This window comes from Protopterus annectens, chromosome 6.part1, assembly GCF_019279795.1.
Source record: "Protopterus annectens isolate FY-2018-M chromosome 6.part1, PAN1.0, whole genome shotgun sequence".
NCBI classification, from domain to species: Eukaryota; Metazoa; Chordata; order Ceratodontiformes; family Protopteridae; genus Protopterus; species Protopterus annectens.
Genome location: NC_056738.1, coordinates 401,197,831 through 401,269,919, shown reverse-complemented (window position 1 = coordinate 401,269,919; position 72,089 = coordinate 401,197,831).

Here is a 72,089-nt window from a genome sequence, read left to right as displayed (position 1 = left end):
AACCCATAACATGTATTTAAACTTATTCGAAACACTCACAATCCAACCCAATACCATATTCATGGGTGACTTTAATTATCACATTAACTGGGAAACATATACAACACCAAATGTATAGACACATAGATTCTTGGATTTTGTAAACAGAAAATCCTTGGATCAGATTGTCAGTACACCTACCAGGGGTGCAAACATACTGGATCTGGCCCTCATTAATATGGGAAAGTGCTACCCCCCCCCCCCCCAGTGTATCGTCTTCTCTAGTAAGGTCAGACTACAAAATGATCTCATTTGAAGTAAAAATAAAACCTGGATCCCCAGCTAACCCTGGGATATTCAGGAACTACTCTAAGGCTAACTTCCTACTACTAAGTGATAACCTGGCAAAATTTCAAGCCCCCATAAACCCTGAGAACACTGCTGCCTATGTGGAAATGTTCACAGAATCCCTATACAAGCATGTTAATAGCTGCATAGAGGCAGCTGTACCCAACATGAAGAGGTACAGAACTAACTCAAAAAACAAGCCACCTTGGTGGAATCACATCAATAGGCTGTATATCAGAAGGAAGAAAATCATGGCAAAAATTAGGTGGTGTAGCACTCAGCAGGATAAAAGCACTCTCATCAAACTTTGCAAACAACTCAGAGGACAAAGAAAGTCTACCAAAGCCAAATATGAGGTAAATTTGTCATCCCAAACCAAGGACAACCACAAAACATTCTTTAGCTATGTCCACAACGTCAAAGTCAATACAGAATTGTGTGTAGAGCTCATTGTTAATGGAGCCACCTGTACTGAGCCAGAAGATATAGAAAACCTACTGGCCAACAAATTCAGCTCCAGCTTTACCCTTCCCTCCTGCTTAACTTTCTCTCAGGAAATACCACCAAATATAACTCCCTCAAATATCACTAGGGAACAGGTCCTTAATGCTTTCTCTAAAGCCAAGCATGCTTCAACGATGAGACCAGACAATATCCTGGTGTGCCTTCTAAATAGCATCAAACATGACCTATCAGGGCCACTGGAATTGCCATTTAACTGTAGCCTCCAAAGAAGCTTTGTGCCTCACAAATGGATAACAGCAACAGTAATACCTCTGCACAAAGGTGGGCCATGTATAGACCCTGGAAACTACAGACACATAAGTCTCACTAGTCCCATATGCAAAGCCATGGAAAGAATTGTCATAAAAATTATCAATAATGACATAGGAAACATCCAGGCACTGAACTCAACCCAATTTGGTTTCGTCCGGTCATGCCTCCTCAACCTGGTGGACTTCTTTGAGAAGGTCACCAAAGAAATGGATGACAGCAAAACTGTTCACATTGCCTACCTTGACCTGGCCAAGGCATTTGACACAATATCTCACACAGTCACTGTTGACAAACTCAGAGGGTAGGTATAAACCCTTATGTCACCCGGTGGCTTACAGACAGGACCCAAAAAGTTAGAATTGGGGAGTCCACCTCTACAAAGAGGTCAGTCACAAGTGAAGTTCCTTAGGGATTAATCCTGGGACCACTCCTTTTTTTGCATTTACTTCTCTGAAATCGAGGCCAATGTCAATGGCTTCTGGCTGACTGAATTTGTAGATGATTGCAAATTAGGAGCAGACATAGAATTCCCCACCAAAACAAATGTTGGGCTGACAAAGATACATAACTAGTGTCAGAGTCATGAACTAAAACTAAATGCCAAGAAATGCATAATAGTATCCTTCAGAAAGTCAACCATCTCTGGTAACTGTCATATTGACAACATACCCCTAAGAGCTGACCCAGTTGTCATGGACTTGGGGACACACATAGACAGTAATCTAGCCTTTGTCTATCACATGTCTACAGTAGTGAGAAAATCATTCTATGTTGTACAACTTATAAACAAAGGTATGGCATCTAGGTCCAAGGACATAATTGTTCCACTGTATTCTGCATTAATCAGACTTATCATTGAGTAGAATGCCCCATTTTGTATGTACCTAATCAGGCACATTCAACAAGTGGAACATCCACAGAGGTTCCTTACTAAAAGAATACCAGGCATAAGTAACATGTCCTATGCAGAACGCCTCAAGGCCCTATCCCTGTGTTCTGTCTCCTACAGGCTTTTTTATGCTTGGCATGCAAGGCATTGTTAGACCCTGCACTGATGGATCTCCTGCATATCCACAAAACAAACAGTACCAGAATTACCTATTCTAAAGACTTAAACCTTGCCTGTGATATAAATAGGACCTGCTGTAGAGATAGGTATGTATCCCAGATACTACCCCGTCTATGGAATAGGCTCCCCATCCATGTGAAGCAGAGTTCCTCCCAAACCCAATTCAAGTGTAACTTGAACAGCTGGATGAGGAACAAGAGATTCATCCCTGGTTTGACAATTTAATGGACACAGGCAGCCTGTAAATGTATCATCTCCTAAACCCCTGCTTACCATTTCAAGGGTATGAGAACTTGTCAGAGATTTGGGTTGCATGGCTAGGCTTAAAATGGCCCTTGTGGTTGTTAACCTAGTAAACACCTATGAACCTATGAACCAATGAGTATGAACATTATAGACAGTGATGCTGACAGATTAGAGCACACTTATATGTGCTGCCATCAGGGATGGATTTCATTAGCACTTAATCAGAGCAAAACACCACAAGAGGCTGGCCATCTGATGTTCATCCTTATGTTTTTTTTCCTTTGAAGTCAGCAGACTCCCTAGTGTGTATGATATTTCCATGCTCTAGTTGCCAAGTACAAAGAGGCTGTGGTACCACTCACTACCTACACAATCCATAGCTTTTGAGAAGTTTTTTATCAGACCATCATAATAGATAGGACATACTTTTTGGAATAGTCTGACCAATTAGTGTTCCATATCCATTTCCTAGGAGCTGTATCTTGGCCAAAGGCTGAAATTTTATTTTGCATATTAATAGACAAATGCAGAAAAATTGCAGAAATGCAAGTTTTTACACATAGCTACCTGTCAAGCAAGATTTTTTTTTCAAAACAAATTGAATGGATGGAGGCTTCATTTGGGAAAGATGAAAGAGGGGTAACCTTAGTAACAGAAAACTTGCATGCTAAGAAGAAATGTAGAAGACTGAGACAAAATCCCTAATTTGCTATACAATTTTACACATGCTGAAATGTTTCTTAACTACTGATCACATTCAGTTGCTTGGAAGCTGCATGCTTAATCCATTCAAATGTACTCTTCATTTACTGCCACACCAGTACATATGGAATAATAATTAATGACAAGTGGCCATTCTGAAATGTTTTTGAGAAATGTTGTGCTAAAAGAGAAAGCTATGTGTGACATCAAATAGTGGCCATGCTTCCATCTTTCCCTTTGATAGACATTGTAACCAGACTATAGTGACATGTTCTTCAGTGCAGTCACACATACTTAACAAAGCAGCCATAAAAAGATGCAACCATAACTAACAAGCATGGTAGTAAACTAAACCACATTGCTACATCCCCAGTTTCATTGAAATAGCAGTCTGTATTACAATGTTGTTAGATCATGAGCTCAAAGTCCCTTTAGGAGACTATCTAGGCATATATAGCTGTGATGAAGTCTACTCCAACATACACCTACCTATTAAGGCAAAGATTTTATTTTTAAAGAGGACTTGATAGAATCTCAGGTCAAACAATTATCATAGTTTATATATATATATATATATATATATATATATATATATATATATATATATATATATATATACATACATACATATATGGGATCTGTACTGTTCATCGAATGGCCATTTCACCGAATGTGAAATGGCCGAGCACACATTCGCGAAAGAGCTTTTCACTGAAAAAGCACTTCTGTAAAAGTGTGCTAAAAAAAAGAAAAAAGTGGGGGAATGGCCATTGTTGAGATTGTAGTACAGTGGGGAAAAGGGAATATTCCCTTTTCCCCACTGTAGTGTGATCTCAGAGTGAGAATATAAAAGCAGGGGGGTTTGCCCCCCTGCGTAAACGTGAGTAATATGTTTCTTTTTATTTTAATTTTGTTATTTTTTTTGCACAGTTTAGCGAAAGTGTTTTTTCATTGAAAAGCACTTTCGCTAAAGTGTGTTAGGTTGTTTTGGTTTCGGTTAGGTAGGATTTCGTGCAATAGTACGAGATCCATATTTAGCAAGGAGCCCTTCACCATTAACTATGCTATAATAATTTATTATGTCACTCCCAAACGTCTGTAGTTGTTGTTGTGTCTTTCGGCTTTTCCCGGTTAGGGGTCGCCACAGCGGAACTCCGGACCGCTAATGATTAGCAGTAGATTTTTACATGCCGAGTTGCCAGCTCTGATGCACAACCTTCAATGAAGGTACGCCCATTCATGTATGTCTCTACACAGAAGATGCTCTAGCTGTGAATCGAACGGGACAACGTCTTACTGTGAGGCGACAGCGCTACCGCAGCACCAATAAAATGCCTTTCAGAATAGTCCCTAACCCCCAATCCAGATAACCTCAACTCCATGCCATTTCCTAAAGAAACAAAAATAAACCTGGAAGGTTGCAAAATATTTTAATTTTTAATTTTTTATTTATTTAAATGGAATAAATGGACCAATTGGAAAAAAGTAGTGACGACATCAGGCAGGTCAGGTGGACTAGATAAATAAAAAGACTTTCTGTTAGGTATTACTGAGGATAAAGCTCTCATTGTAAGGTGTTTAAGAGCTAGTCCAAATAAGCTAAATGTAATCACATAGGACAGCATTTGAAACTCACAGGAAATAAAACTCCATACCATTTCACAGCAAACTACTGAACCCCCTTCATGTTAACTGCGGCCCACAATACATATCTAAACAAATTGGCATCCCTCCCTATTGAACTCAACATTATTCTTGTGTGTGATTTTAACTATTCATCCACTAACTAGTAAACTTACACTACCATTAATATGTATGCACAAAGATTTCTGGACTTCAATAATGTCAGTTCCTTGGACCAACTAGGCTTAATCTCAACTAGGGTTACTAAATTATTCAATCTTGTTCTCACCAAAATATCCCCCCCACCATGCTCAACACCTTCAGTTACCACAATACTGGTCACATCTGATCACCATTCAGTAACATTCCATGTTAAGATAAAATCAGACCTGCCACAAAACTCTTCTGTCTTTAGACGCTACTCTAAAGCAAACCAACTCCAGTTAAAGGATGACTTGTTGAAATTTCATCTCCCTCCTCACCTCAATGACCGCATATGCATGCTACCACAGCTGAAGATAACTCATATGTCCACCTCAGAGCATGCATTGAAGTATAAGCCCCCATAAGGCACACATATAATGCCAAGTTCAGGAATAAACCCAAATGGTGTAACTGTAGTATAAACAAACTATACAATAAGAGGTAGAAACTCTTAGCCCATATGTGCAAACTTAATGCACAATCATCTAGAGGATAAGGAACTCAGAAGCAATCAAATCCTTCAAAAATAAGTATGAAGTGAACATTACCACCCATGCTAAGGACTACCAGAAATGTTTCTTTAGCTATATCAGAAATGTTAGACCTAATTCCTAGCATTGCACAAAGCTAATACATAACACCACATATTATTTACTGGAGGACATAGTCAACATACTGGTAGACACATTTAACTCGATCTTTACTCCTACAACCACCACACACTTTCTACAGCATATTAACATATTAGCCTGAACATGCTCCCCCCTCTGATCACTTCTGACCAACTTCTGAATGTTCTCTCCAAGGCCAAAAGCACTCCATGGGTCCTGATAATATGCCAGGTTGCTTCCTTAAAAGTAACAGTCGCTGTCTTGCAGACTCATTACTAAATCTATTTAATCTTAGCATCTCCACTGGATTTGTGCCAGAGGTATGAAGAACCACTGTAGTTATCCTACTCCACAAGGGGATCCTATTATGGACTGTGAATATTATAGACCTATAAGCTTCACCAGCATCATTGGTAAAGCAATGGAACACATCATTATGGAACGTATTAACAAGGCTATAGGCAGTCTACAAGCACTGGACTCAAGCCAGTTTAGGTTTGTTAAAGGCAGTTCTTCCTTTCTGAACTTGCTGGACTTCTTTGAACAGCTCACTGATGCACTGGATGCAAACAAATTAGTTCACATTCCCTACCTGGACCCAGCAAAGGGCTTTGATATATTCCATATTCTGGCATTATCAATAAACTCGCCAAACTAAATATAAACCTTTTTGTTACCTATTGGATAACAAACTGACTTACTGACAGAACCCAATCTATTAGTGTTAATGGCACAATCTCATTGAAAAGTGTAGTCAGTAGTAGTGTCCCCTAAGGATAAGTCTCAGGAACATTTTTCTTTAGGATTTATTTCTCTGATGGCAAGGCTGACATCAAGGCCCTGTGGCTGACTAAGTTTGCAGATGATTGCAGACTTGAAGTGGTCATAGATAACTTGCTATTAAAATACTGGCACTCGTAAGACCGAGTGCCAACATGCCAAATACAAAGGACTAAAAATGCAGGAGAAGATCAAATATTGAACATAGCTCTTCTCCTTTAAACTTTTTTTTGCAGGGAGACTTGCCATCTGCCCCCCACACACACACACACACATATCACAAACATCTATAAACTAATTCCCCATGATTGCTACTCCTTGGAGAAAAGGGAATAGTCTGAGAAATGGCCATCTTGGACTTAGTATATATAAGTTCATTTTTTGGCCATTAGACCCCAGCATTTTGGGACTTGCTAAAGCAAATCTTGACAATAAACTCTTCATCTGACTTCAAGACTCTCCAGGAGGGCTTAAAGCACTCAAAAAATGGTATCTGGACCATTGTGTTGAACTAAATACTGAGAAATGCAGCAGTGTGTCCTTCAGCAAACAAGAGCATCCATTAACCTACCACATAAGGGGACACCCCCTTGAAATTTGACTTGGTCTTTAGGGACCTGGGTACTTTCAATAATAATGAAGTATCCTTTGATCAGTGTATCTCCTCTGCCATTCAGGCATCCTTTTATCTGGTCAGACCGATCAATAGGGGTATACCTTCATGGTCCAGCGATGTTATCCTTCATCGGTTCTGCTACCTGATTAGGTCCATAATAGAGTATACTGCTCCCTTTGACATCTATTTCTTTAAGCATATAATACAACTTGAGAGACTGCAGCATTTTCCTCATCAGGACAATCAAGGGCATGTATTTCTTTCTCTATCTGTGTCTCTTTATTCTGTTTCCTACAGACTCTTGAGAGGGGACCTCTGTCTAGCCCACACAGCCTCAAAGAATCCAGTCTAATGTGAACTTCTGCACATCCACAAAACAAATAACACCTTAAACACTGTAAACACCCACTCAAGAGATATAAATTTTCACTGAAATATAAATAAGACCTGTTGATGAGATAGACATTTCTCCCAGGGAATCCCTCTTTTGTGGAACAGACTTCCTCTTTAAGCATAACCAGGATGAATGGGTGGGCAATCATAACTACAGATGGCTGATTTGTAGGCAGAAGTGACATTGGTTGACACAGTAATGTTGCAGTGACAATGTTTGTTTTGGCTTTTACATGCTGCACAGGTGTCAAGAAATGCCCCTTCTTCAACATCTTTCAATGTCCTAGTGGCCAGGAAGTAATATTTATTATAGAGGATTATGATCAGGTCTCTGATCATAACTAACTTATTATGTGTTCAAGACATGGATACCAAGAAATTAGCTCAAGAAGTGAACCTTGGCATTCATATCAAGAACACATAAGGATGATGATCAGAGAAATCCCATCATAATTCTTTGCAGTGCATAGATTTTTATCTGCTCCATGTACCTCCAGTTAAAAAATGTTTGGGCCTATGATGTGTTTTACTGGCTTTTAAAGCCCTTGAAATCTGTCAAAACACTTAGTTATTCAAGACAGACAGCAGGCAGAAATTAAGTACCTTTTCATGCAAGAACAGCTTTAAAAGCTGTTAGATATACTTCTGTCATTTTTTTATGTTTATAAATGTGACAGAATGAAGTTATAACTGCTTTTAAAGCTGGTTTGCTTTTTGCTACTGTTCTTTGCTGGTCAACACTGTCTCCTGTTCATCCCTAAACCCAATCTTAACAGTTCTTACAGGAGCTTGACTAAAGATTGTTAAGCACCTTTTGGATGTCAAAAGGTGCTTAAGTTTATCTTTTCACATTTTTGGAGCATAATCATGATGCTCAGTGTACTGCATTAAAGTCAGTGATTATATTTGTAAAGAAGTTACAACCTTCTTCAGATGAGACATTATAAAAAAATTGGGCACCAGTCCATATTGCACAATGCAGATATTAATGGATATGTGTTGGATGTCCAGTCTAGTTCTAAGGATAATTGTTCATGGTGGTAATTTTTCTAATTTACAAAAGCAGTAAAGTGTTTGTGGTACATACTCATTTACAGGAGGAGGCAGAATCTTGTTGCTATGGATTCTAGAAGGCATAGTTGCCCATAATATATCATTACTTGTTGAAAAACTATTTGATCTTGGTTTAGAAACAATTTTTTTGTAAATCTGTGATCAGATAAAGTATTTATGGGTTTATGAGGTACTGATCTGTGATACCAGTATGTTAAGTTAAGAATAATAAACAACAAAAAGACACCAAAGGAACACAGGCAGCAAACAAACGATAGCAAGTCTCTCCAAATTAGCAAACTGCTGAACAAAAAACGCCACCACACAGTATCCTTAACGCTTTAATCCAAGTCCGTTTTCGTCAACCACTTCATCAGAAATAAATAACACAAAGTACCCAGACTTCACCTCTTATATACTAGCTCTAATTAAAAATCAATTAAACAGTTAAATCAATTAAAATAATTTAAACAATTCAGCATGTCAAATATAAATAAACAACATTCAAAAAAAGTGAAAAGCATGTTGTATGCAATCATAATAATCATGTTGTACCATACAGTATCACAAAAAATATATGTAAAACATGATTTAAAATATCAACACTAAAAATGTATATTAATATAAAACATATGTGGCTAAAAATGTACATGCTGAATTGTTTAAATTATTTTAATTGATTTAACTGTTTATTTAATTTTTTATATAGAGCTAGAATATAAGAGGGGTACTTTGTGTTATTTATTTCTGATGAAGTGGTTGGACTAAAACAGACTTGGATTTTAAGCTGCTATGATATGTGTGGGCTGCTTTTGTTGTTCAGCAGTTTGCTAATTTGGAGAGACTTGCTATTGTTTGTTTGCTGCCTGTGTTCCTTTGGTGTCTTGTTGTTGTTTATTAGTTTTGGTCGACACCTTCCTGTACTAGTTTCTTGGTTTTTTGGATGGATCTCACGGGCAGCTCTAATTCTGGAAGCCTTCAACGAAGCTCCGAAGTAGGAGAACTACGTAAGCTAGTAGGGCAGCTGACACAGCTTGTGGGTCTGCTGACTCCTTTGAGCCAATCGATGTCCACGTTGCTATCGTCGCTACCTCCCTGAGACAACCAGGAAGCAGAAAAAATGCTTCAGAGTAATGGTAGAGGAGAATCGGTGCATCAAACTCGCAAACGGACTTCAGAAACCAATAATGATGTCCAGAACAGTTCTTGCGATATACCCAGACTTTTCGATAGTGTTAATCACGAAGGTGGATCTTTTATTAATACTGGCAGTCCTTGTGCTCCTGCCCCCAATCAGACAATGACTAACTACAATAGATCTACAGGTACCAAAAAACTTTTTGCAGACATTTTCAATGCTAAATTTGATTTTCAAAAGAAAACGACTGTAACTGCAAATAATGGGACATACAAAACTATGCTGGAAGACCTTGATTATTTTTTATATAAATTAAAAATGTTGCAAATGGACAATTCCTATTTAAAACACTGTTTGTCACTGAATATTGTGCCAAAGGGCCTTAGGATTTGTAAGTATCCCAATAATGTAATTGAAGGCAGTGAGTTTCATAGTGATTTGTTAATAGCCTTTGAAAAATGTGGGGTGGACGTTATGAGGGCTATTATTAAAAACAATGAACTTGAAATTGATAGATTATATGTGAAAATAGAACAACTTAATCACAGTATTACTACTGACCTTGTTTACACTGTTGAGGAAGAGAAAGCAAAATACTTTAAATTACTGAAAAATGTTGAAGTTAAATGTTTTGAGGTTCAAAACAGGAAATTTAATAAAATAGAAAGAGACCTCCACGAGTATAGGACTAAAACTCACTACCCCAAACCAAAAATCAGGGGTAAGAATTTCACAAGTTATCAACCAGAAATTCAAGACAAGGATGAAGTATATTTTGGTGAGGAGAATTTTGATAGTGAATTTCCTCTCCTTAGAAGATCTGAGAGACTCAGGTCTAAAAATAACACTGATCCTCATTCAAAAAACTATCAGGAAAATCAAAGGAGACCTCAAATGAGGAATCCAGTCAAGTGGAATTAATTAATCAAATCAAGAATACAGGTTTTAAATGGACTCGTGGTGATTTTTCTATTTACAATTATTCTTCTTTTTCAGTTAATGATGTTACATTCAACCTGTTTTCTAAAGGCTTTGGGTTTATACCTACGAATAGGACAAATATGTTTAATTTATTGATAGATTTGAAATTATTTATTAGGAACAGGAATTTGGAACTGATATTTCAGGACAACAATGTTTGTAACCAAACTAATAGTTTAAGGCGGAGAAGTACATTCAACCCCCCGATACACCCTCAGCTTAAAAACCTGGGAAATGTCCTAGAACACACCTTCAGAAAAATACTTGCACATAATTATGTGAATTACAATCTAACACTAGAAGAGAAAAACACTTTGGATGTCATTAGTAAGGATAGGACTCTCTGGGTGATGAAACCTGACAAAGGAGGGGGGGTTGTATTTATGGATCAAATGTTATATGAGGATAAAATGTTGGAAATCCTTAATAACTCAGACAAATATGTTAGAGTTTCTATAAACGAAATAAATATAGCTTACAAGAAGATTTATTTGCTCTTAAATTACTTACTTAGGGAAGGCCTTATAGACCAAGCTACTTATAGATATTTACACGTTGATAAGCCAAGGGTGCCTGTGATTTTTGGTATACCAAAAATACATAAAGATGTTAACGATCCACCACTAAGAGCAATGGTGGCCGCAGAAAGTTCGGTCACAGCACCCTTGGCTAAATACGTAGATATGAAAATTAAAAAAATAGTTTCCTTAAATCAGAACATCCTAAAAGATTCTTGGGATTTACTTGGAAAATTAGAACATTCCTTATGTTCCACTGAACTTTCTTTTGGAACAATGGATGTGGTGGATCTTTTTACAAGTATACCCCATGAAACTGGTTTGGAATGGTTTGAAGAAATGCTTGTTGATTTCAACGGGCTTACTAACAATGAATTCAGAACAGTGTTGGTTCTTATGGACATTATACTAAAATACAACTTTATTTATTTTTCTGGAGAATACTATAAACAAGTGAGGGGTTTAGCTATGGGGGCCCCTTGTGCCCCCACCTATGCTAATATCATCATGGCATATTGGGAGAACAACTTCTTGTTGAATTTGATTTATAAGGAGAAATGGTTACTCTATGGTAGATTCCTAGATGACCTTTGTTTTTTATGGAGAGGGGATGAAGCCTCTTTTGGTGATATGGTTAACTATCTTAGTAGTACCACAACCTTTTTGAAGTTTACCTACAAATTTGATAGTGACACTTTGAATTATTTAGACATTACTATCACTAAAATGGATAAACATTTTGTTTCAAAAGTATTCAGGAAGGAAACATTCTCGAATTCATATCTCCATTTTACTAGCTCACACCCTTTTTCTCAAAAAAGAGCAGTACTTAAGGGGCAATTTGTCAGAATCAGTAGAATGTCTTCTGAAGATGCAGATTTTTTTAAGGAGTGTAAGTGGTTAAGGGTTCAGTTTCAGAATAGAGGTTATCCAGATGAACTTATAGATGAAGTTTACAAAGAAGTTTCTTTGGCCAGAAATTCTAGATTTGCTCCGATATTGGGCAGTGGCTGTGTGCTAGTGAGTTCATCGAAAAAGTCCCAAGTCGGAGACAGTTATACCAATAGTATGGTAACCACTTTTGATGGACAATCAGCCTCTATCAGAAGAATTATGGAAAGGGAATGGGAGAATTTTTCAAAAATTTCTGATTTAAACAGTATTTTTTCTGATAAACTGAAATTTGTTTATAGAAAAGGGAAAACAATCAAAAACTATTTGGAAAATGGTTATATGGATTCAAAACTTTGCACATCTTCTAATAAGAAAGGTTTGGTTAAATGTGGTGCATGTAAATATTGCCCATATTTGTTAGTTGGAGATAGTTATTTTTTGAGGGAAAGGGACAAGAGACTGTTTTTAAATTCTTTTGCCAGTTGTAATACCAACAGTATTATTTATTTGGCAGTATGCATGGTTTGTGGCTCATTCTACATAGGAAAGAGTGAAAGAAAGCTCAAACAACGTATTTATGAGCACTTGTATGAGATTAGAACGAAGAAAGAAAGCAATGCACTTTACAAACACTCCTGCCTTTGCACTAAATCCAAATTCCAATTTTTTGTGTTGGAAGTGGTACAGTGTGATCCTAGGGGTGGTATGTGGGAGACCAGGGTTGAATACAGGGAGCTTTTTTGGCAAATTGTATTAGAATCAACTAAGCCCCCAGGCCTTAATGATATGGTTTCCCTTGCACCAATACTCAAACTGAGAGCAGCTAAATTATGAATTTTGTAACACTCTTGCTATGTATACATTTTTAGCCACATATGTTTTATATTAATATACATTTTTAGTGTTGATATTTTAAATCATGTTTTACATAAATTTTTTGTGATACTGTATGGTACAACATGATTATTGTGATTGCATACAACATGCTTTGCACTTTTTTTGAATGTTGTTTATTTATATTTGACATGCTGAATTGTTTAAATTATTTTAATTGATTTAACTGTTTAATTGATTTTTAATTAGCGGACTTAGATTAAAGCGTTAAGGATACTGTGTGGTGGCGTTTTTTGTTCAGCGGTTTGCTAATTTGGAGAGACTTGCTATTGTTTTTTTGCTGCCTGTGTTCCTTTGGTGTCTTTTTGTTGTTTATTAGTTTTGGTCGACACCTTCCTGTACTAGTTTCTAAGTTAAGAATAATCCTAAGCATGGGCAATAATGCATCTAACCTATGTGCAGTACCAGGTGCAGGGAGGTATACAAAAGATATAATTAGTTTGGCAAGCCAATCAGTAACCAGTTATTAGATAGACTCCTATTCTTGCATTAGGGAGAAGAAGGCCAAGAGAAGGATAAATGATTATTTAACAACAGCAGACCACTATCTCCATCTCTAAGTTCAGAACAATCAGACCTGAAAATCTGATATGCTATTAAGTACTCTTGGATAGTTGCAAAGAGTAGGTTCCAGCTTATCTTTGTAAAAAGTAAAATATTGGAGAGTGATTTGAAATATATACACCGCACTTCTTCTGGCTTCTTGCAAAAGTTACCTGCATTCATAAAGCTAAATATAATGGCACATTGTGAAGCAGACCATGGGTGTGAAATTTCATGGTGAAGATGTGTACTAAATATACAGTTTTTGGGCTAGCAGTACATTTAACATTGCCAGCTAACAGTAGTAACTGATTTAGATTTGTGGTTAGATATGACCTCCTTGACAGTTGTACTGAAAAGTTATTAAGTTCTAGTAATCCTAAGTGGCTAATAGGTGCACAGATGCAAAACTGCATGCAACAAAACTAAAAGAAATAGCAGCACTAAAGAGCAGAAAGTCATTTATTAAAGTAATCAGGGTTCATGTTATGGCATTAAAGCATATGAGAATGCCTCCCTTAGCAATGAAAAAAAAATCAAAACATCACAGGCTAAACAATGTAGTATAAATTAAAACAATAAAGAAATATGAAAAGCAATACTTTTGCAGAGAGGCAAATATTCCTGTAACTCTATACCCCCTTACTTAAATGTACTAACTCCACAGTTGCATAAACAGGAAAAAAGGGCAAAGACCATTTACATGCATACTCTTTCCTGCTTCTAATCCAGCGGATTATAAATTTGATTAAGACAAGAGAAAATATTATTACTCTCATGAATTACCCCTTGGAATAATTTTTATTTGTGATTCCAAATAAAATGTGCTATAACTGCAGTTTCTGTTTGAGTAAACCAAAAACATGAAACTACCTGAAAAGTAAATGCCACAAAGCAAAACATAAATTTTATTAATCTACCCTACTCATAAAATGTTTCACGGCCATATGATAACACTGTCAATCATTAAAATCAAATTTATGTGACTACAATCTGTTTCATTCATAAAATTGTGCTTTTAACCTCATTCTGCTTAAACATTAACTTGATCTAATAAAAAATTGTCATTAAATTCACTGCCAAGTCATGAAATCAATTAAATTTTAAGCATAACTTTTCTCTGTGCTATGATGACTAATTGTTAATTGTATCTTTTAACATCCCTTACATGTTCTAAAAATAAATGCAATATAATCAATTCAGAAAACAGTTTTGTTCATAAAAAATCAGGATGCAGGCCTGCTTGTTTTTCTAATTGAAATTATATCATTCAGTATACTTTCAGGATACGCATTCTTCTTGCATTGCTATATCATTTCCAGATGCAACAAAATAAACAGAAACATTATTACATGGGAGAGTTTTGTTAACAGCAGCTAAAATGGAAAAAGAAAAAAAAATCTAAGCATGGCTTTCCTCTGTGTTATGATGACTAATGAGATTGTTTAATGCATCTTTTTAGCATCCCTTATGTGTTCTAAAATTCTCAACATCGAGTCGTCATTATTATTGATTTACTGGGAAAGAGCCCATTTTCAACAGAAGCCCAGGGAGAAACACTCCAGATGCATGTCTTTGGAATGTGGGAGAAAACCCATGTGAATGCAGGGAGGACATGCAGACTCTGCACATAAGTCACCCCGGCCAAGAATTGAACTGGAGAACCGTTTGCTGTGAGGTGACAATGCTAACTGCTGCACCACTGCGCCACCCTGTTCAACTTATATATAAAACTTTACAGGTACAGCCAGCTACGTAAATAACATCATTTGCATTACAGTCACTGCACAGATTATAAGATATTTACATTGCATTTCTGATTGAACAAAACAACAGTTTATTTTTAAAAGACAAGCAGCACATCTAAAACATTTAGAGACTGCCTTGTTTGAAAAACAGTGACAATTAACCTGATATTGTTCAGCTAACTTTTTGTCATGTCAGTGAGCATCTTATTAATTTTGTAACAAGAACTTGGTTATTCCTCAACAATATTCAGCTTGTTACTTGGCAGCAAGAACCAGATTTATCTGATTGTTATTCTAACATGGAAATGTTTCTGTTGAGGAAACTGCAAAATCTCAACTAATGTTAACCATGTGCTCTACATTTTAACCTACAATATATCCTCAGTTTCTAAACAGGGCAACATGTCACCACTACATAGTCTTTTTATGGTTTGATTCACTTCCTTTTTCAAGAATTTAGTATGGTGGCTTCTCTTAATGAGGCTATTCCTTTCTTTACTCATTTCGTCAACCATTTTGTCAAATTCACCGAGATTTCCTACTTATTTCATGATTATCTTCCTTGGAATATTCCTCTGAATTTGATCCAGGGTCAGTATTTAATTGTTAAATATATTGATTTCTTGAGACTCCTTGAAAGTAAATCGTTTTTATTCAAAATGTCCACCTCCAGGACAGCCATAGTGTGCTACTCGTTTATTTACGCAACTTTTAGTGGACTTAACCTCAAAATTTACTAATGCAGAAGTGCTTTTGATATCTATGTACTTCAGGATCTCATTTTCTCCTCCATTAATCACTATAAAGTATAGTATTGTTTTGCTGGCAAGTAATATTTTTCACCATCTGGTTTTGCATAAAGCAACAAACAGGTCTGATCTTATGTGCATTGCTTATCTTATAAGTTATAAATCTATGGAATTACAATTACCTCACAACTGACTGGAGCAACTCAACCTCCACTAACAAATACATACATAGGCCGGGATTCACTGATCCACCGTGTAAGACTAACTAAGTCTTACACGGACACTGCAGTGTAAGGGTATGATGTCAGCGTGTCATGCATATTCAGGAGGGCATGCTGACTCAACTCTAAGGCTTACACGGACCATGCACGAGTGCAGGGGGCGTGTCAGACTGCCGAGCAGTCCAAATATCCATGCCCCTGCAAGTGCCTAAACTGCAAATGTCAACAGAAATGAGCGAGTATGCTCAAATGTCCACATACACAACACTACACTCCCCCACATTCTAAATCCCCGTACAAGTGTAAAATGTAAAGGTTTCCTTTTTTTTATTATTCTCGATATAGCTGCCCTTATTTGCGCGTGTATGCGCGGGTTTGCCCATTGCTTATCTACAGGTAGCAGTATAGACATCGAAGAGTATAATAAACTATTTATATGCAAATTAAGCCAAATGGCAATAGTGTAGTGGTAGAGACCTCACACAAAGAGGAGGCATTCCCGGTTCGAGTCCCACCACTCCCCTACCTATTTTCTGTCGGAAATGTGTGCATAAATAGAATACCTGACATTTACCTTTTAAATCTCAGTAAAATGCATTGAAATGGCCTATGTGTTAGTGAACGATATTTAATATATATATATATATATATATATATATATATATATATATATATATATATATATATAAAATGTGGAATGGTCATGCATACTGATAAATTCATAAGTAACGTATCGTAAGCAATGTGAAGCACTACTAAGCAAAGTTTACTAGTAGTAAGCACAGTTAAGTACAATTGCTCATAGCTGAGCACTGCTATAACTAGCACAATAGTTTTGCGCGGAGCTGCGCATCACGCCAACTAGCGCAAACAAAACATGTTTGCGCGGTGCTGTGCACCGCGCTACCTAGCGCAACATCAGGCAACGTTGGACAGCGTAGAGCAACGTCGAGCAATGTTGGGCAAAGCTGAGCAAAGTCGGCTAAACAAAGCCACACCTCCAAGCTGGTCTGGCCAGTAGTAAAATAAAAAGCAATAGCAGGCCTCGAACCCGGGATACTGTGCACCATAATCACAGTACTAAACCACTAAGCCATGACATCTTTAAATATGGATGCATTTCCAACACACTCATATATATCAATGGAAGCTTACCCATTGCTAAGCAGGTTTGCTCTTAGCTGAGATATTTCAAAAATGGCCAATCACAAATAAGTGCGGGAAATGAGGCATATTTAAGCTCTATAGGTGGGAATAATTGCCATAACTGGTTGTAGCTCCCATCTGCAGACAGTATGGCCGGTGCTGGAGAGGGCTCTTGTTTTCAAGTGCAACGGTGGGGCATTGTGGAGTCAAAATACATGGTTTGGCTCCTCATCCATCGTCACGATGCAAGACTCCTGCAGGGCCAGTTCCAGGGCACGGAGTACAAAGCGGAAGCCTGGAACCATTTAGCACATGATCTCACCAGTGCCACAGGTGTCCCTCAGACTGGTGAGCAGGTCAGACACCACCATGCAGACCTGAAGAGACGCAAGGAGGACCAACTGAACCACTGGATACAGGAGGTCCATGGAATGCCAAATGCCCCACTACTGAGTATGTAGCCATGGAATGAAGTATGTAGGAATTGCTATTGTAGTCTATATTATGGATAGGTATGTCTCAATATCCCTTCATTTACTTCACAGCTGCAGGTGTCCATGCTGCGAATCAGCAAGCCTATGCAGATAGGCTGCCAAAGCTGCGCCACCAGGCAGGTTAGTAAATATTCTGCATGTGTAGTCATATAAAAGAAGTGAGAGAGCCTGAAAAAGAGTGTTGTAACCTATTATTAAAGGTATAAAAAGTGTGGAATAACTTTTCTGCATGTACTGTCATATAAAATAAGTGAGGCAGCATGAAAAGGTGTTGTAACCCATTAATAAAGGTATAAAAAGTGTGGAATAACTTCTCTGCATGTACTGTTATATAAAATAAGTGAGACAGTGTGAAAAGATGTTGTAACCCATTAATAAATGTATAAAAAGTATTGAATAAAAGACCTCTGCATGCACTGATATATCAAATAATTGAGAGAGCCACTAGAAAAGTGTGTAATGTAATTAATAAAGGTATAATTCCTGGAGTGTGTCCGTGTCACTTTCTGTGATATGTTGTTGTACCCTTGCATAATAGAAATAGTACTGTTGTATTAAGTGCAGTCAATCCACACATGGGTAGGCCCATAAAAAGTGGATGAAGGGAGTGCCAGTAGCTGTTAAGCATATATACAGTCCTCAACTGTCAGTTAATGGCCGGCATGTAAAGGTTAATCTGGCACATGAGTAGCTTGTTAATGTGTTCCCCAGAAATGTCAGTATGCTGCTAGAAATGTAGGGGGCTGTTAACATATACCTGATAATGTCACATGAACACATCCAGATATGTAGATACATAAATATAAATGAAAAATATAAATATGTAGCAGTAACATCTGCATCCAGGACAGTTTGTATGTCAGATACAGGTCAGGTATATCAAGAACTAGCAAAACCCATTTTAAAATTTAACAGACATTGCCCAGTGTAATAATACATGTAGGGGATATATAACCGCAGTCAATAGGAATGTTGTTAACGGAGGTATCTTTTTACAACCTACTGTATGTGCATAAACAATGCAATTCCACACCTCAATGGGTATGTCTAATCTCATAACATTTGTTGGGACACATGTCCTATTGTTTGATAAATATCTGCATTTACTTTGATGCATGTGCCCTGTTCACATACCACAATCCTGGTGGCCTGTTGCCACCAATCAATCCTGCATGCTGTTGGAATATCCACTGTTGTTCTATATATGCATGTGTTATGCTTGCTGTTCAACTGTTGGAATGCTGGTGTTTTGGGTTAATGGGAATACTACTGTATGCTGTTACAACTAAATTGGAATGCTGTTGGCTATTACTAACCCATATTGTCATTAAATCCTCCTTAACATAGAACATATGGGAAGGCCGGTCCCAGCGGGCCCACCTGTCCCACCTCAGCTGGCGATGGCACCTGGCACCAGCAGTTCCGGTGCCCTGCCTGGGACCTCCTCCTCCATTGGTCCTGTGCCACCTTCGGGTGGAAGCGCTGCAGGGGATGGGGCTCGCCCCCCCCCCATGCAAGCGTGGCTGGAGGAGGACCACCTATCACCCTCTGAATGGTCCGGGCTGTGGTGCGTAGGGAGATTGAGCATTCAGTCGCTGATCCTCAACGCCAGCTCGAGGTAAGAGTGGCACGACTCACGGGTGAGCCAGCCCCTCCTACACAGCCCCCAGCACAGCCATCCTCCGGGCTGTGAAGGCGCAGTGGTGACTGCCCATGGGTGTGGATCTCAGTTCCACTGTTGCCATCTGTGAGCTCATGGGCTTGCGATTTCCAAACACCCTTCCCCGTCAATGGTGTTCACCCACCCCATGTGTCATATTCCGCCCCTATATGCATCTTGTTTGTCTTGTCTGTTTACCTCCCCAACCTACCTCCCCAAATATACCTACTTCCCCTACCCCACATTCCACTCTCAACTGAAAAAAAAGGGGGGCAATCTGCTCCCACAAAAAAATTAAGCCCCATACATAGCTGGCCATTTCACACACATGTCCGCTGGACACATAAACTGAAATTTAATTGGCAGTACAACATACTTCGTTGTCCTCACCCCTCTCTCAGGGGTGGAAGATTTCAAATTTCCATCCAAATTATTAGTATATTCACAGCTGTTGCTGTTAAAGAAATGGGCAGCTATGGACCTTCTCTACACCCGTCCTGCACATCCCGAGCTGTTTTCCCAACTGTCTTTCCCTCTTTGTGCCCCTTTTTCACCATTTTCCTATCTCCCCATTTTCTTTTCTTTCAAAGAAATGAGCACAGGGTTAGCGGGATAAGCACTGTTAAGCAGTAGTTAGCATGTTTGCATGAGTGTGCACTTGTGTGCGCTTAGCTAAGTATTGCTAAGCATCGCACAAACCCGTGCAAACCCGCTTACAACTGCTTAAAAGTACCTTAGTCACTCTGTATGTCAGGGCCCTTGTTCTGCTCAGCAGCAAAATAAAATACCGCTGTCAGTCTCGAACCTCGTACACACTAGACTGCATGAAGTACCACTGAGCCATGGTAAACATACAACAAATTGGTGCTGCAATCAATATATCATGCATCAGAATGAGTGAATGTAAAGGACAAATAGGAATGTCATAACACAAATCCTGTTCTCTGAATCCTTACCAGCAGTTCTTGTGGAATTGCATTACATGACTATGAAAAGAGAACCAGCCATACTAGCAGGAAATAATGTTACAGCAGCACTTTACAACCCCCACACAGTATCATAGTAGGACAAACACTAGCATATCTGATCATGGCAGAGGCCATACTTTGCAACTGTGACTACATTTCAGGCATGTCCCTGATTTTGATACAGGTTTTAGCTGTGTCCCTCTGAATCCCTCTGAAAGCTACTGACGTTAGGCAGAAAGGTGATGAATTACACTTAATGAATAATGATAATAAGTAAGAGTTGGACACGTTGGGCAGAAAGGTGGTGAATTACACTTAATGAATAATGATAATAAGTAAGAGTTGGACACGTTGGGCAGAAAGGTGGTGAATTACACTTAATGAATAATGATAATAAGTAAGAGTTGGTCACCGCTTGTACTTCAGGAAATGTGCATTAATCCATATGCTCTGGTTCTCTCAAAGTCCCAACTTAATGTCTCTAATACTGTAAAGGTGTACCTCACTTCTACCTACTTTTCCATGAGTCTGTTCAAATATGTACCTGAGTGTTTGACAGGCCTGGCAGAGGCAGAAACACACAGGCATATCAGCTATTCTGCTGTTACACACTGTGCAAATAGCTTTGGAAGGAGTTCCACAAGCATACCCTTATGTAGGAGTACAACACTGAAATACCAAGGGATGCAGCCACCAACTGTGACAATGCCATTGTTCCAGTGCTGAAAAGGCCGGTGTGGTGCGCAGACAAAGAATACAGGCTAACCTCTGGCTACCATCTGGATAGGTCCACATTTGTGAGCTACGCAGACAGACTACTTGCCTTGGTAAACTAACAGGTACACAGCAACCCTTTAAGTCCAGCAAGATACAGTTCACACATCAATACATAATGCTCTCTGTCCTTCTGCACCCCTACCCAAATGTACAATAAACCTGTGTGTTCGGGGTCTACCAAGGAGGTAGGTAGGCATACTCAGTACTGAAATTTTTCAGTTTACTTGAGCAGCCTGTGCTAATGTCAACACTAAAAAAGCAGAAACTGTTCAAAAGTGGGTAAATTATTATTCACAGTATAGCAGTTCACAAACAGTTCATGTGCCAAATGAATACATCTCAATAACTACTTTTGTATGGCAGTTAACTGTATAAGTAGAAAAGAAAATACATACACCCATGTATCTTGCATTAGTATTTGTAGGGATTATTACAATTCTACACTGACAACTGTGTAGTGGAAGTGGCAACATTCAGGTCTGAGTACAACATTTAAATCACTGGCTACACCCCTAGCTTCACATATAAGAAGTATACTAATCTTCTGACTTACACAATGGTGTCCACAGCAAACAAGAATGGGCCCCACTTTGGAAAGCTGAAAGGGCTACGCCTACCTGACATAGCAATATATAGCATTGGGTTGCTATGACAGTGAGTACTGCAATTACCACACAGCAGGCTGCATGCAATTACCAAATGGTGGCCACCAATTGGTGCAGAGGCCATCACATGCACATGTGCAGATACCTATAAAAGCAGGCTGTACCTGCTGGCCACAGATGCAATCATCCCATTGCAGATGCTGAGAGAGAGAGAGAGACAGAGACAGAGACAGAGAGACGCACACCCCCACCCACACCAGTGGAAAAAAAAAATTCTGAAATTAAGCCAAAGATACAGCAAAGTGAAAACTACAAACACATACAAAGGAAAGGTATGTAACAGACATGTATTTACTGGCATGTAGTAGATGTATTTTAAGACAACTTTACATACTTTGAAACATCAATATGTGGCAGCAGTACATATCTATGCACAGATGCCCTGCATAACTATTGCCATGGACAAATCAGTGTGTAGCTGTGTGCAGTGGGACATAACTGTGATATATGTAGCTCAGCATTAAATGTCAAACATCTGAGCCATGTCATCTGTTTTCTGTACAGTAGTGTGGACAATGGCTGTTTGCTGGTATATGACATGTGGTGGTAAATGTTGTGTGTGTGATTTGTTAGGTTTGCAGTGTCGCAGCCACTGAGGCATGCTAAAGCCACATGGGCTGAGTACACCTTCAATGCATTCCACACAAGACTGTGCAATATCATTACATAACTGTATACCTCCCATACTTCACATAATTGACATTCCCACCATGAAAGGTGGACTGTATATGTGCCTATATATATATATATATATATATATATATATATATATATATATATATATATATATATATATATATATATATATATATATATATATATATATATATATATATATATATATATATATATATATATATATATATATATATATATATATATATATATATATATATATATATATATATATATATATATATGTATATATATATAAATATAGGGGCAGGGAGAGACATAGTCACATTTGCTGCGACAGATGCCTGGTAAAAAATCCATGGCCTCAAGCTCAATGTCTGAAATACATTTGCATCCCTTATGCTAACAACTCTGTACCCATGAACTACCACATAGGTGGTAGTTGACTTAACACCGACAGTGTGATAAGAGACATTGGGACACAGGTGGACAGTAGTCTCACCCTTGATAATCACAGTGCCACACTAGTCATGTAATCTGTCTACATGGCACACCTCATCACAAAAGCTGTGTCATCCTGGGAAAAAGAGGTCAGTGTTCCCCTCTACTCATCACTTACAAAACCCATTATAGAGTACAATGCCCCTTCTGGTATGTATCTCACAAGACATCTACAGCAACTGGAAAGGCCACAGACATATCTTACAAAGAGTAATACTGTCCTCAAACAGGTGCCCTATGTATACCGTCTCTCCAAACCACAGCTACACTGTGTTGCATACCGGAAACCCAGAGGTGACCTCTGCCTAACATACAAAGCTATGTCAAACCCAGAGCTGTTGGACATGCTCCACGTAAACAGATCACTATCCCTATGAGCTACACACTCTAGGGACATAAACCTTGTCACCACAATAGACAGAACATTCTGGAGGGATAGATTCCTATCTCAGAGACATCCCATACTGTGGAACAAACTACCTAGCAATAGCAAACAAAGCTCCTCAGTAGCACTCGTCATGAATAGTCTTGATGATTGGATGTGAGATAGGAATTACACCCCGGCAATCACCTCTGTGGCTCTGCTTGACAGGGACATAGGGAACTAAATTACTTGGGTGTCAAAGGCCAGGGTACCATCTGGCTAGGCTTCTATAGGCCCTAGGGCCAATAGCCTATAACCTACCTATGAACCAATACACATCCACATGTACTTGTTGCAATAATTGCTATGTGAGGTTGACTGAGTGTGATGGTGAATGTGTTGGTGAATGTGTCACAGTTGTGTATATGTGGGATAGCTTAGTGGTAAATTGTTTCTGTCATGGTATTATGTGTCCTTGCTGTGATCCCAGCAAAAGATGTGTATGCTATTGCTGGACCAGAAAAGCAGTATGGCATATGGTCTGATGTACTCCCTTTGTGTTAATTGGGGTGTGCCATTGGAGGATAAAGCAGTACATGTATGCTCATTGATTGGTACTGCTGGTGAATCAAACCCATGTATGAGCTGTAGTACTACCTGAAGCTGTAGGCCTAAACAGCACAGTATAGTGTATGTCCACATTGCTGGGAAACACTGTTCTGTGTGTTCCCTCTAGTCCTCACAGATTACATACCTCAGGCATAAGGGTTAGTAAGTACTGACACACAGTACTGTATGGTACACACGTAAAGCTCATCTGGGTTGCCATACCTCTGTGTCCTGTATGTATGTCTGATGTGTGTGTGTGGGTATGCCTGTAACATGCCCTGGTCATATGTGTGTTACAGGATATAAGTGTGGATCTAGCAACATGTATAGTCTAGTACAGCAGTATGCCTCCTATATTCATGAATGTGCACATATTGTAGGCAGGAGTTTCCCATCAACAACTAGTGTGGTATACTGGTAATACTGTAACTGGACTTTACAATCATTGCAATGGGTTACATATTTTGTCATGCATTAGCTGGATATATACCTACTGTAGATAGGTGGTGCATTGTGTCGCATACAGTGTGTCATGTACTGTTGCATAGTCTTACATAGTGGTTTATCTTTGTTGCTGTGCAGAAAATGTTTTAATATATAGAGTGTGTCAGGCAGTGTCAGGCAGTTGTGGGTTGAGCACTGATATGTGGTATTGAAAGTGTGTATCTTCTGACAGACAATAGTTTGCTATTTATGGCAGTTCAGTGATATCTGTACTGTAGAATGTTAAGTGTGCCACATGACTTGATCACACATATTGTTTTCTTGTCTTCCAGGGCCATGTCCCACCATCGCAATCCTGCCTACAGCCATGCAGAGGATGAGATACTGACCAACTGTCTCATCGAACAGTACATCCTGCTGTTTTCAAGAACCAGCCAGGACCAGCATTAGCAGACTGCACTGTGGCAAGATGTTGTCCGTAGGATAAATGACATAGGCCTGCATAACCGGACTTATGAGCAGGTACGACATCACTGCAGTGATTTACTAAGACATGTCCGGCAGCAGGAGTCTGATGTCTGTAGGCAACAGCTTCCCACAAGTGGTGGGGTTGCCACTCATCTCCCCCTCACCAGAGTGGAGGAGCTGCTCCTGAGACTGGGGGCTCCCAGACAACAACAACAACAACAGCACACATGCATCATCATGGAGGCCGGAGCCCCCCAGCAAGTTCACATGGAGCGTGCAGGTAAGTTGGCATATCTGTAGACTACTGTTACCTCAATTGTTAGATCATGCATATGTGAGATGTGTACTGTGTAGTTAGAAGATGTGGAGCCTGGTGTTGTTCAATACTGATAACTTAGAACATGATGTGTAGGCCTGTGACCGTCAACCATTGTGCTACTGTAAGATTGCAAAGCCACAGTAGCAATGCCACAGTTGTTGACACTGACAAACTGTTTCATATCCTTGTAGGTCCCTCTGGTGTGACAGCAAGGCAGCAGACCCATGCTGGTGAGTGTGTTCTACATTTAATATTGCTAATAAAATGTGCATGTCATAGGTGAGATGTAGGCCATGTACACATGTAACACACCTATGCATAATGCATATTGTGCATGTTTGCTGTGAGACTATGCACATCTGAGTAACATGAGTGGCTGCCTCAAACACATGCAATACACAGAGCATCCCAAACAATTGTGGCTACACTATAGTGGACATTGGATAGGCAGTCGATACACATGCACACGACATACACAACTCTGTCATACGCAGTACATGTTAATATGCTACACATGGTATATTCAGACACACGCTGTAAAGTCACACTCCAGCATCCCAAATGTCATCCACACAGCACACATAATATACCTGAGGGGTAGAGGCCTATCATGGGGCAGTGCGACACTCTCCAACATGCAACACATTCATGTTAGGCAATGCTCCCTATTGGGCACCTTACAAACCCATGTAACAAGTGGCTGTGAAATGGTGAATGTAGCCATGGTACTGCAGTTCCAGTACAGCATGGTATGTGCCGGTCTGGCACACATTAGTAGCCTTGAGTGACCACATGATGCTGCATGATGATGGCTCATGGTACTACACACCATCCAGTTACAGTGACCATAGTACCACACATAGCATTAACTGCTATGCACCTCAATGTTGTGTGTGTGCAAACATATGCACTGATACACATTATGCATAGCAATCACCATTTGTACAAAGTGACACATATATGTCATGTAATGCTATTGAGTGTATAGGTCACATGACACACACTGTGTATGAGTGAAGTTTAACGTTGCAGCTGGCACTGGCATGTCCACAATATGTCCTACACTCACCATAACCAATGTACAATGGCTATGTTGAGCAATGATATTCCATCAGGTATACATGCACCACTCATCCTGTGTCTATACATAGCATGCATGTGCTAAACCTGTGTCCACAATCATCTGCTAAAGACACAGATGCACTATACAGAAATGGATATCTATGTGACACACGGATACACATACAGCCATGGTATGTATACCTGTGAGTGATGGTGCACAAGACATTGCAGAGCTTTGAAGACTTGCACAGCAATGTTGTGTGGATGTACACATTGCGTTCCAGGGTGAGGCCGAACACTGAACAACAACACCCATGCATCAAAGCCATTTATACTGTTATTAGCAAGGGCTGTCTACACCTGCACTGCATGCTGTTGAGCAACACACGTCCTGCATGCTGACACGTGTGATATAATTGTTTGCCATGTGATACTGTACCTCACCATCACCCGCTATTGAGTATGTTTGAGATTGCTGGTGGTGTGTGTGTGTGTGTGTGTGTGTGTGTGTGTGTGTGTGTGTGTGTGTGTGTGTGTGTGTGTGTCTGTCTGTTTTAGTGAGGAGTGCATTTGTGTGCATTTGTGTGCATGTGTGCATGTGTGCATGTGTTCATGTGTGCATATGTGCATGTGTTCATGTGTGCATGTGTTCATGTGTTCATGTGTGCATGTGTGCATGTGTGCACATGTGCATGTGTGCATGTGTCCATGTGTACATGTGCTCATGTGTTCATGTATTCATGTGTGCATGTGTGCATGTGTGCATGTGTGCATGAGTTCATGTGTTCATGTGTGCAAGTGTTCATGTGTTCATGTGTGCATGTGTGCTGACATCATGTACAGGTCATAAAGTGTGTTTCCTGTCTTCCTCTCACAGGTGCTGACTCTGGGCCCGTTCAATGCAGCAGGGAAACCAATGTCACTGAGCAAAATAGTGATGATGATGATGAAAGGTGTGTTGAGGCACAGGCATGTTTGCCAGGGTCTGTCGTTGGGCCGCCAATCGACAGTACACAAGTGTCCACCCCATCCATGCACACAGTCATACTGCCAATACATCCATCACCAATGCCCTTAGCTGGGGGACAGCATACAGTCAGCATTGGCTAGGACAGTGTGGTATCCATGGCACATGCATCCCAACACAGCAGCCATACCCAGATGTCAGGAAGGGTACCACATAGGCGGATGTCCATGGGGTTCTCGCCGGAGCACTGCTGCTCATCATGCCACTGGCAGACGTGCCACAGGTATGACAATGTCACGCATGTTTCAGGCTGTCATGGAGGCACAGGCACATATTGAATGGTACACCAGACAGGGACTAAGGGCACAGAGGGCACATAACACCGCCGTAATTGACAGTATCCATGACCTAGCAGGTGCCATTCATCATTACACTGAGGTCATGGATAGACATTGGGGAGAGACATTAGATGTCCTCCGCAATATCATGTCCATGTGTCAGGAGAGTGCGGGACGGTTGAGTCGTCGACGTGGACATATGCCAGCAACATCAGCAGCTGGCAGTCGCCACGGACATCCCACAAGTCACAGCCGCTCCCGTAGTGCCAGTACCAGCCCCAGCAATGTTGGGGATGGGCTGTCGATAGAACATCCTAGGAGACCACGTGCACGTGGCTCTGGACAGTCCCAGGACAGACCTGGGTCCAGTGTACATCCATCTACCTCTGGGGATAGTACCCAGTCTGGCTTGGTACCAGATAGTGTCAGTAGCACCCCTGCCAGGCATAGGTACCATATCCGTGGCCAGAGACGGTGATCTGTAAAGCCTGGCAGGTACAGTCTGTGGCTGCCCACAAATACCCGTATATGGCAGCCACATGGTGGAACCGTGTGCATGCAGACACTCACACACACAGGAATCAGACACCTAGGGCTAACATATACTCGCACACATTACATCAACATTGGCCCATAGCAGTACTCCTGCCCCTCACACACACACACACACACACACACACACACACACACACACACACACACACACACACACACACACACATGTTGATTGGATGGCTCACTGTAGGCCTCTGGCAAACCAACAACACACCCTGTGCATATGATGAAACCTGTGCCACCTCTTGTCATCTGTAACATCGATGCAGGAACAGGCTACCATGGTGCTGATGCACAGGGTGACTTCATAGCAGTACAGCAATGTTATCATGTTGTCAGAAGTAGAGGGTAATGATATGCTTGAAGGTGTAGCTCAGAACGCATGATGCATAAAGCTATGATTGTCATTGTAGTATTGTATACATCAGTGTTAGTTAAAATAGTGTATTGTCCGGCACATGCCACTTGGCTGATGTGTGGAGTATTGGCATCATGTGTTAGAGAGTGGACAGTATGTGTGGGATGTCTGTAGCACAGATTTGCAGGTGTAGATCTGTGACCATGGTGGAGGCGCACTGTCTGCATGTGCGTGCATAGTGGACACATGGGCAGGGTGACATGCTCTGTATTACACAGTAACACCACATAGTTTCTATTGGTGGCCAGTAAGCATTGTACTACACACATTTCGGAACCTGACTACACAAGTGTGTATGACATGGTTTGACACTGTGCTGTGGGTGATACTGTTACTATCTGTCATTGTTTTGCATTCTGGTGGTATACATAACTTCAACAGCCTGACCATAACCAATTGTTAGGTGATGTCTTGACAACCAACACACAGATGTAGGACACACAGCAACAGTTGGATCCTTCAGGTACTATACTATGCCAGTAACCAGTGGTACTCACCTGCAGCCAATACTGAGACCACTCTTGTTTGGCATATAGCTCTCTTAGGTACAAGCAATCACAGTAGGGATATGTCCGTCCACATCTGGCAATGCATACTGTGGCCTATAATACATTCTCCAGATGACACACACATCCTCCACAAGGGTACCATACAGACAGATAACTGTTGTCAAAACCATGCTGTAAATCTATTATCCAAACTAAGCATGGTCATCTACCTTTATGGAACATGTATCCCCACAGTACCACATAGGTAGTAGCCACCAACATGATGAACAGGTACCAATGTGTACATGCAACCAAGTGTAACGTCATCTCTCCTTTGATAATCACATTTCCTAAGGTATTCTGAAATACCTTGGTGGATCACATAAGCAATAAGGGGTTTGCATGCATATCCACAAAGGTTGTTGTACACCTATCATGAATAGCTATCATTGATAGAGGCACGAGCTCAACCAAGCAGCACTTTATTGCACAAAGACACACCGGTTCTCCACAACTGACCTAGGTTTCGTCCAAAGTCTTCCTCAGAGTGTGTTGAACCAGATTTAAATACATACACTTAATTCCATAATGCAATCACAATGAATAACAGCCAATGGAAAATAACATTCAATTAAAAACAATTAAGAACAATGATTTGACCATAAAATACCCCTCCCCCAAGCTAGTAAGGAAATACCTCAACAACTATTAACTGAGCTAAAAAAATGTGTACAAAGTATGCATAACTGTTGACCAAACTTAAACTCAATAGCATCCACCAATTTGTATAAAAATAAAAAATAAAAATAAGGATGAAAAATAAAAAATGAAAAATGAGGTTGGATAATGACCTAAATGACTGAAGGTACAAAATGTATAATACAAAACTATCTAGAATAGTCCATGGTCATCTATAGAGGTTTATGCATTACACTATCAGCCTTATATTCTAGATAGTTTTGTATTTTGTATTATATATTTTGTACCTTCAGTCATTTAGGTCATTATCCAACCTCATTTTTCATTTTTTATTTTTCATCCTTATTTTTATTTTTTATTTTTATACAAATTGGTGGATGCTATTGAGTTTAAGTTTGGTCAACAGTTATGCATACTTTGTACACATTTTTTTAGCTCAGTTAATAGTTGTTGAGGTATTTCCTTACTAGCTTGGGGGAGGGGTATTTTATGGTCAAATCATTGTTCTTAATTGTTTTTAATTGAATGTTATTTTCCATTGGCTGTTATTCATTGTGATTGCATTATGGAATTAAGTGTATGTATTTAAATCTGGTTCAACACACTCTGAGGACGTCTTTTGGACGAAACCTAGGTCAGTTGTGGAGAACCGGTGTGTCTTTGTGCAATAAAGTGCTGCTTGGTTGAGCTCGTGCCTCTGTGGATTATTATTACTGTGTTTGTTCTGGTTCCTGGTTTGTAGCTATCATTGATAGACTTTGCTGCATTAGAACCGGTCTAACATATACCTCGGCCATAAACCCTCACTCACACAATTGAATAGTAACCGTAATGAGTGTGTGTGACACGGATGACCTAGGCCAGGGATCATTGCAGTGGCTGGCCTTGTCACAAGCATACAGATGTGACCTAAGGCCAGGGAAGCAGCAGCACAGTCTGGCAAAGATGACAGTTGTGTCCTTGGAGACAGCAGCGTTCACACACATGCAATAATTGAGGTAACATGTACATATATGTATTTGCCACATAGATACCTCACATGTGCAATGCATACTGACATGTCATACAGTAGTAAAAGCAAAACCCACTACACATTGACCAACAGTGCGAGACACATAGAGCACACACACTCACCGAGTGCAGGATTCAAACCCCTACCTAACTACTTTGGGATACTAGAGCAGTACGCATTAATACAGCATGCTATACACATTACTGGGATGTCTTTTTTCCACAGGTATATTTGTAAGATGGTGACATCATCAGACTTCACAAAGATATGTATACCACTTGTAAGCTGTTCTACTACTCTACAAAAAGGTTTCTCCTCTCCAAGGTTATTACACACAAACGTCAAGTGCAGAATTCAAACCCCTACCTAACTGGTTTATGATACTACAGGAGTACGCATTTACACGATATGCTATACACATTACTGTGAGTTCTCTCTTTCACAGGTATGTTTGAAGGATGGTGACATCATCAGACCTGACAAAGATTAGTATACCACTTTTAAGGTGTATGAGTACTCTCCAAAAAGGTTGCTCCTCTGCAAGGAGATCACACACAAACACACTTGTCAAGTGGAGGATTCAAACCCCTATCTAACTGGTTTCTGATACTACAGGAGTACGCATTTACATGATGCGCTATACACATTACTGTGAGCATTCTCTTCCACAGGTATGTTTGAAGGATGGTGACATCATCAGACCTGACAAAGATTAGTACACCACTTTTAAGGTGTATGAGTACTCTCCAAAAAGGTTGCTCCACTGCAAGGAGATCACACACAAACAGACACTTGTCAAGTGCAGAATTCAAGCCCCTACCTAACTGGTTTATGATACTACAGGAGTACACATTTACACGACACACTACTGCAAGTTCTCTCTTCCACGGGCATGTTTGAAGGATGGTGACATCATCAGAGCTGACAAAGATTAGTATACCACTTTTAAGGTGTATGAGTACTCTCCAACAAGGTTGCTCTGCTGTAAGGAGATCACACACAAACAGACACACACACACATTTGTCAAGTGCAGGATTCAACCCCCTACCTAACTGGTTTATGATACTACAGGAGTACACATTTACACAACGCGCTATACACATTACTGTGAGTTTGATTTTCCACAGGTATATTTGTAGGTTGGTGACATCATCAGACTGGACAAAGTGGGTTACATTAGGTGACATTGGGTGGGATACATAGAAGGCGTGTCTAAACACTTTGGCCATGTGATCATCAAAGAAGAGTGTACTATCTAACTGTGTCCCCAGGGCCTTCGTGACTTTCTCCATACATACTGGAGTACCACCTATGTGGTAATTTGTTTGCACTTTGTTTTAGCCAAAGGGGATGAGCATGCATTCTTTGCCATTCTTCTTGGGGCATTGTTGTGACAACAGGTATCTGTCTCTGTAAGCCCCTTCTGGAGGATGTGTGTGTCAGCCATAGAGTCGATTATGGACCACAGTTAGCAGTCATCTGCAAGCCTGTTCAGCCATACTCCTCCCATGCTTGCCTGTACCTCTGAGCAGTGTCTACTGAACAGGTGGGGTCCCAGGGCCAGGACCTTGTGGGATGCCATTTGTGACTGTCTTAGACGCGGACATGTGTGTTTGATCTGTGAGCCACTTGGCCACACATCCTGTGACATGGCTGTTGATGTTTAGGCTGGTAAGATGACAGAATGGGGAATGGTGTAAAGAGTCCTTAGTGAGGTCCAGATCGGCTGTGTGGACTACTTTCACCTCCATCTATGTCCTTGGTAACTGTTTGTAATAAGTCAACTATGTTTAGGAGGCAGGGTCTGCCTTTAACAAGGTGGGGTTGTGTACAGTCCAGAGTCTGGAGGTCCCCAATGTCACTGTTTATGGGTTCCATGACAATTTGCTCAATAGCTTTGTAGATCAGGCTGAGTAGATGTATAGGGCAATGGTTGCCAGGTTCTGTTGTGGCACCCCCTTTGTGGGGCTGGATGACTGTTGGTGTATGCCATTCTTTGGGTACATACCCTGTGGTATGATTGAGTCTGGCCAGTGAATATAGGTGAGGCTGTGGTTCCTTTTGTGCCTAGTGTAAGACGCAGCCTGGGACACCATCCAGTCCCATTGATGCTTTGTTCTTGGCTTTGGAGAGGGCTGTCTTTACCTGCATGTCCATGATGTCTAGGGCTCTGCATCCTTCTGTGATGGACACAGGCCCTTTTGGGGATGATGGGGGGATGTTTGCACTGGACTTGTCCCCCAGGATGTAGACAATGACAGTTGGTTCAGGGTATTCCTTGCCATTTGTCAGTAGTTGACAGCATATTTGGAAGGTGACACCTACATGTGTGGTATAGCTAATGCAGGCTTTGTGATTGTCATTCTTACAGTCCTTGGCAATTTGTCTTTTGAAAGTGTCCTTGAATTATTTTATGAGCGATCATTGCTTCTTCCTAATTATGATCAGTGATGCCTTTCCTTTAGTGAAGTTGGCTCTATCAGGTGTTAGTTTCCTCCTTCTGTTGTCTAGCTTATTTATGGGCAACGACCACCAGATTGTTTTCTTATTTTTGGAGAAGTGCATCTTGGTTTTATTTGTGATGTCTCCATCCATGCATCCCTGTAGATGTTCATAGGATTCACTTGTAACTGATTTGGCAGATTGCATACCATTATCCTACAGCAAGAGGTCTTTTGAACTGTCCACTTTTGTCTTGGGACATGTGCAGTTTGCTTTGGAAAATGTCTTCACAGTGGTTTCATTGACTGGGTGAGGGGGCGGGATGTGGATGTCCAGTGTGATTACTGTATGATCTGATATTACCAGCGAGGGCTTTATCTCTGTTGTGAAACACTGGTACCCCATGTTGGTGATGATCATGTCCAGTATGGTGTCACCTCTAGTGGGCATGGTGACCAGCTGTTCCAGGGTGTTAGAGCTTTTAAACTCTAGGAAACAATGGGCAAAGGACGTTGTACACAAGTAATTCTCACACTCACTGTTTGGGTAGTTGTAATCAGCTCATATAATGGTGTTTGATAGGACCTCTATATTTTCCACTGTTCTCAGGAATACTGAGTGAGGTTCCTATGACAGGGTAGGTGATCTGTAACAGGCTACAATCTGATAAGCATCTTTGCCCAATGTTAGTTGCACTTGCATGGTCTCCAAGGCCTCATGCTGTGCCACTAACCTGAAGGTGTGGATATCCATATGGTAAATGGGTGCATCCCTTCTTTTTGTATTTCACTCGTGGTTTTGGGTCCGATGGTCAGGGAGATTGAGAGTGTTTTATGTGGAGCATGTCCAACAGCTCTGCATTTAACATAGCTTTGTATGTTAGGCAGTGAACTCATCTGAGTAGGTGATATGCAAGGGAGTACAGATGGAGCATTTTGAGATGGTCTGTGTATGGCATGTATTTCTGTCTGCTAATGCTCTTTGTGAGGTATTGCTGCAGGCAAAACAGTTGTTGTAGTTGTCTTGTGGGTACATAGCAAAAGTGGCGTTGTACTCTATTATAGTTCTAGTGAGTGAGGAGTTGTGTGGAACAATGTCCTCTTCTATCCTGCATGAGACACATTTTGTGATGAGGTGTGCCACATAGCAGGGTTTCCTGACTACTGTGGGGATGTGATTATCACACTTGTGTCCAGTGTACACCTGTGACCCAAGGTCCTTATCACACTTTCAGTGTTAAGTATACTACCGCCTATGTTGTAGTTCTTGGCTACAGAGGTTTTAACAAAGGGGATGACAATGCACCTTTTGCCATTGAGCTAGAGCCCATGGCTTTGACAACAGCCATCTGTCTCAGTGAGGCCCTTTTGTAGGATGTCCACATCTTTAGTGTTTATAATTATGGCTCCTAGTTTGCAGTCCTCTGGTAACTTCTGTAGCCACAGAGCTTACATGTTAAAGTTTACTTCAGGGAAGTAGATACTAAACAGGACAAGACACAGGAATGGACCTTGTGGTACTGCACTCATCTCTGGTCAGAAGTCATACTTGGAGTCTGCTACTTTCACAGTGTGTGTTCTGTCAGTAAGCCTGTTGGCAACACATCTTGTGACATAGCAATTTATACCTATTTTAGTGGCTTTAGCTATATTTCCAGAGTGTGGGGTGGTGTTGTAAGCCGTGGCAGGATCAACATAGGCTGTGTGAACCACCTTACCCTTGTCGATGGTTGTGTTGACTGGTTCAATGTCATCTATCAGGTTTAGGTGACATGATATGCATTTTACTAACCCAACATGGTTGTGATCCAGGGTTTGGGGATTACAAATGTAATTGTTTATATGTTGTATGATGATACATTCCATGGCCTTGGAGAGCGGGCTCATCAGGCTAATGGGGGGCTATTTCCTGGGGTCTGTGGTGTCTCCACCCTTGTGTAGTGGGATAACCGTCACTGTGCACCATTCAATAGGGACAAAGCATGAGGTGAGGCTTTGACTGCACATGGTACGTTGGTGTGGTGCCTGTTCGTTCTGTGGTTTGTGTGGAACACAGCCTGTGAAGTTATCTGGTCCCATGACTGCTGTGATACTGACCTTGTAGAGTGTTTTTTACCTGTGCAGCCATGATTACAGCAACTTTGCAGTCTTCCATTATAGAGGTGTGCTCTTTCATGGGTGAGACGGGGGTACAGTTAACAGTGATCCTATCTGCCAGGATGTTGGCAATATCAGTTGGGTCTGTATATTTAGTGCCATTGAGCTGTAACTCAGTACAGATCTGAGTGTAGCCATGACATGGACCTGTCTGTTGGTCAGAGATCTCCTGAGTAGACAGTATGCAACAGAGTACAGATTGGGTTACATTCAGTCTTGTTGCATGGGGCAACTGTTTGAGGCCAGTAATCCTCTTGTTAGGGTACTTCAGTGGTCTTTCTGGCTGTTGAACGTGTCTAGTCTGATTCATCACAAGTGTGTTGTGGTACTCTCTGACGGGTCTAATGACTGATGAGTACTGGGAACCTCCTTCGACCTACATGCACAGACATTGGCAGTTTATGTAAACACATAGCATGATTTTCTGACAACTTTGTGAATGTGTTTCTGGAAGTAGAGATGTCTATCTACATTTTTCCATAGATCCCTTACTATCACCTCCGTATTTGGCATAAGTGTGTGAGCATGCCCAGTATGACCTTTCAGTATGTTGTTGCCTGACATTTGCTTTTTTTTTAAGTGTGTGAGCATGCCCAGTATGACCTTTCAGTGTGATGCTGAATGAAATCCACTACATTTGTTGGAGTGTGTGAGCATGCCCAGTATAGACATTTTTACTATATGTGTATGGACAGTCAAGCTGTATCTTTACAGCAGGGCTCACCTTTGTGTCATAGATCAACAGGGATCATGCTGTGCCTGCAGGGCTTCCATGAGACACTTTGCATAGACTTATCAACATTTCTACATACACGGGGGACGGTTATTCTTTGTACATTTCTACCCAGGGGCAAACTTGATTGTTACTGTGGGTGTACATAGGATGAGGGTTTCACCTGACACTTTTACACATTTGCTATGCCTGCACTGCTGTGTACTGTACACCATTTCAGTCTGTATTGTTGCCTATCATACTGGCTTGAGGCATACTACTGTGCTACAGATCCTAGTGTCCAATGTCACGTATATTAGATTGCGACTTCATAGCCTACACAACCCACATCACACCACCTGGCCTGATGTTCTCTGTCTGCATAGGCCTGTGGGGGAGGTTACCCATATGCCTCTTTAGGGACATGATACAGCATTTCTTTGTGTTTGCATTACTGTACAATTGTCCTGCTGTGTCTGTGCCACTGAAATGCTATCATGGCTTAGTAGTTCAGTACTGTGACTATACTGCACAGTATCCTGGGTTCGAGCCCTGTCACTGCTTTTTATTTTCATGCTGGCCAGAGCAGATTGCTTAAGGAACAGTAAAGCAAATATGAGCATGTTTACCTGACTTTGCTCAACTTTGCACAACTTTGGCCAACCTTGCCCAACATTGCTCAACGTTACCCAACATTGCGCTAGTTAGCATGGTCAATTTTGTTTACATATACTGTATATTGGTAAATGCTGCTTAGCACTGCTTTATAATGCTTAAAACATGGCAATCATGCCTCCGGTAGTGCTGCAGGGCTGCCTATGTTGGATGCATATACTACACTCCCTATACATGTTTGGAAACAGGTAGTGTCAAGTTAGGCATCCCTTTTATTTTATGTGTGAGTCAGAGAGAGGTATCATTTCCAGGGTTCCTACTGAGCCAGTGTATGTGCTATGCATTGCCTCTTTGCCAAGGCCAAGGCATACTGGGCACACCACCTTCTGCCTACTGGGGCAGGCTCAGGTTGTTCCTCCTCCAAGTCACGCTGTGCCTGTGCATGCCTTGGCAATGGTGGGGGGCTGTTTGGCCCTGCCCCATGCTGTTCCTGCTGCAGCTGTTTTTTCAGGATCATATTGTGTAGCATGGCACATACCATGACAATTTGGGTACATGTAGTTGGTGAGTACTGCAAGGCTCCACCGAATGAGTCCAGGCACCAGAAACGTGACTTGAGCATCCCAAACACACGCTCTATTACATTTCGTGTTTGTGCATGTGCCTCATTATGGAGTTCTTGTTCAGGTGTGTGTGCATTTCTGATGGGTGTCATCAGCCATGACTCCAGTGCGTATCCAGCATTCCCCACTAGGTAACCGTCAAGGATGTCCCCATTGGCAAATGTCTGGTACAGCTGTATCAGATGCCAGATATGGGAATTGTGGTAGCTTCCAGGGCATCCAGCACACACATTCAGTATTATGCCCTGGGCATTGCACACGACCTGGCAGTTGATGGAGTGGAAGCCCTTGCAGTTGATATAGGCCCTACCCCGCTCACCAGCTGGTGCTTTGATGTGTATGTGTGTGCAGTCAATTGCACCTACTACCTCAGGGTATTCCACTATTTGCTGGAAGAGGTGCATATTGCTGGCCAATGCCTCATGGGAATTGGGGAAATATACATGATCACCAACATGTGCTGACATGGCATTCAGGAACTGGTGCAGTACCCTGGATGCTGATGCCTGTGAAATCCCCATCATATCACCAGTTGGTCTCTGGAAGGTAGCTGTTGCTAGTATTCTTAGGCCAACACATACCTTGGTTTCCACTGGGATGGGTTCCCCTCTGTTGGTTCTGTGTGTGAGGCATGGCCTGCACAGCTCAACAATTTTCTGCAGGAGCTCTCTGTCCACTCTATAGCACTCCACAATCTCCAGCTCATGTAGCCCCTGGTAAGTTACCCTGGGTCCGTACACTCTTCTCCGTCTTCTCACTGTGTGTTGCTCAGCAACATCCGCAATGGCACCATCCTCAGCATCTTGCACATGTTGCCTTATAATAGCAATGGCAGCCCCTAACATTTTTTTTTCTCAGTTAAGATTTTTAAGTTTTCACTTCTCTTTGTATACTGCAGTGTTGCAGTGTTTCTGAGTAAAACATGGGGGAATGTTGTTTGCAGAGTTTTAAGTGCTGGGCTGGGTTAGGCTAGTGTACTGCCTGTGTAATTGGCTGTTTCTGATTGATTTCACCTGGCAGCTCTGCTAGTTCTCCTTGATTAACTTCCTAAGACTACTTTTCCTTCCTTTTCCCTTTTCTGTTTTCACAGGGGGTGGTGCCATGCAAACAAGCGCAAACACGCGTACATGAGCGCACATGTGTGCACACAGCCTTACACAGGCTTACACAGGCTTAGGCGGGTGCACATCCACACACACAGGCTTACACAGCCTTACACAGGCTTACATGGGTGCACACACGCACACACAGGCTTACATGGGTTTACAGGCACGCACACGCGCGCACACAGTGTAAGCATCTTTGCAAGAAACTTTGGTTGTAGCCACAGCGTATGCCTTCAGTTTCTGGGTTTCATTTCAGACAACTGTAGACATGCCTCTTCCAGTCCTGAGTAACTCACAGCAAACGCATGCCACTCTGCTCCAATAAGCTTATAGTCTTTGATACATACACCCCTCATGATGTCACCTATCTACTACTCTGATACTATCTTAATCCTACTCTTACACTCTAGGGACATGGTTTGCATGGCAGGGAGAATTGGGATTCACTATCCTTATGCTCATTTGCATAGGATTGCCTACTAATGCTTGGTTACATCTCTCACACTGAGCTTCCCCCCTTAGCAACCACTACTCAGTAGCCATGTTGTCTTCAGCCTGCCATTCACTTGCATGGCAGATGGATATTTGTAATAAAATGCCTATTTTTGACTTGTATTTATTTTTTTTTTGTTTTTTAGAGCGCCGCAAGTTTGCGCAATGCTGTGCTATGCTTAAACATCGGGGATCGGGGAAAAAAATTATTAATTTTTAAAATTTTTTGCAACACATATGAATGCCAATGGCCTTATATTTGGCCATTGGCATGCTTCGTCAACTGGATGCATCCTTTATTTGGAGCTGTCATTGCTCCGTTTTGCTATTTGCAGAACGGTACTCAGTTACCAACCGAGTACATTTCTGCAAATAACACTACTCTTACTCGGACAGGTTAGTGTTTCCTGGATCGCAAATTTACCTCATTTGCATAGCTTTCAGCAGCAAATGAGGTAATTTTCATAACCTAACACTGTCCATGCAAGAGTAGTTTTAGGAGCTCTCATGCACGCCCCTGCCGGCTGTTCCTGGATCGCTTGGCAGACATATTGGTTTCTGGAGTCTTACACTACTCTTAGACTCCGTGCAAGCCTTCGTGAATCCAGCCCATAGTCTCATTGACTTCATATATTCAAACTACAGGTAGTAACTAATATTCTGGATAACATCATAAGTAATATACCTTCAGTCTGCATAACCACGAATGTTATTCTCACTACTGTAAAATTAGACCATGCTGGAGTCGTACTATACAGCAAAACACAGGTCTACCTTGTGCACAATATGGACGCTTTTAGGGATTTCATAAAAGTTGGCAATTATAAAACAAGTGAGGATCTTACAAAACTAGACTGAAATAATGGGTATACATTCATTTGATTGGCCATCCATCGATGGTCGAACAGAATATGTTCGAAAGCAGTGCAGCAAAACCTCATAAATGCGAATGCAATTGTTGCAAATCGCAAAACATCCCCCCCTTTTTGACCCATGGTAGCACTTGTTTAGGTGGTAGAGTGGTTGGAAATGTCACATTTGGTGTTTTGTATGACATTCCGACCGTTCGGCAAGGGAAAATTCGGTAATAACTCTCGGTGTTATACCCGATCGAACAATGTTAGCTCGATCCAATGAATGTATTCTATAATGGGTATACATTCATTTGATCGGCTGGTGGATGGGCTACCGGACTATGTTTGAAAGCAGTGCGGCAAAACCTCATAAATGCGAATGCAATTGTTGCGAATCGCAAAACACCCCCCCAAAACACCCCCCCTTTTGACCCATGGTAGCACTTGTTTAGGTGGTAGAGCGGTCAGAAATGTCGTATTTGGTGTTTTGTATGACATTCTGACCATTCGGCAAGGGGAAATTTGGTAATAACACTGTGTTATACCCGATCAAGCAATGTTAGTTCAATCAAATGAATGTATTCCGAAATAATGACCTAAACAGACTAGACATCACAGAAGGAAACAGCATTGATTTTAAAATACTGTTGATAAACACATTGCCAACCATGTCACCGTAAGATTTTAAATGCAGTAGGAGAATGAAGAACAAATCTCACAGACAGAATTCTTAAATAAATAAGAAAAATGTAATAAAAAGAAAAGGCTGCTCTCAAAAAACAAAAAAGTCTCAGTTAAGCAAAAAAGAACTTTTGGAATTAAGTCATGAAATTAAGGCAGTTTTTGGAAAACAATTTGGTTCAAAATCACAAAATAACCATAAACACTTGTATCATAATGCAAGGAAAATGAGAAATGATTCCCAAGATTGCAGTATCTTTGTGTTCAATTACAGTATATGTAGACACACAAGATATTACCATCATCTTTGTAAGTACATTTAACACTAATTTCTGCAAATGATTACATGTGATAGCTTTGTTACATGTGATGACCCATCAGATGTAACACAGGATGACGTAGAGGCAGCATTGTCTAAGATTGGAAATGTCAGATCCATAGGCCAGGAAATATTCCTGATTGTTTCCTCATCAGTATGAAATGAAACATTATTTTCTCCTGTCGCTCTATGGGTTTTGTTACAGATATGTGATCATAAGCCATAGTGGTCCCTATCCACAAAGGTAGCTCTAAAGCTAAGTCAGAAAACTATCAACCTATGAAACTTACCTGTATCATCTGCAAAGATATGAAAAGGATACTGCTGCAACTGTTTTAGAAGGATATAAGCAATTTAGTACTCATGAAGATAAATGAGTCTTCTTTTGTCAAGAGTAGATCATGTCTTTTAAACCTTGTCAATTCTTGGAAGAAGTCACAGTTGAAATGGGCAAGATGTTATCAGTGCATATAGGTGGGTATGGTCTTGCAAAAGCAATTGATACTATCCCACACACAAGGATTATAAAAAAATTCTAGGAGCTGAAGGTTAACATTCATGCAATCCAATGAATTGCCAGAAGGATCTCAGGAAAAAACACAATTGGTGAAGGTGGGCGTTCGGTTCCCCACAACTCACAAACTTGAGTCAACACCAACATTCTCTGGATCACCAAGTTTGCTAATGACTACAGACTTGATTTTAATTGCCCTTACCACTCTGAAACTTAAGTAATTCAGCATGGATTAAATATAACTTATTCTTAGCATAACTAACTAAAATAAAAAAAAAATGGACTGGAAATGGGGAGACAAGCTAAAGACTATCCCTGGGATTCAATAAACTCTGTGCAGGAATAGTGCTATTCCTGCACAGCGTGAACCATGTCCTTGTCCGCACAGCCCTAACAGCAGCGCACCTTGCATATTCATGAAGGTGCGCTACTGATAAGGGCTGTACGGACATGAACAGTGAATGAGTGCAGGGGGTGTGTTCTAGCACTGCTTGCACAGTTAACATGCCCCCTGCACTCAGAAAGTGCCTTGCGGCACTTTCTAAAATTAATGCAGCATAATATTAGAGAATTTCTCTAATATTATGCCAGTATTTCAGTGTCCGTGAACATTGAAATTAAATAGATGAGTATTTCAGTGTCTGTGGACACTAAAATATATAGGGGAGCAGGAAAGCAATGCAGGGAGTGTGTGACAGGTTCTGTGACACCCCCCTGCATTGTAAAAGTGCCGTACAATACCGCACAACCTGTTAAAGCAGTAAATGCGGACAAAGGCACAAATAATGGAGGGACGAAGTCCTAAAAATAGGGACACTTCTTAAATATTGCTCTTACAAACTTAGAAAGTTGATAGAAAACAGGTATGCATTAGTATAAATTTCTGAAGGATAGAAGTCTGCAAGTCAAATGTATGCCATTATTTCCTGACTGCAATCCTCAATGACATGTCAGAAAACCACAATACTCACTATAATAATATAATAATAATATAATTATTTTTTCCCATACTAAGGCATGTTTAAGCGTAGCTGAGTGGGTGTGCGTGTTATGGCCCTCCTCTTAACATTGCTTAAACATCCCATAGGAGATAAATAAAAATATAGAGATGAATTTCCTTAGCTGAGATAGTGTAGTGGTTAGAGTCCCAGCATTATATGCAGGTGTTCACAGTTTGAGTACTAAGACAGGCAAGTTAATTTTATATGGGAAAGTAGTGTTCAAATAATTTTTTCCACTTAAATTATGTAGTAACTGTTTTTTTGTCAACCAGGGTAGTGTAGCTGATGTAAAATGGAAGTGTGAGTGCATATAATATGCGACACCACCCATGTATACACAAGTGTCCCATACAGTATAGTCACACCCCTTGCTAATGTAATGAAAGCACATAGAGGGATGTCATGTAAAATAAATTATATACACTGATTAAATGAAGTCATTATTCTGATACTTTCTAAAAATGAAATTGAACAATGGCTAGCAATGCTCAGATATGCTAACCAGATATAAATATTGCTTAGACATGAATGCTAAGCAGCAGGTAGCTCAGTTAAGCGGAATTGCACACTGTTAAGCAGTGCTCAGCAATTACCTCTTTAAGCACTGTTCAACACAGCTTAGCAGATTTGTGCACTGCTTAGCAGAGATTAACATGTTCAAAATGATCCAATGATGGCAAAAGGCGGGAATATCACCTTATTTGAATGGTGCAGGTGGGAATACAGCCAGAATCTGTTGTAGTTCATCTGTGCAGGTACTATGTGGTTTAGGTCAAGGACTGCACTTTCAGGCACAGTGCTGGAGCATTCAGGTATCCAGGGTCATGGCTGGACTCCTTGTAGAAAACCATGAGGAGAGACTGCTGTGGGGCCAGTGCCAGGGCTCCCAATACAAAGTGGAGGCCTGGGACCATCTCACACATGATCTCACCAGTGCGACTGGCATCCCCCAGACTGGTGAGCATGTACAGCACCACTATGCTGACCTACAGCAGAGGATGGGGGTGCTCTTGGCCCAGTGGATCCAAGATGCTTGGGCATGGAATGCTCCAGTAGTAAGTATCACTATCAAGTAGTTTGTAGCAAATACTAGCCTGAGAATGTGATAGACAGGTATGCATAATGTTTGTTTTTCTTCCCTACAGCTGCAGCAGAGAGGGCTAGTAATGTAGAAGCCCATGCCAACAGACTGCTGAGGCTACATCGACAGGCTGGTGAGTACAAATATATTTTGCAGTATATTGTTCAAATAGCTAAGAAGGAATACATTGCTTACTGTTAGTAGGTATACTGTTGCTGTGTGAACTGAATAAGTAAAAACATTTGACCGACTAATAATGATGTGTAATAAAGATCCCTACAAAAAAATTGCTATGTTTATTCTTGTATGTTGTTGTAGACATATAGAATGTATACAGGTTCTTCACAGCAAATATGGCTGTGACAGCATACATTAACTGAGGTTGTTCTGTGAAACAGCTGTTAAGAAAAACTGTAGATGGTGGAGCTATAAAACAAGATATAACTGAAATGTGAAATATATACTGCACTAAGTTTCAAAGTGTTTTCCATCCAGCATTGCCTTGTGTTAACCTTTGCTTTCCAGATTGTAGTAGTCCAAAGGATTAATGCACAGTACAATAACTATCTGTCATGCATGCATCACAGGATTACAAGTTCAGACTGTCTGACCAAGAAACTATTAGGCAGAAACCAGTGAAACAAAAAACAGCAGATCCTAAGTAGCTCAGTGTAATGTGAAATAGCTCAGTGTGATTTAAATAGCTTAGTGGTTAATTTTACACACCCAGACACAGTTCAAATCCAGGGAGTGGTAATAAGATGTGTGCATATCTACACACAAGGAATCGGGAATAAATGTAAAAACAGTCAGGTAGTGTTAACAGATATTTTCTCCACAGGTTTTACAGGTAAAGAAATGTTGGTAGTAGCTGTATGAAGGGTATACTAGTAAACTGTGTAGAACTGTTCAGCTCTCCCACCACATTCCATCAAATGACAGTAGGATAGGTGCATACAACATGCACTCTTCCCAATACATGTCTCTTAAGTGTCATGCTGTCATGGATGGTGGTCACTGCTGCCAATAACCCTGGACACAGATAGGAAACCAGTTGATGTATGCCAGTAGCACACTCACATAACAGCAGTTCAGGGTACCCCTCCTGTGCCAGATATGTAACCCTGCCGTGTACGAGTCCCCTCTAGTCAGGTACCCAGAGTTGTCACAGTTTGCCTCATACCATTCCAGGCTGACAGCTTAATAGATATGTTTGTGCTACAGAAGCTATGGGCCATAGGCAGATGTAAAGTGAGGGCAGACCCATAGAGTATCGAGCAGCACTGTTGTGGAAAATAGAAGCATAAACAGTTGTTAATGGACTTTTTGTCTCTCTCCCCACCCCTCATCTGGATCAATACTATAATTCATATACTACGGGTATGTTTTCTCCAAACCTAATGTTGGGACTTGTGTTCTATTATTGTTCATATATTTGATTGGTTGCATGTTAACATACCTTGTTCAAATACCACTGCTGGTGGCCTGTTGCCATCAATGTTACTGGCATGCTGTTACAATGCATATTGTTCCATTTATGCATGTGTTCATTTTGCTATGCAACTGTTTCAAATCTGTTTTATGGGGTTAATTGGAACACCCATGCAAGCTGTTATAACTAAACTTGAAATGTGTTGTTCATGACTAACCAATATATTTTTTAAAACCTCAACACCATAGCACATTTGGGAAGGCAGATCCCGGTGGATTCACCTGTCCCACCTCATCTGACCATGGCACTGGGCCCCAGCACATCTGGGACCCAACCCAGGACTTCCTCATCTGCTGGTCCTGCACCACCTTTGGGTGGAACTGCCTCAGAGGATGGGGCCTGCCCCCCGGGAGCAGGCATGGACAGGAGCCTGTCACCTGCAGTCAGTTCCAGGGTTTGGTGCACAGCACCATCTGAGCAGAGTAGAGTGGGCAGCTGTGCCAGATTGAAGGCTGGATGGCGCACCTCGAGTGGCAGGCTGCCCCTCCTACGCAGACCCCAGCACAGCCACCTTCGGGGCCATGAAGGAGAAGTGGTGACTGCCCATGGGTGGGGACCTCAGTCCCACTGTATCCATTTGGGAGCTCATGGGCTTCAGATTCCCAACCAACCTCCCAGTCAAAGGTGTTTACCCCCCTCATGTGTCATATACTGCCCCTATCTGCTGTCTTGTCTGTCTGCAAGTGCAACCTATCCCACATAACCTATCTCCCCAAACATACCTAGAGCCCTTCCCCAACATCCCATTCTCACCTTAAAAAAGGGCATCTGTCCCGCAAAAAAAAATATTGCCCCGTACATAGTTCTACATTTCACCTCCACGTACAGTGAAACTAATAAATCAAGCCACAGATTACTCTGTAAATGTCTGTTGCCAACACCCCTCCCTGTGGTGTGTGAGGCTGCAAATTCCAAATTCTACACATTTAATTCACAGCTGTTGCTGCCGAAGAAATGTAGAGTTATGGTCCTTTCCTACACCCATCCTGCACATCCCTAGCTGCTTTTCATAATGTTTTACCCTCTGCTTGCCCCATTTCACCACTTTCCTATCACCCTTTTTTCTTTTCTTTAAAGAAAATTAGTGTGGGTGTAAGTGGGAGTAAGCTGTGCTAGGCAAAGCTAAAAGGACTTAACCGTCTGTTAGCAATGCTTAGCTCTGCTCATAACCAATGAAACCTGCTTACAACTGCTTAAAAGTGCCTTAATCACTGTGTCTCCATCTACCCTTGTTCTGCCTGGTAACAAAATAACCAATACTATCAAGTCTCAAACTTGGGATGCCATGCACTGCAATCACAGCAATGCACCACTACACCATCAAAGCTGTGGAAAGCTGCAATGCTTTTACAAACATATCAGTCATTTAACATTAATGAAAAAAGTAACCACTTCTAAGTCTGGAACCCAGGACCCTGTACACAGCAATGACAGCAACATACCTCTACACCATCTGAGCTGCAGGAGTTTGCAATGATTTTACAAACATGCCACACACAACATTCATTCCACATAAGGGGGAGAATTATATATCTGTAGTACATATATATATATATATATATATATATATATATATATATATATATATATATATATATATATATATATATATATCCACTTTGTAAATTCGAAATACTGAAATCTCCGAAACCGGCAGAAATGTGAAATTCAAAATACCGAAGCACGGATATTTTGAATTTCTGCTTCCGGTGGTACTGAATGTGGATGTTTGGGCTTAATTTTGGCACGTTTCTGTGTGTAAGTATGTTGGTTAGGGGTTTAGTGTGTGTAAGTGTGTGTTGTGACTGTTATGTGTGTGTTTGAGAGACTGTAAGATGTGTGTGTGTGTGTGTGTGTGTGTGTGTGTGTGTGTGTGTGTGTGTGTGTGTGTGTGTGTGTGTGTGTGTGTGTGTGTGTGTGTGTGTGTTACTGTTTGTGAGATCCCGGAGTTAGAATATATAAGTAGGGGGGTGTGGGGGGGTGCAGCTTATGTATATATATATATATATATATATATATATATATATATATATATATATATATATATATATATATATATAAAATGATTTTCTAGTGAGAGGCTATAAAATTCAGATGTTAAAAAAAATCCTGGAACCCATTATAGAACTGAAAAGGACTGAAGCACCTTCACTCAATCGCCCCAGTAGGAGAATGTTAAGAAATTCCACAGAGAATAACAAATGCAAAAATAGCTGCATCCTGACATACACGTTGGATTATTACAGTATCAAAAATGTTATTGAAGAAAACTGGGACATTGTCACAGGAAACCCTTTTCTGATTAACATCTTAGGTGAAGCCCCATCCTTTGTTTATAGGAAGGCCAGGAACATTAGAAGTTTTGTTGAATTTAAACCTAGACCATATGAGAGAAACACTAAAAGATGTAAAACTAATTGTACATTTTGTATATTTATACAGCAAGGTGATATTGGCCTTATTTAAAGAAAATCATTAAGACCAGTGCAGGGGGTGACTGTAACACTACAAAAGTAATTTACAGGGCACAGTGCAATGAATGTAATGCATTATATGTGGGTAAGCCTGTAAATAAACTCAAGCATAGGATTTCATGTCATCTGTCAGAAATCCGCTCTGGATGTAAAAATAATGCAGTAGCCAAACACCTTTTTCTTCATAAAAGACACACATGTTTTAATTTTTCAGATCCTGGATTGCATAGACATGGGTGATCTTGAAGGAGACATCCCGAATATTCTGGAGAAACACGAACTCCTGTGGCAATTAAAGCTGAACTCTTTTAGGAAGCCTGGGCTAAACTACTACTGTTCAATTAAAAGTGTATGGGAACTTAGAAAATTGCCACGTTGTTTACATGACAAATTTTATTTTATTTTATTTTATTTTATTCTACCAGTTGGTTTTAAATACCATTTATACCATTTTAAATCAGTTGTAATTTAAGTGTATATTTTATTTCCATCATCATAGATTTTTTCTTATTATTTTTTCTTTTTCTGATTCTCTTTTTTCCACTTTATTCAAAATGATGTGTAATAACAATATTAATTATACAATAATATTTTTATAGATAGTTTTTAGAGTTCTTGTACACAGGCCTGAAGAAGTCTAGAAGGACAAAAGTGATCTTTGTTAACAAAAGGTTATGAAAATAGAATATGATTTTTACAATTGATTTTTACATGCAAAGTGCATATGTATATATATTTATATATATTTAGTGATTGCCAAATGGACTAAGGTTGATATATTTCCAGCCTTGTAGTATATTGTTTTGAATAAAATCACAAACTTAATAATCTATTTAATAATCTGGTTAAATAAGAGGTACCACATCATTATAAATTGTATTTAAAGTACATAAGGGTTATATTATTATGACATCTACTAAGTAGGGCAGGACCAGCTCGAATGTCACACTGATGGGGGAAGGGATGTGAATTTAACATGTGTACCGATAACACTTTGTTTTACAGCACAATAAACCCCTCCCTTGCCTGATAAAAAGTATAAAAAGTATATGTATATTTAGAAAGCTTGTGAGGAAACTATTACTCTGTTTTTGTTTTAGGATCGCTTTTCTGTATACTTAATAAAGGATTTTCGACTGGAAACAGAATACCTGCCTTGCTTGGATTACTTTCAAATACTTAGTAATTCTGCACAATTATATATTTTTATTATTTTTTTTACTTAAGACGAGTTTAAGTTTGCTATTTCTACTACTATTGTCTGATCTGATTAATATACAGTGATTATCTAGAGATATATGGACTGAAAATCTTTCACACAGAGAAGTTTCTTACACTGTTTTGTTTTTGGACCCACTATACTTGTTTAGTGGGTTGTTTTGAGACTTAGGGGATACCACAGAGTTTACTTGTTTTTTTGTTTTTTTTCAGAGACATATCACTGTCAGATGTCAAGTCACGCAGAAAATGCATGTCCAGGCAAACCCTGTTAAACTAGCAACCCTCTATGTGTATAACAGCACTACTGACTTACAATCTGTACCCACTTCTGGAGCTTTCTTCCCCATCTTGTTGGGGTGTCTCCACATGTCCTCTCCTGAGAGGTATTCCCACCTACTGTCTGTGAAGCTATAGCCCCCACACTTCCATAATGTCCTCCACACAGGCAAGGAAAAGGGGCAAGGCACATATGAAGGCCATAATTATAGCACTGTGTTGCTATGGCATTGGCAAAAGGAAAGACAACACAGCTGCTCTGGATGCAAGTAGCAAGTGGGAGACACTGACTGGTGCACAGGCCATCACCTGCTCATGAGCAGTACCTAAAAAAGGCAAGCTGCTGCCTATGCAACACAGGCCACCTCCACAAAGACAGACTGTGACTACACAAACCTAAACATTTGCATTGTTGTGAGGAAACTCTTGAGCACTATAATAGATATGTGAATCATGTAAGCATGTAATGGAATGCAGAAGGGGGATGCAATGATGTCAAATGGAGCATTAAACACTAGGCTGCAACAAGACCTGGTGGACTCACATGCTGCTGTCCAGCACCTATGGCCATTTCCGCTTGCTCTGCCTGCATTGACATGGAGCATATCTCTGGCTCCTCAGTTACCCCAGCAAAGGTCAGCTCATGCATGACTACTAATGGCGTCTCTGTTGTCCAATACTGAGTGTGTAACTGGTAGGCCAGCTACCTGGGATGTTGTAATTATTCATATGTCACCTGTGAATGCTACTCTGATACATTTACTTGTCTTACAAATGTAAGAGATGTACATAGGGTATGACCATACTACAAGACAGGTGTGGATGTGTGTGTTGAACTGTATGTGATATACTGAGCCCATATCTGACAACTGTCCAGAGTTTTGCAGACTGACCACATATCAGCCTCATATATATAGTCGATGTCTCGGACAGTTGTATATTATCTGGCACATCACTGGCAGCCCATTAAAGATTGAAGTCATAACAAATTAGCATACATGTGATTGTCATATGTCATATCCTGCAGAGTACATCTGTGAATGTGACACTGTCTTTGCTGGCAACTAAGTGTGTTTCAGCTAGATTCATAAAGTGACACTATTTATTGGCCTTTGCCCACCACTGATGTGTGCCTTTGTGCAGATGTCTTGCTCTAACAGGAGCTAGGTGTCTCACCATCAAACCCATGTCCATGCAAGCGTACCTTGTTCTGTAGGATGCTGACATTTGTGCAGTCACTGACACCTGTTTTCTAGCTGTGGAGAGCACACCAACCTTGCCAGGTCACTCATCCCATCATATGTTTAGACCCCAAATGGAGAACCGCAAAGCCACAGGAGGTGGAGTGTTGAACATTAGCATACACACACACACCTCCAGGGTGGCCATACAGTATGACACATGGGTGACATCCCGAGTGCAGTTAGTTGACAAAACACCTACTCAAATCATGGCTAGCTACAGGCCTCCAACCATGACTATGGACACCCACCACACCTATTGGGACCTGCTGGAATCTGTCAGGATTCAGTTGTCTACCCTGCTCCTGGGTGACTTCAAATACCCAAACATAGTGTGCATGACCTATGCCACCTGAACATGAATGCACATAGATTCCTCGGCTTTGTCAATGGCAATGCAGTGGATCATCCGGTCAACTCTCCTACAGCAGGTGGAAATCTCATGTACCTGCTCCTAACCAACATGAGTAGCCACTGTAGCACCCCTACAGTGCCATCCCTCTTGGTAATATTTGACCACATAGCCATCACTGCTCAGGTCATCATCTCCCCTGCCCCCCCCCTTTACAGTGTCAAACAGAATGAACTGTACACAAATCACTATAAATCCCCCTCAGAGCAGGTAGAAGTAGCTGCACAGCCAATGTCCCATTTGTTGTAACTAGCAGCAGTGTCCAGGCCCACACTAAAATACTATGTGGGCACCTACATAGCTGTATGGACTCAGCAGTACCTGACAGGACAACAACATCTCTCACAAGGTAGGGTAAATGCCTGTGGTAGACAGCAACAATACACAAATACCATAAGAGATGGAAACAATTGCTGGAAGGGCCAAAAAGGAACAGGTGCCTCATTGTAAGCAATGTCACCTTGGTCTACACAAGCAAATCACTAGGCCTTCCACACATGTGTCTGCAACTACAGAGGCAACACACAAATCTGCTCTGTAGTGGTGGTCAGTAACACCACATGCACATATGCCATAGATATAGGCAACCTGCTGCAGACAGGTGAAGTGTAAACAGCACCCACCTGTCCCCCCAGTGCTACACATGTGCATGTACAGCAGCTGCCCCCTCATCATTGGGAAGCAAGTCTGTAATGCCCTCTCAAAGGCAACACACAGAGGTCTCCATTGGCATGATACCATCCCTGGCTGCATCCCACATGAACACAGGCATGGGCCCTCAGATCCATTCCGCACTGTAGTCAACCACAGCCTGAGCACCAGTGTCATCCCATCTGCACAGATGACAGCCACTGTCATCCCTATACACAAAAGCAGAGCAATCCACCAACCCAGCCAATATTATGTACATCAGCCTAACTAGCCTGCTCTGCAAGGGCATGGAAGGCAATATCAAGGACATTATGAACAGGGGCACTGGCAACATCAAAATGCCTGGGCCCACACATCATGGTACTGTCAAAGGGAGATCAGGCCTGTTAAACCTGATCAACCTCTCTGCAGTGGTCAAAAAACACAGGGATGAGGGGAGGATAGTGAACAATGCCTACTTTCACCTAGCCCAATCCTCTCACACTAATCCCCAGGTGGACAGGATACATAAACCTACACAGCTAGGCACCAACCTGTAGGTTACCAGATGTGTAGCTAACTGGCTCAATGAGAGTACCTATTCAGACAAAATAGTAGAACCCACCTCTAATAGTAGATTTAGATTCATCCACAATGGTGTACCACAAGGATTGGTCTGGGGGTCTCTACTGTTTGAGATATATGTATCTGAGGTACAGGACAAAAGCAGTGGTTGTGGCTGACCAGGTGTACGGATGCTTGCATCCTGCCCACTGCCTTACATTCCCCTACTGATGTGATTATCACCCAAGAGGCACTCACCCAGTTACTGACTGGTACAAGAAGCATTACTGCAAATGGAATGCCAGGAGAAGCATCATTCCACCTGCTGTGGCAGATGCCATCCACATTAAGTATGACAGTAATAATGTACTGAGCATGCAATCAGGTGTGAGGTGACTTGTGCATTGAGGTTGGTAGCAACCTGGCAGTTTCCCACTGTGTGGGCACCATTGAATAGAAGGCCGTCTACATGGGCCACCTCACAAATATGGGTATGTCATAGGTAGGCCATAGGTAGATGTAAAGTGAGGGCAGACCTCTACAGTATTGAGAAGTACTGTTGTAAAAATATAAGGCTATGCAGTTGTTAATGTACTTTTTGTCCCTCCCACCTGCCCCTCATCTGCATCAGTAATTATTAGTCATATAGTGCAGGCATGTTTTTAGCAAACCTAATGTTGGGACATGTGTTCCATTATTGTTCATATAATTAATTGGTTGCATGTTAACATACCTTGTTCAAATACCATTGTTGGCTGCCTGTTGCCATCATTGTTACTGGCATGCTGTTACAATGCTTACTGTTGTTCCAGTTATGCAAGTGTTCTGTTTGCTATGCAACTGTTTCACATCTGGGCCAATCCCAGCAGATCCACCTGTCCCACCCCATCTGGCCATGGCACTGGGTCCCAGCACGTCTGGGACCCACCCTGGAACTTTATCTTCTGAAGGACCTGCACCACCTGGAAGCAGGTGTGGAGGTCAGCCCATCATCCACCATCAGTTCTGGGGTATGATGTAAAGTGTCATCTATTCTGAGTTGGGTGGCCAGCAGTGCCAGATGGAGGGATGACTGGTGCACCTTGAGGAGCAGGCTGCCCCTTCTGTCCAGCCCCCAGCACAGCCACCTTTAGGGTTGTGAAGGTGCAGTCATGACTGTCTGCAGGTCGGGATGTCAGTCTCACCTTATCCATATGGGGACTCATGGGTCCCTGATTCCCAAACACCCACCCCATCCAAAGTGTTTGCCCCACATGTGTCATACACCACCAATGTCTGCTGTTTTTTCTGTCTTGTCTGTCTCCCTACCCAACCTACCTCCCCAGATGTACCTACAATCCTTCCCCAAAACCCCACTCTCACATTAACAAAGAAAAAAAGGGCATCTGTCCCCAAAAAGTATTGCCCCATACACAGCAGTCCATTTCTCACAGGTGTCCACTGGACACATGTAATCTGGTCCAACTGGCTTGACAACACATTTCTGTTGTCCTCACCCCCTCTCTCTGTGGTTTGAGGGTCCAAATTCACCTCCAAATTCCATACAAATGCACAGCTATTGCTGTATTGCAAATGGACAGCTATGGACCTTCCCTACACCCTTCCTGCACATCTCTAGCTATCTTTCATATTGTTTTTCCCTCTGCATGCCCCTTTCTCACCATGTTCCTATAACCCCTATTTATTTTCCTTTAAAGGAATTAGTGTGGGTGTAAGTGGGAGTAAGCAGAAGTAAGCGAGTTTGCACAATAAGTGAAGCCAAACAGATTAAGCACCTATACTGTTAACCATAGGTTGGCATCTCTTAGCATTGCTCAAACCCATGCAAACCCACTTAAAGCTGCTTAAAACTGCTTTATTCACTCTGTCTCCATCAGCCACTGTTCTGCCTAGCAACAAAATAATCAGTGCATGTACATAACTTGTAGTACAGTACCTCAGAACCATACCTCTCAACCTCTTAGTGCAAGACATCTGGGCAAAGGCTGTCAAAATGAGGGGACAGTGGGATAAATGTAGGGATGTACTTTAAATATTGCCATTAGAAACATAGCCAGTTGCAAGAGTAACAGGGTTCGTTTCAGCATACATTTTCAGAAGGACAGGAGGTCTGACACTGAAATGTATGTCATCATTTACTAACAGAAAATCCTCAGATCATCACAGTGATTTACCAGAGAAATACAAATAATTTGTGGAACAGACCAAAAATATGAGTAATAAACCTGCACATTCTGAAACAATCCAGCCAGTTGACAGGTATGCTCAGAACCCCTTAGTGCAACGAAGTTGGACAAAACCTGACAAAGACATGAACATAGGAACATATCTAACATCTACACACTACACTGCTACACAATCCTGACAGTCTATTAACAATCACCAGACATACACAAACCTCTCAACTGTAAGGATTTCCACAGAATTGTCATGCTTTGTCCACATAAATATGGCCTCTACCTCGTAACGTTTGGCATTCTGTGACATCACTGGGATGATATTGAAGGCACTAAATAATGATGTACCATACCTATCAACCTCTTACTGCATAACATCTGGACAAAGCCTGATATAATTGGGGGACAGAGGCCCAAAAAAAGGGGCATATTTGAAATATTGCTGTTAGAAACTGAGAAAGTTGCTGGTGTTACAGGGTTTGTTGTAACATATCTTTTCTGAGGAATATGAAGTCAGAAACACAAATGGATGTTAGCATTTACTGACTGCAATCCTCAGAGTATGCTACTGATTTGCCAAGGACAAAAACTGTCTGAGGAACAGATGAAACATAGGAGTCAAACCTCTCTGCATATTGCCTTATAGTTGACAGTTATGTCAACCACATAACATATTCAGACTTAATATCATGCAGAAAATGCATGCCCACACAAACCCTGTTAAACTAGCATTAGTCCAACTGTATAATAGCAATACTCACATTCTGTCCCTAGGTGTGGAACCTTCTCCCCCATTTTGTTGGGCTGTCTCCACATTTTTTGTTGTAAGAGGTATTTTCAACTACCCTCTGTGATGCTATTGTTCGCACACCTCCATGATGCCCCCCTCACAGGCAAGGAAAAGGGCCAATGCCCACATGAAGTACTCAATTATAGGAGTGTGTTGTTGTGCCATTGACTATGAGAATAACAACACAGCTGTTCTGCATGCGATTAGCAAGTGGGGGACACCAGTTGGTACACAGACCATCAACTGCTTATGAGCATTACCTACAAAAGGCAAGCTGCTGCCTATGCAAAACAGATATATACCAGACATCTCTGAGAGAGAGAGAGAGACAGACAGACAGACAGACAGACAAAAAGAAATTGGAAGCAAACCAACTATACTTGGAAAAAAGGCATGTCTGTCAAGTAAGCATGTAATGGAATGCAGTAGGGGTATGTAATAATGGAAACGAGGAAGTGTAACAAATATGTCTCAACAAGACTTGCTCTACTGATATATTGCTAATCAGCATCTATGGCCATAGCACTTGTGTCTGTCTGCAGTGACATAGATCACAGCTCAGGCCTCTGAGTCATCCCAGGAAAAGATGTCTCACATATGACTACTACTAGAGTATCTGTTGAACAATACTGACTGTGACAATGCTAGGCCAGCTAGTGGAATGTTGTAAATATCCATATGTTACTTGTGAATACAACTATGATACAAGTTTGTCTCACAAATATAAAAGACCTGTACAGGGTATGTGCATAGTACACTACTGTTGCAGATGTGTGTGTTGAACTGCATGTGATATACTGAGCTCAGACCATTCAACTGTCCAGTGTTATGCACACTGACCATATGTGTGCCTCATATTTGCAGTCATTTACTCATACAGTTGTGTTATGTCTGGAAAATCATTAGCAAATCTGTGAAGACTGACATTAGAACATGATAGTATACATATGAGTGTCAGACATCCTTCAGGGTATTTCTGTGAATCCAAAGCCTACTGTGCTATCAACTGACTTAAGTGTGTTACAGCAATATTAATAAAGTGTCACTAATTTGGGGCCATTGCCCCCCATTTATGTGTGTTGTCCTCCAGATGTCCTGCGCTAACAGGTTGTGAGGTATAACTGAGCAGCAAGAGTGTAAATACAGTGTGTCATACTGACATAGAACAGAAATGTATATCAGGTATTACCTGTGCACATGTATGTATGAGTAGGTGTAGCTGGAAGCCTCAAAACAACAGGCATGAGATGGAAAGCGGCAGGTAAATAAGCTGTACATGTTGTATACGTGTGTAATCTTAGTTTGTGTGCATTCAACAGACATACATTTCTACAGCTACTGGTTGTTGCATTGCCCTGACACAGACATGGGTACTAGAATAAGCATGGTTATCAGGCTGGAAATGGAGAGTTGTCCAACTGTGTTATGACCTTGTGTTTATGCTCACTACAAACAGCTATATGAGCACCTACATAGCTGTATGGACTCAGAAATACCTGACTCGTAAAACCTGCCTCCACCAAGGTAGATTAATCCCATTTGCTGAACAGCCGCAATACACAAACCACATAATTTGTTGCTATATTGGCTGTACAGGGCCAAGTAGGAGCAGACACCAACTTGGAAGCAAGTAAACCTGTGTCTGAATAAGCATATGAGGTCACAGGTGAATTACTGTCAGGCTAACTATGAGTGCATATTGGACACATCCACCAAGGCCAATCACAAGGCTGCCTTCACACATGTCTTCAATCTCAGATGTAACAACCCAACCCACCCCACCCTGTACTGGTGGTCAATCACACTACATACACACACAGCATAGCTATAGCCAACCCGCTGCAGACAGGTTAAGGGAAAACATCACCTTCCCATCCTACCATCAGTATAGGTGGATATGCACAGCACCCACACCCCTCCCCTCATCATCAGGGAGCAGGTTCATAATGCCTAATCAAAGGCAACAAATGTAAGTCTCCATGGGAGCTGATAACATCCCTGCCTGCATCCTATATGAACACAGGCATATCCCCCCAGCTCCATTACACACTGTACACAAGCAAAGCCTGAGCACCATTGACATCTCATCTGCAAGGAAGACGGCCACTGTCATCCCTCTACACAAAGGTGAATGATGAATGGTGGATTGTGCAATTTACTGGCCATCATTTGGGGGAATATGACACATCAGGACCAGGAGTGTAATGCAAGCTCATACTGAGCTGATAGATGACAGGGGTATGATGTGGTCGTAAGTGGTGGCTAATGATAGTCAATGGTGATGCGCAGGTTTATGTACATAACACTGACCAGTGTATGAGGTCCTGTGATATGTTTCCCTGTTTATGTCTTCCATGTGACACGCAACATGCAAGGCAGCCAGCGTACACTGCAGCTGAAACTGTGGCCATCACCGAGATGATAATCAACCACCATAGGGTGATGTTTGGCCATGGCCAACAGAATCTGTGGGAGTGGACAGCCATGTGGGATGAGCTTGTCCACAGAGCAAACAATTTAGGCCACCATGGATACACATACGATCAGGTCAGGCATTGGGCGACTGACCTGATATGCCATGCCTGGCAAAGGGCTGCTGCTGTGGCCAGGGACCATTCTGCCACAGGTGGGGGTCCTGCTACACAGGCCCCACTTACACCAATGGAGGAGCTCCTTGTCAACCTTGGGGTAGCCACTACATGCCAGCAAAACCAGCACACAGAAGTTGTGGAGGTGGGTGGCACCCAGACAACAGGTGAGGAGCTTCCAGGTAAGGCCCCAGTGCACATCAATTTAATAATGTAGCAGTCATACTGGTTTCTGTAGAGTATCTAGATGCATATGTCAGGTCAAACTGCATTTGTGGGTGGGGTTTTGTAATGCACACAAGTGTACATCTATGGTAAAGGACAGTAAATTGTGTAGTATCAGAGCTTGTGCTGTACATATGCAGAAAAGTAGAATTAATCTTGTACCAATGCCACATGTGAGTCTCCTGACAATACCTCTCCCCCACAGCTACATAGGTACCTCTGGTCTGCATGTGGGACAGCAACCTAAAGCCAGTGAGCATGGTTTTGTCCTGTTGTTGCTCACCAATACCCCAGGCATGTTAAGGTCATGCATTCTACCATGCACATAACTGTTACTCTTAGCCATATTGTGAAATGTGCATGTTCACTTGTGGTGGGGTTAACTGCATTGCATCAGAGTGGTCATCACAGGGGCCTATTTGCAGGAGGTGTAACATACCCATAGCATACCTCACAACCTGTCAGTGTAAGATATCTAGACAAAGACTGACAAAATGGGGGGGCAAAGGGACAAAACTAGGGGTATATTTGAAAAGTACTCATACAGTGCATTTAAAAAGTATACATACCCTTGTTAAAATGCCAGGTATTTGTGACATACAAAAATCAGACCAGAATAAAACATTTCACAACTCTTCCCACCTTTAATGTGACCTATAACCTGTACAATTCAATTGATAAAGAAACAAACCTGTTAGGGGAGCAAGTATGAAAAATATAACACATACAATAAATTAGATGCATAAGCGTGCAAAGCTTGAAGCTAATACTTTGTTGAAGTAGCTTTTGATGTAATTACAGCATTCCATCTTCTTGAGTACACACCTACCATCAATTACAGAGACTCTTTGATTAACAACTGATAATGGTCAGCTGTCCTACTAGGCTTTTCCAGACATTTACTCAATTGCCTGCTACAGCAACAGCCATCATTCGCAGAGAGCTTACAAAGCCACAAAGGGATCTCATTGTGGAAAAGTAACAGCCCAGAAAAAGGAACAGAACCATTTCCACAGTATTGCATATACCATGGAATACGGTGAAGACAGCCGTCAAAAGGTGGAGAAAAAATAGGACAACAGTGACATTGCGAAAAAGTGGACATCCCTCCAAATTTGATTAGAAGACAAGGCCAAAACTGGTCAGGGAGGCTGCCAGGAGATGTACAGCAACACTAAAGGGGTTGCAGGAATCTCTGGCAAGTACTGGTGGTGTACTACATGTGACAACAATCTCCCGTATTCTCCATATGTCTTGCCTATGGGGTAGGGTTGGAAGATGGACGCATTTACTCACACTGAACAACATCCAGGCCTGGCTAAATTCTGAAAAACAAAACATCAAGTTTCCCAAAAGCATGTGCAAAAATGTGCTATGGTCTAATGATACCAAGGTTTAACTTTTTGGCCACAATTCCGAAATGTTTGTTTGGTGCAATAACAACACTGCACATCACCAAAAGAACACCATCCCCATGGTGAAGCATGGTGATGGCAGTGTCCTGCTTTGGGGTTGCTGTTCAAAAGCTGGAACTGGGGCTTTAGCCAAGGGATTGTGAACAGTTCCAAAAACCAGTCCCTTTTGGCCCAAATTCATCAGGTGTCTGCTCCATAGATGTAGATGGAGAGGAATTCCACCCTTCTACACAACAATGACCCAAACCATACATCCAAATCAACAAAAGAATGGCTTCACCAGAAGACATTCAACTTTCTGGACTGGCCCAGCTAGACCCCACACCTACATCCAATAGAAAATCTGTGGGGTGACATGAAGAAAGCTGTGCAGAAGAGATGCCCTCGCAATCTGACAGAGTCGGAAGGCTTTTGCCAGGGAGAGTGTGCAAATATTGCCAAGTCAGGAAGTGCCATGTTGATAGACACCTTCCCAAGAGGATTGAATGCTGTAATTAAATCAAAAAGTGTTTTAACAAAGTATTATTTTAAGGGTGTGCACACTCATGCAACCAGCCTATTGTATGTATTTCATTTACTATATGTTACCCCTAACCAATGTGTATGTACTTCAATTGGATTGCATGGGTTATAGGTCACATTAAAGGTGGGAAATGTTATGACATGATTTCTGTGGTCTCATGTTATATATCACAAAAACCTGGCATGTTAGCAGGAGTGTATACACATTATATCCACTGTAAGCTTAGAAAGTTGTTAGAGTAATCAGCTTTGTTTTAACATACATTTACTGCAGGTTATGAAGTCTGCAACTTAAATTATGTCATTAATTAGTGCCACCAATCCACAGATCATCACAGTAACGTATCAGACAAACACAGGGTTTATGAGGAAAAGACCAAAAATATGAGCCAGACATCTAGACACTCAGCGAAACTCTGTACAGTTGAGAGGCATGTTCTATAGGAGTTGCCACTGTGCTATACAGGTGAACAACAATAATGTGTACACGGGTGCAGCGTGTGCTAGGTGAAGGCCTATCACCAGCTAACACTACTCACGTATCCCAGAGGTGTATATTAGTAGTAACATTAAGTGGAAAGGGCTGCACTGCATGATGTTGAGGGCCTGTCCAGAGTGTGTATGTTGTGGTTTGACTGTGTGTCGTGAATGTCACCAGTTGGCTATTGTGAAGTCTGTGTGATGCATTTGTGCCACCTCACCTGTATGTATCTGTGTGTGTGTCCATGTGTGCGTGTGTGTGTGTGTGTGTGTGTGTGTGTGTGTGTGTGTGTGTGTGTGTGTGTGTGTGTGTGTGTGTGTATGTGCGTGTACCAGCAAACCTTATAGTGCAGGCATTAATTTACGTATGTTTTCTTCCCCTCACAGGTGGACATGGTGGCCGTGGCCCATCCTGCTCAGAATCTGATGTCAGTGTCTCTGCAGACTCTGATCATGATGGTGGTTCTAATGAGGCACAGATGGGGTTGTCAGAGTCTTAATCTGTGCCATCAGTTGGCATCTCACAGTTGTCCACAATGTCCCCGCACACAGTTGCAATGCCCACACATACCCCATCCTCAGCAGCCACAGATAATGGACAGTTGGCAGGTGGTGGCATCGAACAGGCTAGTGTGGTGACTATGGCAAGTGTGAGTGTAGAGACTAGCCATAGCCAGAGTGCAGGCGAGGTCCCACACAGGGAGGTGGACAGGGTTGCTCGAAGGAGGACTGCTGCCCATTAAGCCACTGTTGCAAGTGCCACAGCAGGTGTCACCAGATGCATGTTTTGGGCTGTCATGGATGCACAGGCATGTAGTGAACATAACACCAGACAAATACTCAGGGTCCTGGATGCAACTCTTCATGACTTACGTGATGACATATGTGACCTTGTTGAGGCCACATGTCAAAATACTGAGGTCATGAATCGATGGTGGAGTGAGACCTTGGCAATCCTCGACCATGGAATGTCTGTGCTGCAGTGTGTGGTGGGAGATGGATGATGACCACATGGATGTAGGTCAGCACCAACATAACTGAGAGTCTACATGGCCATGCACCTTCACACTCCTGTAATTGCAGTTCCACCAGCAGTACCAAAGGGCGGGTTCTGTCCACACCACAATGGAGCAGGCCATGGTCACGTGGCCCTGGCCAGTCCCATCAGGGACACAGATCCAGCAGACAGCAGTCACCACTGGGGAGTAGTACTGCATCTGGCCTTGGGCCTGGTGGTGCCAGTGAGACCCTTGGCAAGACCAGTTCACGTGTCTGGGGCCAGAGATGGTGAACTGTACACCCTGTCATGTACGGTCCACAGCTGTCCAACATAACCCTCTGTAGGGCAGTCACATGGCATGACTGTGTGTATACAAGCACATACAAGCTCCTTTGTGATATAAACGATTTCACGATAGGTAATATCTTCTCTTGGCCTCGAGAAGGCAACTACAAATATAGTAGAAGTAATACTACAACCTCTAAAAATATTGATGGCGATAGAATGGATTCCCTTGATGATTTCGGCTCAAAAATCGTCCGAGTAGACCAAGGAATTACTGAATTGAAAGCTTCCACCCCTTCTCAACATGGAGCAGATGGTTCCGCCCGCCCTACGTCCTCCACGTCAGCAGGAGGCAACGCAAGCTCCTTAGAAAGTTCCTCAGAGGGCAGACATGCTACTGCTTCTAACGATAATGCGCACAATGCGTTTAATAAGAAAACGCCACAAATGCAGCAGACCAGGATTAATTTTTCTAACAGACGCTTTTCGTTGGAGCAAGCAGAGACAATTAAGGAGCGTACTACCAACCAGAGGGATTCGTCAAATACACGGACTGGAGTACCAAATAAAACAAATAAAAGAAAACTGGACAGCCCTTTAGGCACAGGCAAAGTCAGCCGAAAGTTTACAGAGGTACGTTAAATCTATCAGACTTTACCTTGCAAGAGACTCACTATTCTGTCTTATCAAAAGGGTTACATTTTATTCCTACTTGTGGGGATGATTTGGTCTCAGCGTTAACGGACCTCAAGAAGTTTACCAGATTGTTAAATCTAAAAATTTTGTTTGGTAATGTACAGACAATAGCTGGAGATTGCAAACGCCTTAGTACATATATTCCTGTTAATGTACCTGTTGTCAAAGCTTTTTATGAGGTTTGTGAAGTTGAAATAAGGCAGTTATACCATGAGAATGCCAATAATTATGGTAAAAAGCATTTTAACCTGTCCTATGAGGAATTTAAAGCATATAAGGAACTACAGTCTAATACAAACATTGTTATAAAGCAGGCTGACAAGGGGGGAGCGGTTGTGCTTATGGATAGAGATAAATATTTTACAGTAATGTCTAGTTTGCTCACTGATGAGGCTGCATTTAAGAAAATCACTTGTATGGATGTAGAGAAATGTATTTCATATGTGAATATGGTAATTTATGATTTACAACTTCAGGGCGATATAGATCTAGATTTATTTAATTATTTGACTGTACCCTGTCCGGTTACCCCACAGCTGTATGGGATACCTAAAATTCACAAATCCCTAACTGATCCACCAATGAGACCTATTGTTTCAGGAGCTGGTTAGGTAACCGAGCCCCTTTCAGTCTATTTACACGAACAACTTCAACCATACCTCACTGATTGTAATTCTATTTTACGTGACACTATTGACTTTGTTCAAAAATTAAAGTGTTGGTATGATGTAGATAAGCCCTCTCTGGCACTGAGGAGGCACTATTTGGTAACTCTAGACATTGTGTCTTTGTTCACAGTCATTCCAACTGACATTGGTTTAGACCTATTAAGGGAATTTCTGGTCTCCTGTCCTAATCCAAATTTCCATAATATTGAAAAAATATGTACACTTATGGATGTGGTTTTGAGAAATAACGTTTTTCTCTTCAATGAGTTATTGTATCTCCAGCTGACGGGGGTGGCTATGGGCACCTCCGTAGCAAATACGTATGCCAATTTAGTGCTGTACCAATGGGAAAGGAAACATCTGTTTAGTGACCTAAATCCATTTAAAGATAATATTAAGTTTTTTCAACGCTTTGTGGATGATTGCTTTCTGATATGGGGAGGTACACTAAATGATTTGAACGATTTCATGGCATACATTAACTCAGCATCATCTTTTCTGAAGTTTAAGATTTGTTATTCCGAAACTACCATCACTTTTTTGGATATTAAATTGACACTTGGGGATGATTTTCTACAAACAAGCCTATATAGAAAGGATGTTTGTGCAGGAAGATATACTCATGCTAGTAGCATGCACGCACCATACATCTTTAAAGGCACAGTTAGATCTCAGTTTTGTAGAGTTAGTAGGTTTAATACTGATGACCTCTGTTTTTCTGAACAGCTGGATGAGATGATAGCTGACTTTATCCATAGTGGATATGATAATACTCTATTGGATGATGAGAAATTGAAAATGTTAGAGGAGAGAAAGACAAGGCTGGCTCCCGTCTTCCTGACTAATGCCACAGAGACACAAGGAAGTGTTTTGCCTAATCCATCTAGCCAAGATAGAACGGAGATAAGATATGTTACTTCGTTTAGTACTAGATCTCCTTCTATTAAACACATTATATTTAAGAACTGGTTAATCCTAATGGCATCTGATGAATTGAAGGTTATATTGGGAAACACTCCTCATTTTGCATATAGGGATATGAGAACCCTTAAAAATGTTCTTTGTTATAAAGATTTCCCTAATAATAAGATACAACGGTTTAGTAGTGTAGGTACACGAAAATGCTTTAACTGCTCATGTTGTGATGATATTGATGATGAGCATTTAGGTACGTTCGAACATCCAGTAAGCAAGAAAATGTTTAAGTTTAATGTAGCAGCAACATGTGTAACAACTCATGTGGTCTATTTAGCTTCCTGCGTAGTATGTGATTCCTTCTATGTAGGCAAAACCACACATAACCTTAAAGAAAGGATCACAGAACATAAATCTGAAATCAGGAGATGTGTGGACACTAATGCTTTGTATAGACACAGACTGCAGTCTGGTCAACAACATCTGTTTAAATTTAAAGCCATAGATCATGTACAACCATCTCCTAGAGGTGGGGACATGAATAATAAACTTGAGATTAAAGAATATAGCTGGATAGTTAGGTTAGCAAGTGATTTAGCCCCTGGTTTAAATGGTATGGTTAGTCTCAAACCAGTCTTGGTCAAGTTGAGCAAATCTAGACTATGAGGTTCATTGTTTTTTATGATACAAATATATATATATTTTTGTGTATGTATACATATTTTATATTTTATATATATATTTTTTATATATTTTTTTATATATATTTTTTCTTATACATTTTTCTCATATGCACTCCTATATAAGAATTTTAACCTATGTTATATTTTCTATTTCTATTATTTTTTATGTAACTTGAATTAAGTCATGTGATTTATTTTGGCTGTCGGTCATGTGACTTTTTAGACCTATATATACTGTGCAAGTGCATTTGTAATTTTAGTATTGATAAAGGATTCTATCCGAAAGCTTTGCTCTTTGTATTAAAGTATTTTTTCTACTGAGAGTTTTTGTTTCGTCTATTGGAGAGTTGGCGTTTGTCTTTTGTATACAAGCACACACACATCACCATCACAGCCAGGTCACCTCCAGACACCCACACACCACCTCTACATGGTCCATTCATAGAACACCTCTCCAAACACTCACCTACTCCACCCTAACCCTCATGTCCACACAATCGCGCACTTACCTGACCCGCATCCTAACCCTAACTCACCTAACCAGCCCTAACCCTCACATCCACACAATCGCACACTTACCTGAACCTGACCAGTAACTTTCCACCACAGCTCTGAAAATACTGAAGCAACAGAAACAGACAACCAAATTATTTCCCTAGGAATAAATTTGGTTTTCTGTTTCTTCGATATTTTCAGCGTTCGCTGAAAACGGGTTGATATTAGAACACTCAATATTTTCAATGTTCGGTGTTCTAATATAGATCCTATACAGGTAAGTCTATGGTGGTTGATATCAGCAGCCCTTGTAAAGTGGACAATGGTAAGTGTAGTGGGTGGAACACACCTCAGATTGGTAAAACCCACACCCTCAGTGGATATTGTGTTGACCAAACACACAGAGAATACTGTTCCCACACACATAGTCTCACACACACACACACACACACACACACACACACACACACACACACACACACACACACACACACACACACACACACACACACACACACACACACACACACACACACACACACACACACACACACACACACACTTGCCAGGACTAAGATTAGAACCACTACATATCTAGTTATTTATAATACAGTGTTATGCATTTATTGCACAGGTCACGGAACTTAAAGTGTGAAGAGTGTCCCACAGTTCTTCTAAGGTGAAGAACATCGCCAGCCCTTGTAAAGTATGGCAATAGGCAGTGTACTGGGAGAGTGAGGCCTCAAAATGCTGTATCCTATAAAAATACACACTTATAAACACTTACACACATTTGTCACAACTCAGATGAGAACCCCCTACCTATGTAGTCATTGATACTATAGTATTAAGCTGTTACCACATGTAGTTGTGTACTAGGTGAATGGCCATGGAGCCTTTACAAACCTAGCTCATGGGATTACCCTGGCATCGTGCTACCTGACGATAGTCCCCAGTGTCTCTAATGAGTATATCCACTGGCATAATACCCAGGGTGGGATTTCTATTCCCCATCCACTCATCTAGATTTCCCTTGAAGAGGGCCAGTGAGGTGCTCTACTTGACATGTATGTGAAGTCTATTCCATAGTGTGGGCAGTCTCTGGGTTATGAACCTGTCCTTCCAGCATGTTCTTTTGATTGTGGAAATGGGGTTGAGATCTCTGGGGCATGTGGTGTGGATGGATTGGGTTCTTTAGATGTAGCATTCCTGACAGAGCTGGGTCAGACATAGCTTTGTAAGTCAGGCAGAGATCACCTCTAAGTAGCCCATATGAAACAGAATAGTTGGAGTTATTGGAGTCAGTCCATATAGGACAAGTGTTTAAGGCCTAGGATCCTCTTTGTGAGGTACTTTTGCAGCCTCTCCAGTTGTTGCAGGTGTCCAGTGAGGTACATGCCAAATGGGCCATTGTACTCGATTGGCCTAATGGGAGAGTAAAGGGGGACAATGACCTCTGACTTCCTGGATGCAACACCCCCTAGTAATGAGATGTGCCACATAGAAGGACTTTCTGACCACAGTGGCACTGTGGTGGTCAACAGAGAGCTTGCTGTCAACCTGTGTTCCCAGTTCTCTTATAACAACTTCAGTGTTCAATGGACTACCATTGATGTAGTGATTTATGGGAACCACGTTGTTCCCAAAGGGGATGTCGGCACATTTTCTGGCATTGAGCTAAAGTCCAGGGTTCTGACACCAGTCATAGGTCTCAATGAGGTCTTTCTGCAGGATGTCAACATCACATGGGGAGGTAATAATAGCACTCATCTTGCAGTTGTCTGCAAAAATTGTCAGCCAGAGTCTCTTCAAGTTGGGCTGGACTTCAGAGGCATAGATCCCAAACACAAGGAGACCCAGGACCAAACCCTGTGGGACTCCACTTGTGACTGGACGGCTGTTTGACATAGAGTCCGCTGCTTTCATACCATGGGGTCTATCTGTGAGATAGTTTGCAAGCAACCTAGTGCTATAGGGGTTGATGCCTAGCTGAGTGTGTTTGTCTATGATTCCTGAATGGGGAATGGTATCCAAGGATTAGAAGAGCTGCCTATCTTGTTATTTATTCCATACTGTTACATAGTTATTGCACATGGCACAGAGCTTATAGGGCTTCAAAGTGCCTACAGCTACCTCTACAGTGAATGACAACAGTGGGCCTTGTAAAGTGGACATTGGGATGTGTACTGGGTGGACCACAGCAAAAGACTGCAAAACCCACTCCCCAGTGGATATGGTTCTCACACAAACACACACACACACACACACACACACACACACACACACACACACATGTTCTAGGATTGAGATTAGAACCCCTACCTATCTAATTAATGCTACTACAGTGTTATGCATTTATTGCACACACCATGGAGCTTAAATGGTGAAGGGTGTCCCAAGGTACTTCTAAGGTGAGGAACATCACCAGCCTTTGTAAGGTATGGCAGTGGGTGATGTATTGGGTGAGAGAGGCCACCAAATACTTTAACTTACACATATACACACACACATTTGCCAGGGATGGAGATTAGAACCACTGCCTAACTATTTGTGCTACATTGTTACACAATTATCGCACACACCACAAAACATGTAGGTCTGTGGGCTGCCCAAAGGTACTTCTGAGGTGACTGATATCAACAGGACTGCTAATGTAGGGCAATGGGAAGTGTACTGGGTGTGAACAGGCCCAAAACCTTAAACCTACAGACACACTTTTACATTTGCCAGGACGGAGATTACAACCCCTACCTAACTAGTTATTTGTATTATAGTGTTACAGAATTATCACATGTGTCACAGAGTTTGCAGGGCTGTAGGCTGCCCAAAGGTACTTCTATGGTGACTGACATCAACGGGACTGCCAAAGTAGGGCAATGGAAAGTGTACTGAGTGTGAATGGGCTCAAAATCTTTAACCTACAGACGCAAACACACACACATTTACATTTGCGAGGACTGAGATTAGAACCCCTATCTAAATAGTTATTATACAGGCCTCGTACATGCCACAGAGCTTGTAGGGTTATTGGCTGCCCAACGGTACTTCTAAGGTGACTGACATCAGCAGGATTGCTAAAGTAGGGCAATGGGAAGTATATTGGGTGTGAATGGGCTCAAAATCTTTAACCTACAGACACAAACACGCACACACTTTTACATTTGCCAGGACTGAGATTAGAACCCCTACCTAAATAGTTATTTGTACTATACTGTTATGCAGTTATTGTACACACCACAGAACTTACAGGGCAGAGGCCAGTCCAACAGTACTTCTACAGTGAATGACATCAGCAGATCTTGTGAAGGAGGGCAATGAGAGGTGTACTGGGTGGGAATGGACTAAAAAACTTATTCCTATACACCCCCAGGCAATTGGAAGTGTACTGGGTGTGAATGGGCTCAAAATCTTTAACATACAGACACAAACACACACACACACTTTTACATTTGCCAGGACTGAGATTAGAACCCCTACCTAAATAGTTATTTGTACGATAATGTTATGCAGTTATCACACACACCACAGAGCTTCTAGGGCAGAGGCCAGTCCAATAGTACTTCTACAGTGAATTACATCAGCAGATCTTGTGAAGTAGGGCAATGGGAGGTGTACTGGGTGGGAATGGACTAACCCCCCCACACACACACACACACTACCTCACACACAGCCACTGTTACATATGCTGGGACTGAGATTAGAACCTCTACCTATCTCATTATTTGTATGATAGTGTTATGCAATTATCACACATGCTATAGAGCTTACAGGACTGAAGCCAGTCCAAAGGTACTTCTAAGGTGAATGACATTAGCAGATCTTGTAAAGTAGGGCAATGGGAAGTGTACTAGATGGATAAGGCATCATAATACTTAGATCTACAGACAAACACACACACACACACACACACACACACACACACACACACACACACACACACACACACACACACACAAATAGGTGATGTGTTATTCCAACCCCCACCTCAGTACCATCAGACAATGAATCTCATCTTCATGCTGACACATGCCAGTGGTTACAACTGGTATGCAACTGTCTGCAGCAGGACATCACTCTATGCCATTCAGGGTATCCCTGTGTATGACTCACTATGTGTGTGTGTCTCCTGTGTGCCTCACTCTATCACTGTCTGTCCCTCCCTTCCCCATGTCTATGAGTGTGTGTATGCATCACATATTGTAATACATTGCCCATATATATGTGTGTGTGTATCACATGCAGTAGATGCAGCTATACCACATATATGCTACCTACAGCTGGCTGTGGGTAATCCCGTCTGATGGGTGTGTGTGGAGACAATTAGGTTTACATAGCTGTGTGTATGCAAAGACATTTGCACAATACACAGATTTATAGTCCAATGTGGTTTCGGACTTGGGCTTCACTTCTCCAAGTGTAGGAGCATGCTCAGTATGACCTTCTATAGTAAGTGCGGGAATCCATTCCAGGGATAGTTGTACTCGAGTTCGGGGTGTTGTGTGCTACAGCCATACCTTGCAAACTGTTTGTGCAAGACATCTGGAGATAGGCTGCCAATATGGGGAAACAATGGGCCAAACATATGGGGGTACAGTAACTATTGCTCTTATCAATGTATGATTTGCTTGAGTTACAGGGTTTGTTTTAACAGATATGTTCTGATATATGTAAAGTTTGACACTGTACTGTATTGTGTCATTGCCTACTGACAGATATAATCGGATCATCACAGGTATTTACCAGAGAAATACAAGATAGATGATGCACAGACCTATATTATGAGGTAAAGGCTAGACATTTTTGCACAATCTGGCCAGTTGGGAGGTGTGGCTACAGCCAATTGACTGCTGAAGCTGTGTAAAAGGTCCAGCACCTTGGTGATATACTGGCTGGAGATCTCCTGGTTGTCCAGTATTCTTCTTACCTGAAAGGTCATATCCTGGTGTGGCCATACCTGTCAACTGTACAGATTCTCACAGATTATCCAGATTCATGACTCATATATCTGGTTGGTTTCCCTTAACATTGTGGTTTTCTAGCACATGTGTTGCAAATCACTCAGGGTTGCAGTCAGGGAATAATGACAGAACATTAGCGACTTCACACACTTCATGACATCCATGCTACTACACACTCCCTCTGTTATTCTATCAACTAACATCATGAGAGCAATATTTCAAATGTGTCCCTATAGTTGGGCCTTTATCCCACCATTATGTATGGCTTTGTCCAGATTTTTTCCTCTACAAGGTTGAGAAGTATGCTACTATCATTTAGCGGCATGGCCTTACATTTGCATTTTGTTGACTGTGTTATGTTGGTAGTATGGACCCCATGTCATTCCCTACAAAGGCACTATAAGTGAGGCATGGGCCTTTGCCAGAGGCCTGTAGGCCATTTGAATCTGATGCAGGCCATCTCTAGCAAGGTAGTGTGTTCTGTCACTCATATGTTCCCAGGCTGCCAGGCAGTGGACCCCCCTGGGGTGACAATGGTAAGTGACAGAATGCAATGCTGTGCTACTAGGCACCATACCTCTCTACGTATGTGAACCAGACATCTGGACAAAGCCATGAGTAATTGGGTGACAAAGGCCTAATTATACGGACCATTGTAGCTATTGGCCTTACAAACCTGGAAGGGTGATACAATAACAGATTTTGTATTAGCATGCATTTGTCTATATGGTATGAAGTCTGAGACACTACAATCCATCATTATTTTCTGACTTTAGACTTTCGTGGTTTGCCAGTGATTTGCCAGACAACCACTATTTCAGAATAAAGACACCACAAATATGATGTGAACCTGTGTGCATTCTGCAAAAAGTCTGTACAGTTGTGAGGTATGGTAGGCACTGTGTAGGTTACTCCAATCTGTGTACTGTTCATATGTGTGGCTCCCTGTATATAACCTGTCCAGCTTCCCAGCAGTATTGGATATTGACATCTGGACAGTGTGTACAACTGCCATTGTAGGTGTGGCTGACATGCAAAATAGTTGCCACTGCATTTCATGGAACATGGCCCTGTCTACCACAGTACTGTACCTACGCCACTAGGACACATCAGCCATGAGAAGTTGCTGGCCACATCCTGACAGCATTCCCCACACATATGCATAGCTCATTGACCCCTGCATATTGTGTAAATGCAACAAGTTATCATGTTGATTGGGACAGCCCTGGCAATGTGTGCTCTGCTGCTATTACCCTACATACTTACATGTTACTGCATTTCTATGGGAATATGGGTGTGGGGGGGCACATCTGTCAACAGTACACATTTTCACAGACTGTGCTGATATTGGCTTTACATTTTGGTTCTATTTGGCATAGTACTTTGCCCTGTTTTGGAGAATAGAGGAATATCACCAGAGACCACATGTTAGATTGTAATGCCATACAATTAAGTTTCAGACTTCTTACCCTTCAATGTCTTACTGCAAATGCAAGGTCTGCTCTGATATCACTGTGTAAATCTTTAGGGGGGTATTCCATCATTGTCGCCATTTGTGGGCCTTTGCCAGACATTCCTTTATGGTTTTCTACAACTGACTTGCTGTGTGAGTCTGAGGGGGGAGTATGGGATCCCCACATTGACATCCATGCATGTGACCTATGACCCCCCCTTAGCTGGCCCCCTACATATACTGCAGTGGGATTTGTCACCTTAAATTATACTGCATAGTGTGCGGAAGCCAGTATTATGCAGACACTTCCTGGTGTCCCACATAGCTGTCAGTTGTCTGCTGCTATCCCAGTAGGCCACCCCATTCCCTTCCATGCATGCAGCTTTATCATAGATATGCTACCAGAACATACTAATTCATTCATTTATTCTTAAGAAGACCAACTTACCTTGTGTCTGCGGCAGTTGTGAGGACGGTGCTTGAGGACTGCCTATGTTGGATGCACACAGTACACTGCCTATACACGGTAAGTTACAGGTAATGTGATGTGTGTGTCATCCATTTTACTGCGTGTGCGAGTCAGAGAGAGGTGTCAGTCCCTGGGTCCCTACAGTGTCAGTGTGTGTGCTATGCGTTGCTTCTTTGCCAAGGCCTGGGCATACTGGGCATGCCTCTGTCTGCCTACAGGAGCAGGCTCAGGAGCTTTCTCCTCTGAGTCCCTCTGTGCCTGTGGGGACCTCGGCAATGGTGGGAGGCTGTGTGGCCCTTCCATATGCTGTTCCTGCTGCAGCTGTTTCCGCAGGCTCATATTGTGTAGCATGGCACATACTATGAACATGTGTGCATATGTGTCTGGAGAATACTGCAATTTTCCACCAGATATGTCAAGACAGCAGAACCATGACTTGAGCATCCCAAACCCATGCTGTATAATGATCCTGGTTTGTGTGTGTGCCTCATTATGGCATTCTGATGGGTGTCATCATCCACAGCTCCAGTGCATAGTCAGCATCCCCCACCAGATAGCCATACAGGATGTACCCACTGGCATATGCCTGGTACAGCTGTGATGAATGCCAGATGTGGGAGTCATGATAGCTTCCAGGGCTGCCAGCTCATACACTCAAGATAATGCCCTGGGCATTGCACACCACC